General features: G+C 38.6%; 2 protein-coding genes, 1 non-coding gene and 1 pseudogene across 3 annotated transcripts; all 4 read right to left on the bottom strand.

The window, feature by feature from the left end:
- Positions 1–1,638: 1,638 nt before the first annotated feature.
- Positions 1,639–1,711, bottom strand: TRNAE-UUC. Its single transcript has one exon. It is a non-coding gene; the product is annotated as a tRNA-Glu (tRNA).
- A 26,918-nt stretch (positions 1,712–28,629) lies between these two features.
- On the bottom strand, positions 28,630–29,541 carry LOC122678715 (olfactory receptor 8S1-like). The gene has a single exon (XM_043879076.1). The coding sequence runs from the start codon at positions 29,539–29,541 to the stop codon at positions 28,630–28,632; it is 912 nt and encodes a 303-aa protein (XP_043735011.1).
- Positions 29,542–42,465: 12,924 nt separating this feature from the next.
- On the bottom strand, positions 42,466–43,422 carry LOC122678698 (annotated as a pseudogene).
- Positions 43,423–66,382: 22,960 nt separating this feature from the next.
- LOC122678682 (olfactory receptor 8S1-like) lies at positions 66,383–69,097 on the bottom strand. Its single transcript, XM_043879075.1, has 2 exons — positions 69,063–69,097; positions 66,383–67,328 (listed from the first exon to the last, which is right to left on the bottom strand). The coding sequence occupies exons 1-2, from the start codon at positions 69,095–69,097 to the stop codon at positions 66,383–66,385; spliced, it is 981 nt and encodes a 326-aa protein (XP_043735010.1).
- Between the last annotated feature and the right edge of the window lie 2,992 nt (positions 69,098–72,089).

Below are 72,089 nucleotides of genomic sequence, written 5' to 3'. Positions count from 1 at the left end.
AAACTATAAAAGAGTTCCATTTTATAATGATAAGAGGTGTAACCCACAATGAATACAAAACTATCATGATCTTTTAAGGCTACAAAATTGAGTTTCAAAATAAATGAAGCAAAAACATGGAAATATCATGGAATACATCCAGATGCACAATGTTAGTGTCAAACTTATACATTTTTTTTTTAGTCTTTGATAGAATAAATGAAGTGAAAGTCAACAACTCTGCAAATGATTTGAGTGTATGATAAAAAGGACAAGGACAAGATGGTATCATAGAGGGACTTAAGCTCACCTCCTCTCACAAAACATCAAAATCACAACTGACTGCTGAGTGAAAGTGAAAGCCACTCAGTCATGTCTGACTCTTTGCAACCCCATAGACTATACTGTCCATGGAATTCTCCAGGCCAGAATACTGGAGTGGGTAGCCTTTCCCTTCTCCAGGGGGTCTTCCCAACCCAGGGATTGAACCCAGATCTCCCACATTGCAGGCAGATTCTTTACCAGCTGAGCCCCAAGGGAAGCCTGAACAGCTGAATAACCACCAACAAAAAAAGACTGGAACCAATCGAAAAAGATATTATACAACCAAAAACAAAGAAGAAGTCACAGTGTGATGGTAGGAGGGGAACTTTTGTGATATAATCAAATCCCATACTTGTTGGCTGAGTGACACAGAAACTGGAAAATAATTATAGAATTATAATAGGGCAGAGGTTCTCCCACAGGAATGAAATTTCTGAGTCCCACATCAAGCTCCCCAGTCTGGATGTCTGGCATCAAGGGGAAGAGCCCCCAGAACATTTTATTTGAAAGCCGGCAGGGTTTGATTGCAGGAATTCTATAGAACAGGGAAAACAGAACTCCATCCTTGTGTGAAACTCCACACAAGGTTTCACATGCACTGAGATGCAGGGCAAAGCAGTGACTTCATAGGAGCCTAGGCCAGACCTACCTGTGGGCTTGAGGGGAGGTAAACGTTGGCTGTGGCCACAGTGGGGAAATGGACAGTTGTGGCAGACGCACCACGGAATATTCCTCAGTGTGAGCTCATCCACGGGTCACCATTTTGGCACTGAGACCTGCCTCACCCAACAGCTTTCAGAGGCTCCAGTGCTGGGATGGCTTGGGCCAAACAACCAACAGTGTGTGAACCAAGCCCCATCCATCAACAGACAGCCTGCCTAAAGTCCTGATCCCACAGCTACCTCTAGACATGCATCTTCCCTGGCCCTGCCAGTATATGAATCAGCCCTATCCACCAGTGGGCAGACACCAGCCCCTCTTGCCAGGAAGCCTGCACAAGCCCCTGGACAAAGCTCACCCACCAGGGAGCAGGCACCAGAAACAAGAAGAACTGCAATCTGTGGAACAGAGGAACAGAGTCCACAAACAGGAAGAGTTAGACAAAATGAGATGGCAGAGAAATATGTTGCATATGAAGAAACAAGATAAAGACGCAAAGAACTAATAAGTGAAGTGGAGATAGGCACTCTGCCTGAAAAATAAATTCAGAATAATGATAGTGAAGATGATATAAGATGCTGGAAAAAGAGTGGAGGCACAGACCAGAAGATATAGGAAATTGTTTTGTTTATTTTTTGCTGTTTTGGCCATGCTTTGTGGCTTGTGGGAGCTTTGTTCCCTGACCAGGGATTGAATCTAGGTCCTCAGCAGTGAAAGTACTGAGTCCTAACCACTGGACTGCCAGGGAATTCCCCACAAGAATTATAAAGAGCTATAAGATTTAAAGAACAAACCAAGAATTAAGCAATACAGTAACTGAAATGAAAAATATACTAGAAGGAAACAACAGCAGAATAAATATGGCAGAATAATGAATAAGTGAACTGAAACAATGGTGGAAATCACTGATGTAGAACAGAATAAAAAAAAGATGGAAAAGAAATTAGGACAAAGAGACATCTGAACAACATTAAATGCACTAACATTCATATTACAGGGTCAAAGAATGAGAAGAGAGGTGCAGCCTGAGAAAATACTTGCAGAGATAATAGTTGAAAACTTCCCTGGGAAATGAAATACTCAAATCCAGAAAGTGCAGAGAGCACTTCTTGACTTTATAGGATAAAGTCAAGGGGAAACATGCCAAGGCACATATTAATCAAAAATTAAATACAAAGAGAAAATATTAAAAGCAACAAGAGAAAAGCAACAAATAATATACAAAGGAATCCCTACAAGGTGATCAGCTGATTTTTCAGCGGAAAATCTGCAGGCCAGAGGGAGTGGCATGTTACATTTAAAATGATTTAAGGAAAAAAACCTACAGTCAAGAATACTCTACCCAGCAAGGCTCTCATTCAGATTTGATGGAGAAATTAAAAGCTTTATAGAAGAGGATAGCTAAGAGAATTCAACACCACCAAACCAGCTTTACAACAAATGCTAAAGGAATTTCTGTAGGTGGAAAAGAAAAGCCCAGAACTAGAAACAAGAAAGTTGTGAATGGAAAGACTCACTGGGAAAGACAAACATACAGGAAATGTATGATATCATCTGCACACAAATATGTATCAAAACCAGAAACCATGAGAAGAGGCAACTACAAATGCAGGATATTGAAAATTCATTTGAAATTAAGACACCAGCAAATTACAACAATCTTGTAAATATATCAGTTCAGTACAGTTCAGTCACTCAGTCGTGTCCGACTCTTTGCGACCCCATGAATCACAGCACACTAGGCCTCCCTGTCCATCACCAACTCCCGGAGTTCACTCAGACTCATGTCCATCGAGTCGGTGATGCCATCCAGCCATCTCATCCTCTGTTGTCCCCTTCTCCTCCTGCCCCCAATCCCTCCCAGCATCAGGGTCTTTTCCAATGAGTCAACTCTTTGCATGAGGTGGCCAAAGTATAGGAGTTTCAGCTTCAGCATCAGTCCTTCCAATGAACACCCAGGACTGGTTTCCTTTAGGAGGGACTGGTTGGATCTCCTTGCAGTCCAAGGGACTCTCAAGAGTCTTCTCCAACACCATAGTTCAAAAGCATCAATTTTTCGGCACTCGGCTTTCCTCACAGTCCAACTCTCACATCCATACATTGTAAATATATAGACCACTATAAATTTTAAAAATCTATAAAATTCAATGTCTATGTTGATAATATCTCTTTTAAAGTAAAAAGGATCACTGTAACTTGATAAAAATATGGGCTATATTATACCTAAACTCATATGGACAGTGAATTACCAGAAACATTTTTATTAAAATTAGAAACAAGACTGACTGCTTAAAATATTATTCTTTTCCTGTTATTATAGAATTATTAGTGTATGTTCAAAGATAGGAGTAAGAAATAGACATTTTAAGGATAAGAAGGGAGGGCACCTAACTTTGCTTTTTTATTGATAATATGATTTATATCAATATTGAGGTCATTAAGGGACAAGGAAAATGTCAGATTAGTTTAAGAAAAAAAAAAAGAGGGTGTTGTACTGGGAATTGGAGTACATTCAGATTGGAGAAAGCCCTAATCCACTTCCCTCATGAATATTACTTCCTCATGAATATCACATTTAGCCCATGCCTTTTATCTTAAGTCTCCATAAATTAGGAGAATCTAAGTAAGTTATTTAATTACTATTTCAATTGGAGTATTCCTACCAGCATCTCCTAGATTGGGTATTTTTCTCTGGTCTAGTGGATATTTCTGAATTTCCTTATAATAATTTTTAATTGTTGTTTTCACATCAAAACAATATATTTTAATTCTACATCAAATTTGGATAGTGGGTTTTGATGTTAGCACCTGATTAGCATTCTGATTCAAAATGTTGAGGATGGCAAAGAGATGCTCACTCTCACCACTTTTATTCAACATAGTTTTGGAAGCCCTAGCCATGGAAATCAAAGAAGAAAAAGAAAGAAACGAAATCTAAATTGGAAAGAGGAAGTAAACTTGTCACTTTTCACAGATAACAAGATGGTATACATAGAAAATCCTAAAGATTCTATCAGAAAACTACTAGAGCTCATCAGTGAACATGGTAAAGTTGCTGGATACAAAATTAATATATGGAAATCTCTAGCAAGTATATATACTAACAATAAGTAGCAGAAAGAGAACTTAAGGAAACAATCTCATTTACCATTACATAAAAAATAATAAAATACCTATGAGTACAGATGTGAGAGTTGGACCATAAAGAAGGCTGAGCACCAAAGAATTGATGCTTTCAAATTGTGGTTCTGGAAAAGACTCTTGAGAGTCACTTGGACAGCAAGGAGATCAAACTAGTCAATCCTAAAGGAAATCAACCCTGAGTATTCATTGGAAGGACTGACACTGAAGCTGAAGTTCCAATACTGTGGCCACATGATGTGAAGAGCCGACTCATTGAAAAAGACCCTGATGCTGGGGAAGACTGAGGGCAAAAGGAGAAGGGGATGACAGAGGATGAGATGGTTGAATGGCATCACCAACTCAATGGACATGAGTTTGAGTAAACTTTGGGAGATGGTAAAGGACAGGGAAGCCTGGTGTGCTGCAGTTCATGGGGTTATAAAGAGTTGGAAATGAGTTAGCAACTGAACAACAACAACAACAGCAACAAAACCTATTAATAGTTAGGGAGGCAAAGTACCTGTACTCTGAAAACTGTAAGATGCTGATAAAATAAATTGAAGTTAGAATGAACAGTTAGAAATATACACCATGTTCTTGGATTGCAAGAATCAATATTGTTCAAATGACCATACTACCCAAGGCAATCTACAGATTCAGGACAATCCCTATCAAATTACCAAGGACATTTTTCACAGAACTGGAAGAAATTTTTTAAAAGTTTGTACAACATTTTAAAACAGCCAACACAGTCTTGAGAAAGAATAGCCAAACAGCCAGAACAATCTTGAGAAAGAATAATGGAGCTGGACAAAACATGCTTCTTGACTTCAGCATATACTACAAAGCTATAGTAATCAGAACAGTATGGTACTGGCACAAATACAGACATACAGATCAGTGGAATAGGATAGAAAGCCAAAAATTAAACCCATACATTTATGGTCAATTAATCTACAACATTATATTCTTTGCAGCCAAAGATGGAGAAGATCTATACAGTCAGCAAAAACAAGACCAGGAGCTGACTGTGGCTCAGATCATGAGCTCCTTATTGCCAAATTCAGACTGAAATTGAAGAAAATGGGGAAAACTACTAGACCGTTCAGTTATGACTGTATAGTCATAAGGGTATGACTATACAGTGGAAGTGAGAAATAGATTTAAGGGACTAGATCTGATAGGCAGAGATGAACCATGGACGGAGGTTCGTGACATTGTACAGGAGACAGGGATCAAGACAATCCCCATGGAAAAGAAATGCAAAAAAGCAAAATGGCTGTCTGAGGAGGCCTTACAAATAGCTGTGAAAAGAAGAGAAGCAAAAAGCAAAGGAGAAAAGGAAAGATATTCCCATTTGAATGCAGAGTTCCAAAGAATAGCAAGGAGAGATAAGAAAGCCTTCCTCAGCAATCAGTGCAAAGAAATAAAGGAAAACAATAGAATGGGAAAGATTAGAGATCTCTTCAAGAAAATTAGAGATACCAAGGGACCATTTCATGCAAAGATGGGCTCAATAAAGGGCAGAAATGGTATGGACCTAACAGAAGCAGAAGATATTAAGAAGAGGTGTCAAGAATACACAGAAGAACTGTACAAAAAAGATCTTTATGACCCAGATAATCATGATGGTGTGATCACTCACACTCACCTAGAGCCAGACTTCCTATAAAGTGAAGTCAAGTGGGCCTTAGAAAGCATCACTACAAACAGAGCTAGTGGAGGTGATGGAATTCCAGTTGAGCTATTTCCAATCCTGAAAGATGATGCTGTGAAAGTGCTGCACTCAATATGGCAGCAAATCTGGAAAACTCAGCAGTGGCCACAGGACTGGAAAAGGTCAGTTTTCAATCCAATCCCAAAGAACAGCAATGCCAAAGAATGCTCAAACTACTGCACAATTGTACTCATCTCACATGGTAGTAAAGTAATGCTCAAAATTCTTCAAGCCAGGCTTCAGCATACATGAACTGTGAACTTCCAGATTTTCAAGCTGGTTTTAGAAAAGGCAGATGAAGCAGAGATCAAATTGCCAATATCAGCTGGATCATCGAAAAAGCAAGAGTTCCAGAAAAACATCTATTTCTGCTTTAATGACTATGCCAAAGCCTTCGACTGTGTGGATCACAATAAACTGTGGAAAATTCTGAAGGAGATGGGAATACCAGACCACTTGACCTGCCTCTTGAGAAACCTGTGTGTGGGTCAGGAAGCAACAGTTAGAACTGGACATGGAACAACAGACTGGTTCCGAATAGGAAAAGGAGTACATCAAGGCTGTTTATTGTCACCTTGCTTATTTAACTTATATGCAGAGTACATCATGAGAAATGCTGGGCTGGAGGAAGCACAAGCTGGAATCAAGATTGCCGGGAGAAATATCAATAACCTCAGATATGCAGATGACACCACCCTTATGGCAGAAAGTGAAGAACTAAAGAGACTCCTGATGAAAATGAAAGAGGAGAGTGAAAAAGTTGGCTTAAAGCTCAACATTCAGAAAACTAAGATCATGGCATCTGGTCCCATCACTTCATGGCAAATAGATGGGGAAACAGTGGCTGACTTTGTTTTTTGGGGCTCCAAATCACTGCAGATGGTGACTGCAGTCATGAAATTAAAAGACACTTACTCCTTGGAAGGAAAGTCATAACCAACCTAGACAGCATATTAAAAAGCAGAGACATTACTTTGCCAACAAAGGTCCGTCTGGTTAAGGCTATGGTTTTTCCAGTGGTCATGTATGGATGTGAGAGTTTGACTGTGAAGAAAGCTGAGTGCTAAAGAATTGATGCTTTTGAACTGTGGTGTTGGAGAAGACTCTTGAGAGTCCCTTGGACTGCAAGGAGACCCAACCAGTCCATCCTAAAGCAGATCAGTCCTGGATGTTCCCTGGAAGGACTGATGCTGAAGCTGAAACTCCAATACTTTGGCCACCTGATGCGAGGAGCTGACTCATTGGAAAAGACCCTGATGGTGGGAAAGATTGAGGGCAGGAGGAGAGGGGGATGACAGAGGATGAGATGGTTGGATGGCATCACTGACTCAATGGACATGAGTTTGCGCAGACTCTGGGAGTTTGTGATGGACAGAAAGGCCTGGCATGCTGCAGTTCATGGGGTCACAAAGAGGTGGACAGGACTGAGTGACAACTAAACTTCACTGAATCTATAACAAAGGAGGCAAGAATATACAGTAAAGAGAGCTTCAATAACTGGTGCTGGGAAAACTGGACAGCTACATGTAACAGAATGAAATTAAAATATTCTCTAACACCCCATACAAAAATAAACTCGAAAAGAATAAAATATATAAATATAAATATTATATATATAAATATATATTTATATATTATATTATATATAATATATATTGTATAATAATTATATAATTATATAAATATTTATATAAATTTATACAAATATTTATAAATATATAAATATAAATATATAAATAAATTTATATTTATGTAAATATATAAATATAAAATAAATATATAATTAAATATATAAATATAAATATAAAACTCCTAGATGAAAACATAGCAATAATACTCTTTGACATACATTTTAGAAATGTTTTTTGGAGCTGTCTCCTAGAGTAGAGGATATATAAACAAAAAAAAAATTGGGGAAATGTAAACTTAAAAACCTTTGTACAGCAAAGAAACTGTAGACAAAATAAAAAGACAATCGACAGATTGGGAGGAAACCAATGGTGTCCCCCTTACCCCACCAAGTTATAGAAGCCAGATGATGGTGCTTAACTGCCAGAAGACAGGAAGCCACAATTATCATAACGACAAGGAAGGTCAAAGAGCAGCCAAAGGGGTGTTTTTGAGAATTGTAGAGTTAGTTAACAGATGAGCAGTCAATGCTGCTTAACAAGTAGTACAAAAGAAATAAGAATGGAGGAACAGGAGGCTGAAGGTACATGGCCCTTTTAAAAATTATTCTTTGCTTGGTTCCCTAAACTGAACCAAGGTTTTGGTCTAGAACCTGCCAGCTGAAAATACACAGTTAGGTCCCTAGGAGGAAGAACACTTCAACAACCCCTCTTCTAGGTTTCTCCCAAGGTAGAAATGTCCACAGGAAGCATGGAGAACCTGCTGCCTGAACTCCTATGGAGAAGGAGGTACATGTAGCATAAGGAGGGGACTGTTGTGGCCATGAAAATGCATCTTTCAGATCTCTAGCTTCAGGGAATGTAACTGACTCATTGTTTTCATGACCATGTTTATGCTGAGGTCATGATTCCCAGGAGCTGCTCCTAGCCACTGACTGAACTTGGCAGGGATACTGAGGCAGATTTGTTCCTGAGAGTTGCAGAATTTGGTTGATGGGCAACTTTGGCCCAACTTTGCCAAAAGTTTTTTTGGCAAAAAAAACTTTTTTCTTATAAATGTGTCACAGACTGACTTCTTCTCAGCACACCTTTCTTCCTTCTCTTCTTCACAGAGGTTAGACCTGTAACAGCTAACACAGTCCCCACCTCCAGTTCCCTCCCTATCTACCCTCACGTGTTTTCCTTTACAAATCTCTTGAATGTCTAATTCTATCTAGGCATCAGCTTCTCAGAGAACCCAAAGAAATTGCAAAACTCTTTTCTAAAGTGGTTGTGTAATTTTATAGTCCCACTGATAATGTATTAGAATTCTAATTGCTCCACATCCTCACCAACAGTTGGTATTGAAGTTTGTTTTTTTTTCATTTATTTTTATTAATTGGAGGCTAATTACTTTACAATATTGTAGTGGTTTTTGCCATACATCGACATGAATCAGCCATGGATTTACATGTGTTCCCCATCCTGAACCCCCTTCCCACCTCCCTCCCCATCCCATCCCTCTGGGTCATCCCAGTGCACCAGCCCTGAGCACTTGTCTCATGCATCCAACCTGGACTGGTGATCTGTTTCACCCTATATAATATACATGTTTCAATGTGTATTGAAGTTTTGAGTCCATGGGGTCACAAAGAGTTGGACATGACTGAGCACCTGTACAATAACAGAAGGTGCCATGTGGTATCTCATTGTAGTCTTAATTTGCATTTCTCTACTACCCCAATTATGTTGAATGTGTTTTCAAGTGTTTATTCTCATCTATATGTAATATTTGTGTCCAAATATTTTTCCATTTCCTCATTGGGTTGTTTGACTTATTATTACTGAATTGAGTTCTTTATAGATTTTTGAACAAAAGTCCTTTATCGGTTATGCATTTGTAAGTATTATTTACTGGTCTGTAGTCTATCTCTTCGTTTTCTTAAGTGTTGAACAACAGAAGTTAATAATTTTTGGTATTCAGTTTCAAATTTTTCCTTTATTTTTTGCACTTTTTGTTTCTTTGTAAGAAATTGTGGCTAACTCAGTGTCACAAAGATTATCTGTTGTGCTTTCTTCTAGCTGTTTTACAGATGTAGGTTTACAATCAGATCTATCATTCAAGTTAATTTTTGCATATGGTGTGAATCTAGGCTCATTAAGAAACTTTTTAATACCTTTATGAAACCAGTTAACTCTCAACATAAGTTCATGAGACCTACTTTGCTGAAAAAGGAATATTTCATTTGTGTAATTATATTCAATATGATGAGTATGTAAATACCAAAGCTAACTTAAATTTTATATTAATTTTATAATAATATTAACTATCTCACATTAAATAATGTTCAGTTCAAACTCCATGAGTCCAATTTATAAATGTAATTTATATCACATAAATATATAGTAAGGAACAAAACCTAAATTCAAATGTATCAAGGCAGTGTTTATTCAAGAATACTGGTAATTACTGAAAAAATTATATATGCATGTAAGTTGTTTTATGGTATAATTCAATAAATTAAAAATAAAAAATTTACCTGTTTTCTGCAAAAAACCCAAATTAAATATATAAATATAAGACCAGATACTATAAAACTCCTAGATGAAAACATAGGAATAAATTGTAGCAATGTTCTTTTGGATCTGTCTCCTAGAGTAATGGATATAAAAGCAAAAACAAGCAAATATAAACTTAAAAGCCTTTTTACAGCAAGGAAACTGTAGACAAAATAAAAAGACAACTGACAGGTTGGGAGGAAACATTTGCAAATGAAGTGACCAACAAGGGATGAATTTCTAACATGTACAAACAGCTCATACAGTTTAAGTATCAGAAAACAAACAACTCAATCTAAAGATTGCCAGAAGACCTCAACAGATATTTCTCCAAAGATGACATATGGCCAATAGGGACATGAAAATATGCTCAATATTGCTAATTATTAGAGAAATGCAAATCAAAACCACAATGAGGTATCACTCATACCAGTCAGATTAGCCATCATTAAAAATTATACCAGTAATAAATGCTGGAAAGGGTGTGGAGAATAAGGAAGCCCCCTACACTGTTGGTGGGAATGTAATTTGGTGCAACCATCATGGAAAACAGTATGGATGTTCCTTAAAAAAAACTGAAAATAGAGTTACCATTTGATCCTGCAATCCTACTCCTGGGCACATTAAAAAAATACGTGCACCCCAATGTTCATAGAAGCACTATTTACAATAGCCAAGACATGAAAGGAATCTAAATATCCATTGACAGATGAATGGATGAAGTTGTTGTACATACATACAATGGAATATTACTCAGAAATAAAAAAGAATGGAATATTGCCCATTTACAGCAACATGGTTGGACCTAGAGAGTATAATTTTGAGTGAAGGAAGTCAGAGAAAGACAAATATGGTATATCACTTGTATGTGTAATCTAAAATATGAAACAAGTGAACTTATTTACAAAACAGATCTAAAGATATAGAAAACAATCTTAATGTTTACCAAAGGTAATAGTGGAAATGGGGGCAGGGAGTGATAAATCAGGACTTTGGGATTGACATACACTTCCATATCAAAAATAGGTAAACAATAATGACTCCATAACCAATATAGGTAAATAACATTGACTGCATAAAATAGCAACATCTTGTACACAGTTAAATACATGTACACAGTTATATACTAATATTCATACAGAAGTTTTATATATATATATATATATATAGTTGAGATATATAATATATATAAATATGGTATATGTATATGAGTATATAAATATGAATTGGGATGAGTTGAGGGTTGGGATGCCAGCCTTCTATGGAGTGAAAAATCCTCGTATAACTTATAGTTATCCTTACTTATATGCAGTTGGTTTCCTCCATATCTGCTGTCCCACCTCTCTGTATCAACCAACTACAGGTCACTTAGGACTGTAGAATTTCCTACTGAAAAAAATCCATGTGTAAGAGAACACACACAGTTCAAACCCTTGTTGTTCAAGTTTCAACTGTAAATAAATAAAATATATAATCAAAATACGCATGCCCTAGATAAAATCCCTTATGATTATACAGTGGAAGTGACAGATAGATTCAAGGGATTATATCTGATAGAGTTCCTGAAGTCCTATGGACAGAGGTTCATAACATTGTACAGGAGGCGGTGACCAAAACCATCCCAAAGAAAAAGAAATGCAAGAAGGCAAAATGGTTGTCTGAGGAGGGCTTACAAATAGCTGAGAAAATAAGAGAAGCAAAAGGCAAAGGAGAAAAAGATATGCCTACTGAATATAGAGTTCCAAAGAATAGCAAGGAGAGCTAAGAAAGACTTCTTACGGGAACAGTGCAAAGAAATAAAGGAAAACAACAGAATGGGAAAGACTAAAGATCTCTTCAAGAAAATTGTAGATACCAGGGGAACATTTCATGCAAAGATGACCACAATAAAGAACAGAAACAGCAAGGACCTAACAGAAGCAGAAGAGGTTAAGAAGAGGTAGAAGGAATACACAGATGAACTGTCCAAAAAAGGTCTTAATGAGCTGGATAACCATGATGGTGTGGTCACTAACCTAGGGCCAGACATCCTGGAGTCTGAAACCAAGTGGGCCTTAGGAAGCATTATAATGAACAAAGCCAGTGGAGGTGATGGAATTTCAGCTGAGCTATTTCAAATCCTAAAAGATGATACTGTTAAAGTGCTGCACTCAATATGCCAGCAAATTTGGAAAACTCAGCAGTGGCCACAGGGCTGGAAAAGGGCAGTTTTCATCCCAATCCCAAAGAAAGGCAATACGGAGATCAAACCAGTCAATTCTAAAGGAACTCAATCCTGAATATTCATTGGAAGGACTGATGCTGAAGCTGAAGCTCCAATGTTTCGGCTAACTTTTGCAAGGAGCCAGCATTGGAAAAGACCCTGATGCTGGGAAAGATTGAGGGCAGGAGGAGAAGGGGACAACAGAGGATGAGATGGTTGGATGGGGTCACTGACTCAATGGACATGAGTTTGAGTGAAACACAAACTCTGGGAGATGGTGAAGGATGGGGAAGGCTGGCATTCTTCAGTCCATGTGGTTGCAAAGAGTTAGACATGACTTAGCAGACAACAAAGCCATAGACTAGGAGGCAAAAAAAAAAAAAAAAAAGAAAGAAACGAAGTTAAAAGGCTCTAGGGTCCTTGTACTGTTTAGAAAGTAGCAAAAGTACTACTTTACATTAGACTTTAATAAAACAATAATATGTTATCTGCTCCTAAAAACAGTGAAAAATTATAACAAGTTAGTAAAAGGGAAAAATAGACTAATAAAAATTCTTAGTAAATTGAAAGGAAGGCAATAATAGTGAAAGGAATGTAGAACATATGGGACTTATAGAAAACAGTCCGATAGATTTAAACCAGAATGTATGAATAATTATATTAAGTGTAAATCGACTGAACACTCCAGTTAAAAGATAAAGATGATCATATTGGATTAAAAAACAAACTCCAGTATATGATACTTATAAAGGACATGTTTGAAATATAAAGACACTTAGGATGACATTTAAAGGATGGAAAATGATATATCAAGCAACTCTGGCTAAAGGAATTTGGTGAATCTATGTTAAAATCAAAGTAGTTTTTGTTGTTCAGTTGTCCAGTCATGTCCAACACAGTGACCTCATAGACCGCAGCATGTCAGGCCTCCCTGTCCCTCACCATCTCCTGGAGTTTGCCCAAGTTCATGTTCATTGCATCAGTGATGTCCAGCCATCTCATCCTCTGATGCCCTCTTCTTCTGCCCTCAATCTTTCCTGATATCAGGGACTTTTCCAATGAGTCATCTGTTCACATCAGATGACCAAAATACTGGAGTTTCAGCTTAGCATCAGTCCTTCCAGTGAATATTCAGCGTTGATCTCCCTTAAAATTGACTGGTTTGATTTTGCTGTCCAAGGGATTTTCAGGAGTCTTCTCCAGCACCACAGTTTGAAGGCATGAATTCGTTGGCATTCTGCCTTCCTTATGGTTCAGCTCTCACAAAGTAGAATTGAATCAAAGAAATTACTGGCAATAATAAGACATTTAAAAATGATAGAAGAGTCAATCCAACAAGATCATATAAAATTTTTAATTGTAAGCACATACAGATTAGCTCTTTGTTCAGCAAATATCTGCTTCTTAACCGTTCCTAACCACCTCCATAGAGAAACACGTTTCTGTATCCCACTGAAGATGAGCTAGTCCATGGGGGTGAGTTGCTTGGCCAACAGAATGTAAACAGAAGTGCCAGACTGCCAGCTCTGAGCACACGCTTCAAGAGGTAATGCATGTTTCCATTTGTATTTCTGAAAGTTTCTAACCTCCATGATGAAAATAATAGCCCAAGGTAGACACTGCCCCTCTAGACTAAGCCCCAGAATGAGACATTCAGAATAGACTATAGCTAGGAACCAAATCCAGCCAATCTGCAGCTGTGCTACTTCAGCTGACCTGCAAACCCATGAGCGAGAACTTAGTAGAACTGACATTGCTATGTGCCACTAAAATTCTGTGAATGCTTATTGTGCAACAAGAGATGACTGATAGATCGCCTAATAACAAAACTTCAATATATATCTATAAAGTAAAAAATGTAACTAAAAGAAGAAATAGACCAATCCCACCCTTAATTGCCATCTGATAGAAAAATAGACCAAAACCCGGTATGTGAAAGATTGGAAAAGAAGAGTAGCATCCTGATATCATTGACATACATAAATCATTGTGGCTCACAACTGCAGAATGCTCACTGTTTTCATTTTCACAGGAAACATTTTCTAATGTTCACCATATGCCAGGGCAGTGCTATATTTAAAATAGATAACCAACAAGAGCCTACTCTATAGCACTGTCAACTCTGCTCAATACTCCATAATAATCTAAATGAGAAAAGAATTTTAAAAAGGATAGACACATGTAAATCTATAACTGAATCACTCTTCTGTATACCTGCAACTAATAGAACATTGTTAATCAACTATACGCCAATATAAAATTTAAAAATTGAAATACATTTCTAAAGGATTGAAATCATACAGAGTTTGATGTTCTCTAAGTAGAAATCAATAAAATATAGCTAGAAAACTCTTAAATGTTTGGGGGGAAAGCAATGTAATTTCATTTAACCCACAAATCAGAGATGAAGTAACAATGGAAGTTAATTTGATTTGTTAAGCAGTCTGGCAGCCGTTAGGTTTGCCTATTCAATGTAGAAAACCCTACAATTATCCTCTTCCAATTGTTTTATTCATGATTAATTATTTTCCTAATTACTAGTTAGAAAGTGTTTTTCTCTGCTATAGTGATAATTTACATTTAAAAGACTTTTCCACAGTGAAGGGATAGTTAAATTGTTTTAGATGAATGAGAGAAAATACTTGTGACTAATCATTTCTTGGGTGAAGTGAAGGGTGAAAGACATTAAAGTGCAGTGAAAAATAAAGGTAATTAGCAGTAAATGCATTATTAAATATGAGTGAAAGACTTTTAATTAAACAATGTTGTTTTTCAATATTTCACTGAAATAACATTAAATTGACTATTTCATCAAAATAGCACATTGGAGATAGAAAAGTCACTTGTTAAAAAGAAAAATAAATAATGATAATTACAGTGACTCAAATGATAATCCATTATGCTCAGAACCAAACGAATAAAACTAGCCAAATAGAAAGCAAACAAATACAGCAAATGACAGCATCCATCCCATTAATGTGGCTAATTGGAGTTTGAGTTTTATAATATTGTGCATGTTTAGTTTGGTTTCACAGTGTATTATATGTTACAAAGATAAGGGAGTTATATTGTCTGTTGTTTGAACATATTTTAAAATGTCATAATAAAATAATGTAGAAAAATATTGATAATATTAAAAGTTTTTATTTAAATGGGTATGTACATTTTGAGTTAGAGAAGCAACACTGAAAATGGCTGTGTATGTGTGTGTGATAAATACTTTTGAAATAACAAATATATATGTATTGGTCTGACCCTGCCCTTTCTACAAAGTTTTATCTTTGACACCCAGTTACCGACATAAAGCTATTAAACCCTTATTCATGGGGAATAAATTCCAGTACTTCCAGTGGACGCCTGCAAACTCAGATAGTAGCAAATCCTAAACAGCTGACTCTTGAACAACATGGGTCTGAACTGTGCTGGTCCACTTATACAAGAATTATTTTTCAATAAATACATACTATAGTACTACAAAATCTGCAGTTGGTTGGTTGAATTCATGGATATGGTCCTGCAGATATGGAAAGTTGTTGCAGGTTTTTGACTGTGTGGAGTCCATGTCCTGAGCCTCTGGATTGTTCAAGGGTCAGCTGTACGATGATGTTCCTTATACTAATAGACTGGTAGCACATGCAGCATGGACAGGCTTGACAAAGGCACGATTCATGTCCTGGCCAGGACAGAGCAGAATGGCATGAGATTTCATAGTGTTATTCAGAAAGGTGTGCAGTTAAAAACTTATGAGTTGTTTATTTCTAGAACTTTCCATGCAGTATTTTTGGACCACAGTTTAACATGGGTCACTGAAACCATGGATAAGGGAGAACTACTGTAATTTCTTGAATTTTCCTGAGTCATAGAAGTGTCAGCTCTTGGTGGGCTCCTGGATTATTAGACCAAACTATGATTAGAAGCTTTTTTTTTTTTTTTTCTTTTTGATTAGAAGCTTTTAACTTTCAGCCTTACCTACCCCATCCTCTGGAGAAGGTGGAGTATCTGGAAAATGAGTTAACCGGTCATGCCTACATGATGCAACCTCCATAAAAATCCCTAAAGTATGGGGTTTAGAGAGTTTACAGCTAACTAAACTTGTGTAGATGCCTGGAGGGTGGCAGGGAAGCTCAGTGCCACTTCCCACATACTTTGCCCAATGCATCTATTTCATCTGCTTGTTTCTGGGTTGTATTCTTTTATAAAAAAAATGAATAATCTAGTCAACAAAATGTTTTCCTGAGTGCTGTGAACTGCTCTGGCAAATTATCAGATCCAAAGTCTGGGGGGGGGGGTCATGGGAATCTCTGATTTGTAGCTGGTTGGTCACAAGCACAGGTGAGGACTTGGATTATGACTGATACCTGAAATTGGGGTGAAGGGCAGTCTTGTGGGACTGAGCTCTTAAACTTTGGGATCTGTGTTAACCTCAGGTAGACAGTATCAGAATTGAACCGAATTGTATATAGGTCAGCCAGCTGGTGTCAAAGAATTGGTCAGTGGGGTGTCCTCTCCTCCACTGGCAGGTGGGTTCTTCACCACTAGCACCACCTAGGAAGCCCAAACACCACTGAGGTTTCCTGTAAATGAAGGCAGGGCATAAGGGAGGGAATACATATCTAATAGTAGCTGATGAAGGCAAGCATCATTCTGCCAAATCCTTCCAAATAGTTATGTGACTCAATCTTTCATGCCCTGGTATGGCCAGGAGCAAATGGATGCCATGTTAAACAATTTGAACTGGTGATTCTGCTTCTAGAACTCTTTTTAATGCAAAGAACCTGAGATACAGACCAGCATTTAGGCAGAAAGATGTTAAGAACAGTATTACCTGTAACAGAAAAACCTGACAAAAAGTCTAATTGTTCCATAATTGCAGAAGAGTTCATATTAAATCAAATTAAATCAAATCATGCTAGATGCTTGCTTTTCCCTCATTCATTAGATATAATGTGTTATCAAGTTGTCTTCATTCTACTTTCTAAATATTTCTCAGATTTTGACTTCTTAAAAATGAAATTCTAGAGAAATCAGATATTCTAAATGAGATATTAGGTGAGTTATATTCTTTACCAAGATGCTGGATCTCTGGAGAAGTCCATTTGTTGCCTCAAAAATAAATAAGGACCTGACAATGAAGGATACTTTTCTGTTTTTGAAAAAATATTAGTATGAGTATCATAACTCAATATAATGCAGTTATTGGCTCCTATGCTTTATTAAATTGTTCTATTGAAAACAAGGTTCTGATACATCTAAATAAAGTATAAAATACTAAAATTGATGGTGACAAATTTGGAAGTCAGAAGACACCTGTGCCAGAAACTGGGTTGGTAGGCATAGAAAGTATCAAGGATTCTTGACTGAGGAGATGACTTCTACTTCTGACAATGTAGTATATTAATTGCCTCAAACAATGTTTTTGGTTTCAATAACTAATAAGCTGAATTTTAAAAATTAATGGATTGCCTAGATGATATGTTTAGCTCTTCAGAGCTCACAAATAAACTGAAAGTAGAAATCTTGAAAATTAAGCAAATACTCAAACCAGCTAGATTCTGGTTTACAGAAATTGCTTTACAGGGGGATGCAGGGCCAGGAGATAGAACCTAGGGACCATCTAGGCTAGTTGAGTCTAATGGGAAAATTCTAATAGAAATGATCCTAATAGAAGATCTCCAACAGTGAGAATGATACATATTCACTGGAATGAATTCCAGAAGCATTATAGCCTAGCATATAAGAGAATGTATACTGGGTCCAAACTGCCTGGGTTTAAATCTCAGCTCTTCCAATCTGTAGGCTCCAGTTCTGGGACACCTCAGGCCAAACAACTAACAGGGTGAGAACATAGCACCAGCCATCAGCAGACAGGCTGCCTAAAGCCTTCCTAAACCCACAGCCTCACACTAAATGCACTCATTGACGTAGCTCTGCCCTGTCACAGGGATAAGGTGCAGCTCCATCCAACAGTGGTCAGGAACCAGTCCCCTCTATCAGGAAGCCTATATAAACTGACATCATCCACCAAGGGGCAGACAGCAGAAGCAAGAAGAACTATAAACCTGTAGCCCGCAAAACAGAAACTACAATCACAGAAAGGTAGGCAAGAAAGGAAACCACAAACAAAACGAAAAGACAACCCACAGTATGGGAGAAAATATTCTCAAATGATGTGACTGACAAGCAATTAGTCTCCAAAATTTATAAACAGCTCATGAAGCTCAATATCCCCAAAATAGAAAACCTAATCAAAAAATGAGCAGGAGACCTAAATAGACATTTCTCCAAAGATACAAGATAAACAACACGTACTTGAAAAGATGCTCAACACTGCTAATTACTAGAGATGCAAATCAAAAGTATAATGTGATACCACCTAACATCAGTCAGGATGTCCATCATCAAGAAATCTAAAAACAATAAATGCTGGAGAGTATGTTGAGAAAAATGAACCTTCCTACATTATTGGTAATAATGTAAATTGGTACAGCTACTATGCAGAAGAGTATGCAGTTTCTTGAAAAACTAAAAGTAGAATTACCATATGATCCAGTATATATGATCATATCTATGACCCAAGTCTTGGCATATATATGGAGAAAACCATGGTTAAAAAATACCTGCATCCCAATGTCATTGCCATGCTGTTTACAATAGACAAGACATGGAGGCAAATTAACTGTCCATCAACAAATGAGTGGAGAAAGAAGATGTGGTACACATATACAATGGAATATTACTCAGCCATCCAAAAGAATGAAATAATGCCTTTTGCAGCAACATGAGTGGACCTGGATATTATCATTATTATAGGATATTATCCTTATCAATATTAAGGATATTATCCTTAGTGAAGTAGGCTGGACAGAGAAAGACAAGTATCATTTTATATTGCTTATTTGTGAAATCTAAAAAAATGATACAAATGAACGTATTTACAAAATAGAAATATACTCACAGACTTATAAAACAAACCTATGGCCACCAAAGGGGAAAGCAGAGAAGAAGGATAAATTGGGAGTTTGGGATTAATACATACACACTGCTGCTGCTGCTGCTAAGTCACTTCAGTTGTGTCTGATGCTGTGTGACCCCATAGACAGCAGCCCACCAGGCTCCTCCATCCCAGGGATTCTCCAGGCAAGAACACTGGAGTGGGTTGCCATTTCCTCCAATGCATGAAAGTGAAAAGTGAAAGTGAAGTCGCTGTCATGCCCCATAGACTGCAGCCTACCAGGCTCCTCCATCCATGGGACTTTCCAGGCAAGAGTACTGGAGTGGGGTGCCATTGCCTTCTCCGACATACACACTACCTTATAAAAAATAGATAATGAACATGGACCTACTCTATAGCACAGGAAACTCTACTCAATATTCTGTAATAACCTAAATGGGAAAAGAATTTGCAGAAGAATAGATATATGGATATGTATAACTGTACTACTTTGCTGTACTTTCCAATATTTGGCCACCTGCTGTGAAGAACTGACTCGTTAGAAAATATCCTGATGCTGGGAAAGATTGAAGGGTACAACAGAGGATGAGATGGTTGGGTGGCATCACCGACTCAATAGACATGAGTTTGAGCAGGCTCTGAGAGTTGGTGATGGACAGGGAAGCCTCGCATGCTGCCATTCATAGGGTTGCAAAGAGTCAGACACAACTGACTGACTGAACTGAACGGACCTGGGGCTCAGACATCTTTGAGGTATGCATTCATGCCATCCTTTTTTCTTGTCTGAAATACCTCAAGCAATATATGTGGAATCTAAAAATCATACAAACAAATGTAAATGTAAAACAGAAACAAGTCACAGATACAGAAAACAAACTAGTGGTCTTGCATAAAATAGATAAGCAACAAGGATATATTGCATAGCCCAGGAAATTATAAATATTATCTTCTGAACACTTTTAATGGAGTATAGTCTGTGAAAACATTGAATCACTATGTGGTGGTTTAGTCGCTAAGTTGTGTCTGACTCTTGAGAATCCATGGACTGTATGTAGCCCACCAAACTCTCTCCATGGGATTTTCCAGGCTAGAATACTAGAGTGGTTTGCCATTTCCTTCTGCAAGGGATCTTCCTAACCCAGAGACTGAACCCGGGTCTCCTGCACTGCAGGCAGATTCTTTACCAACTGAGCTACCAGGGAAGCCCTGAATCACTATGCTGTACACTTAAATTAATATAATATTGGAAATTAACTCTACTCCAATTTTTAAAAGTGGGCTGACTCCCAGGTAACAGGTAGAGTGAAATAAATATCTTTTCTGTGAAAATAGAAACTTCAACTCTGGCCTCAACATGGAATTTAATGACAAGGAAAATTATCTTTCAGAAAATAAAATTATTTTCAGGCAAAGAAAAAACATTTCTTTAGTGACTGACACTTGAAGAGAATTCTAAAGGATCAAAGTTAGACATGAGAAGATGATTCCTAATGAAAAATTTGAGATGCAAAAAGACACTGTGAGTTCAAGGAGCCTGTTTATATTTCATGAGGTCGCATGTGGAAGTGGGCTGGTGTGTACTGTCATAGTAATCAATTATTAATGTGGCATTTGTCACTTGTACCCAAAATGATATTCAATATTTTCAAAGTGTTTTGAGTGCCTTCTATAAAAGATACATATAGGTTCAAAGTGCTCTAGAAGTGTGCAAATGATGATGGCTCGCACACGTGGAGGTAGGGCTGAAATCTGAGCTGTGTTCCAGAGGCTGTTTGAAGTCGGTATATTTATACCACTGCCAGCAGCTTTGTAAATTCAGATCTATGGGATATCCAAGAGGACTAATGTTACTCCAGTGGCTGGGGTGGGTCCAGTGTTAGCAGCTACAGCCTTTGCAGGTACATGCATGTGGAGGTGGGGGTGGGGTCTGGGCTGATTCCATAGCTCCCACAGGTGGGCCTGATGCCTGACTTCCAAAGATCTATAGTGGTGAATCTGCACTGATGGCTTTGTGAATACAGTGCCTAAGGAACACACAGTCCGATTACCCGCATTCCTGTGGTTGAGGTAGGGCTGAGGGAAGTAAAAACAACAGTGTACTTTGTGAGCCTGCACAACAGGTGACAGGTGACACCGTAAGGCACATGAACTTCCTGGTGAATAGCTCTTGCAGTGGAATACGCCATGACTCTTCTCCCTGTAGAGGTGCTCCTGTCAGTTCTACCTCACACTGCAGCTCTCAGAAGTGGGTCTGGGGGCTTCTATTCAAACTGGGAAGCAGACCCTGCCACTGGCAGGGTTGTGAAAACCACAGAGCAAAGAGGAGTCACTGTTTAACATCCCATGTAGGCTCTGGTCACCACAACACTAATCACACCCCTGGTCAAGGCGATAACCTTGAGGAAAGATGTGGCAGGCATCCATACTAAAAACAGCCCTCACACCAAAAATATTAGATTCATGGAGTCTACACAGAGATGCTCCCACCTAAAATAACAGCCCTTCAAGACAACAGTAGATAACTGTTTCTCCTAAATTCATCAAGTCAGAGAAATATAAATAAAATGAAGAAGCAGAGGAACCACTCCCAATTAAAAGAATGAGATAATTCTCCTGAAAGAAGAGTGGAAAAAAGGGAAAATCCACAGGAACACAATAATAGTAGAGGACTTTAACACTGCACTTACACCAATGGACACATCATTGAAACAAAAAATTAATAAATTAATAAAGAAACACAAATGACACATTAGAACAGATAGACCTAACTGATACCTTCATGACATTCCATCCAGATGCAGAAGACTACACTTTCTTCTCAAGTGCAGAAGGAACATTCTCCAGGATAGATCGCATCTTGGGTCACAAATCAAGGGTTGGTAAATTAAAGAAAATTAAAATCATATTAAGCATCTTTTCTGTTCACAACATTATGAGACTAGATATCAGTTACAGGAAAAACCTGTAAAAACCAAAAATACACAGAGATTAAACAATACATTACTAAATAAACAGCAGTTTATTGAAGAAATAAAAGGGAAAGTAAAAAAATACCTAGATACAAATAACACAGGAACTCAAAATCTATGGGATGCAGCAAAAGCAGTTCTAAAATGGAAGCTTATAGCAATGCAATCCTACCTCAAGAAAGAGAAAACATCAAATAGACAACCTAACCCTACCCCTAAAGCAACTGGAGAAAAAAGAACCAAAAAAAAAAAAAAAAAAAACAAAACCCAAAGTTAGTAAAAAGAAAGAAAGCATAAAGATCAGAGCAGAAATAAATGAAAAAGAAATGAAGCAAACAATAGCAAAGGTCAGTAAAACAAAAAGCTGGTTCTTTGAGAAGATAAACAACACTGACAAGTCATTAGCCAGACACATCAAGAGAAAAAGAAGACTCAAATCAACAAAATTAGGAATGAAACAGGAGAGATTACAACAGTTTAGAAACACAAAAGATCATAAGAGAGTATTTTGAGCAACTATATGCCAATAAAATGGGAAACCTGGAAGAAGTGGACAGATTATTGGAAAAGTTCAACCTTAAAAGACTAAACCAGGAAGCAATAGAAATTATGAACAGGCTGATCACAAGCCCTGAAATCAAAACTGTGATAAAATTTTTCCCCTGAAAACAAAAGCCCAGGGCCAGATGGCTTCACAGGTGAATTCTATCAAACATTTAGAGACAAGGTAATGCCTGTCCTTCTAAAACTCTTCCCAAAAATTGGAGAGGAAAGAACACTTCCAAACTCATTCTACAAAGCCATCGTTACTCTGATGCCAAAACCAGACAAAGACATCACAAGAAAAGAAAATTGCAGGCCAATGTCATTAATGAACATAGGTGCAAAAATCCTCAACAAAATTCCAGCAAACAGAATCCAGCAACACATTAAAAAGATCACACACCATTATCAAGTAGGATTTATACAAGGGATGAAAGGATTCTTTAGTATACACAAAACAATGTGATATATCACAGATTAAAAGATAAAAATCATATGATAATTTCAATCGATGCAGAAAAATCTTTTGACAAAATTCAGCACCCATTCATGATAAAAACTTCAGAAAATGGGCATACTAGAAAACTACTTCCGGAAAAGGCAATGGCACCCAACTCTAGTACTCTTGCCTGGAAAATCCCATGGACGGAGGAGCCTGGTGGGCTGCAGTCCATGGGGTCGCTAAGAGTCAGACATGACTAAGCGACTTCACTTTCACTTTTCACTTTCATGCATTGGAGAAGGAAATGGCAACCCACTCCACTGCTCTTGCCTGGAGGATCCCAGGGACGGGGGAGCCTGGTGGGCTGCCGTCTATGGGGTCTCACAAAGTCGGACACTACTGAAGCAACTTAGCAGCAGTAGCAGGAAACTACTTCAATATAATAAAGGCCATATATGACAAATCCACAGCAAACATCCTTCTCAATGGTGAAAAACTGAAAGCATTTCCTCAGGAACAAGACAAGTGTGCTCACTCTTACCACTATTATTCAACATAGTTTTGGAAGTCCTAGCCATGACAACCAGAGAAGGAAAATAATAAAAGGACTCAGATTTGAAAAGAAGTAAAACTCTCACTGTTTTCAGATGACATGATACTATACATAGAAAACCCTAAATATACTATCTCATAATTTATGTTGATAGAATATTAAGCCCATGGAATTCTGCAGACAAGAATACCAGAGTGGGTAGCCATTCCCTCTCCAGGGGATTCTCCTGACCCAGGGATTGAACCTCGATCTCCTGCATTGCTGGTGCATTCTTTACTGTCTGTGCCACCAGGGAAGCCCATCTGAAAATTACTAGAGCTACTCAGTGAATTTACTAAAGTCACAGGATACAAAATTAATACACAGAAATTCCTTGCATTCCTATACACTAACAATGAAAAGTCAGAAAGAGAAATTAAGGAATCAATCCCATTCACCATTGTAACAAAACAGCAGAAGGAAAGACAGAAAATGACCCAGAATTGCCAGGGCACACGTGAGGAAAAAGCAGCAAAGCAGGAGGCATAATCCTCCCAGACTTTACATAATACTATAAAGCTACAGTAATAATCAAATGGAACAGAATAGAAAGTCCAAAAATAAACCCACACACTTATGATCAATTAATCTTCAACAAATGAGGCAAGAATATAAAATGGGAAAAAGTTTCTTTGGCAAGCGTTGTTGAGAAAGCTGAACATTGTCATGTACCTCAAGTTAGAACACTCCCTCACATTACACAAAAAATAAACTCAAAATGGTGTAAAGTCTTAAATATACGATACAACAACACTCCTAGAAGAAAACACAGGCAAAACATTCTCTGAAGTAAATTGTACAACTATTTTCTTAGGTGAGCTCCCAAGGCAGTAGAAATGAAAGCAAAAATAAACAAATGGTACATAATGGTACATAATCAAACCTATAAGCTTTGCTCAGCAAAGGAAACCATAAACAAAATGCAAAGATACCCTAAGGACTGGTAGAACATATTTGCAAATGATATAACCAACAAGGGCTTAATTTCCAAAATATACAAATAGGTCATAGCACTCAATAACAAAAAAGCAACACAGTCAAAATATGGGTAGAATACCTGAATAGACATTTCTCTAAAGAAGACATACAGATGGCCAATAGGCACATGAGCAGATGCTCATCATTGCTAATTATTAGAGAAATGCAAGTCAAAACTACAAATAATAAATGCTGGAGAGGGTATGGAGAAAAGAGAACCCTCCTATACTGTTGGTGACAATGTAAGTTGGTACAGCCAAAATGGAAAACAGTATGAAGTTTCCTTAAAAAATTAAAAATAGAGTTGCCATCTGATTCAGCAATCTCACTCCTGGGCATATATTTTAACAAAACTATAATTCTAAAAGATTCATGCACCCCAATGTTCATAGCAGCACTATTTACAATAGCCAAGACATGGAAGCAACATAAATGTCCATCAGCAGATGAATGGATAAAGAAGATGTATATATAAACAACAGAATACTACTCAGCCACAAAGAAGGTGAAACTTTCATTTGCAGCAACATGTATGGACCTACAGATTATCATACTAAGTCAGACAAAGAAAGACAAATATCATATGATATCACTTATATGTGAAATCTAAAACATGATATAAATGCACTTATTTAAGAAATAGAAACAGACTCACAGACATAGAAAACAAATTTATGGTTACCAAAAGGGAAAGAGGGAAGCAAATGGATAAATTAGGGGTTTGGGATTAGAAGACAGAAGCTACTATATATCAAATAAACAACAAAATCCTACTGTATAGCATAGGTAACTATATTCAGTACCTTGTAATAAACCATAATGGAAAAGAATCTGAGAAAGAATAAATACATATATATATATGTATAGGAGAAAGAAATGGCAATTCACTCTAGTATTCTTGCCTGGGAAATCCCATGCATAGAGGAGCCTGATAGGCTACAGTCCATGGGTCACAAAAGGTTGCACACAACTTAATGACTAAACAACAAACAACTATATATATATATATATATATATATATATATATATATATATATATATATATTACTTTACTGTATACCAGACACTAACAAAATATTGTAATAAATCAACTTTACTTCAATAAAAATGATACTAACTTTAGGTTTCTTAGGTAAAACTAGTATGATAATAAAAGATAGGGTAGCTGTCAAAAGAATGAACAAGTAGAGAGGAAAAGGGAAAAAAGTGTGGGAAGTAAAAGGAAGATACAAAAGATGTTGGAAAAAGAGAAATCAGCCTGAATGTACCAATAATTACTATAATTACCATTGATTAAACTCTTAAAAAATAATCAAAGTATTTACAAAGACATACCTATAAACACAAGAATAAATACTGTTAGGTGAAAGAAGCAAATCATTAAAAGTGAAAGTTGCTCAGTCATGTCCGACTCTTTGTAAACCCATGAACTGTAGCCCACCAGGTTCCTCTGTTCATGGAATTCCCCAGGCAAGAATACTGGAGTGGGTTGCCATTCCCTTCTTCAGGGGCTCTTCCTGACTCAGGGATTGAACCCAGGGATCAAATCTCCTGCTATGCAGGCACATTCTTTATAGTCTGAGCGACTACGGAAGCCCCCCCTCACATAAAGTTCAAAAACTGCTGAGGCAGAACTCAGCAATCTTATTTAGGGGTAACAAGTAAGTGATAAGCTATAAATAAAAGCAAGAGAATGAGTATTGTACAATTCAGAATAGAAGTTACATCTGGGGAGGGGAGAAGTTCCATTGATGGGGGCTACAAGTGGAGTGTCCAAGGTTCTAAAAATGCTATATTTCTTAAGCAGAGCACACAGTTGGCTTATTTTCTTTTTATACACGATATACAATTCTGTAACTATGATATATGGTATCAGTTCAGTTCAGTTCAGTCGCTCAGTCGTGTCCGACTCTTTGTGACCCCATGAACCGCAGCATGCCAGGCCTCCCTGTCCATCACCAACTCCCGGAGTCTACCCAAACCCATGTCCATTGAGTCGGTGATGCCATCCAGCCATCTCATCCTCTGTCGTCCCCTTCTCCTGCCCCCAATCCTTCCCAGCATTAGGGTCTTTTCCAATGAGTCAACTCTTCGCATGAGGTGGCCAAAGTATTGGAGTTTCAGCTTCAGCATCAGTCCTTCCAATGAACACCCAGGACTGATCTCCTTTAGGATGGACTGGTTGGATCTTCTTGCAGTCCAAGGGACTCTCAAGAGTCTTCTCCAACACCACAGTTCAAAAGCATCAATTTGGAGCCCATTATACGGAGTGAAGTAAGCTAGAAAGATAGAGACCAATACAGTATACTAACACATATATATGGATTTTAAAAAGATGGTAACGATAACCCTATATGCAAAACAGAAAAAGAGACACAGATGTACAGAACAGACTTTTGGACTCTGTGGGAGAAGGCAAGGGTGGGATGATCTGAGAGAATAGCATTGAAACATGTATATTATCAAGTGTGAAACAGATCGCCAGCCCAGGTTGGATGCATGTGACAAGTGCTCAGGGCTGGTGCACTTGGAACACCCAGAGGGATGGGATGGGGAGGAAGGCGGGAGGGGGGATAGGGATGGAGAACACATGTAAATCCATGGCTGATTCATGTCAGGGTATGGCAAAAACCACTATAATATTGTAAAGTAATTAGCCTCCAATTAATAAAAATAAATGAAAAAAGAGAAGAAAAAAATAAATGATACAATTGTTTAAAAGTTTAAAAAAAAAACAAAAGCATCAATTCTTTGGCACTCAGCTTTCTTCACCATCCAACTCTCACATCCATACATGACCACTGGAAAAACCATAGCTTCGACTAGACGGACCTTTGTTGGCAAAGTAATGTCTCTGCTTTTAAATATGCTATCCAGGTTGGTCATAACTTTCCTTCCAAGGAGTAAGCATCTTTTAATTTCATGGCTGCAAACACCATCTGCAGTGATTTTGGAGCCCCCAAAAATAAAGTCTGACACTATTTCCACTGTTTCCCCCATCTATTTCCCATGAAGTGATGGGACTAGATGCCATAGTTAAAAACTGAGAGAGGTCACTAGTCCTTCAGGAAGAATGAGACAAAAGTAGTCTTGTGGCCAAAAGTACAGAAGCAAAAAGAACTCAATGCTCAGAGATGCTGATAGCATAGCCCAGAAAACCAGGTCAGGAAGCAGAGTTTCTCAGTGAAAGTGCTGACACACGAAGGGCTATCTCAGGTGGAATACTGCTTCCACCATAACCTCAGGCTGCCCTTGCTCTCTGGGACAAGCTCATGACCTCTAATCAGGCGAACTGGCTACTGAATGCCCTCAGCTGCTCTCAGGTGAGGTAAAGGAAGTGCTTGCTAGTTGCTGCTCTGGAGCATCTGTCCATTGGCCTCATGCTGTACTGAAGAATCTGTTATAATGGCAGCTCCCCAGTGGAGGTGGAAGGAGCAGGCTGCATCTGCCTTTGTGGACAGTCGAGCTCTTCTCCTCCTTACAACACGCTAAAATAATGTAGGGAATTTTCATTTTTACAGTTTTGTAGAGGGAAACAGATCATAAGATCAGTTAGTCAAATGTTCTCTTCTTGACTGCTTGACCAACTTTTTCATTTAAGTGGGATTCTTCACCTTGATGTCAGTATCCCACCTTTTTCCAAAGAGAGTTTTCTCAAACATTCATTAGGCTAAACACTGTTTCTCAAATTCAAGCATGCATCATGGTCATAATTAAGAAACAGACTGTTGAGCTCCACCTCTACAGTTTCTGATTCAGTAGATCAGGGTTGGGTCTGAGACTTTCTAGGAAGCTTGCAGATGATGCACATTCTGATGCTGCTGGTATGTGGATGACACTTTGAGAATCACTATATAACTTTTTTAAGATATTTATATTGACCTCCAATATCTTTTTTTACTCTCCAGGTGTTTCCAAATATCCCTCCTCCCCACTCTCTGACTAAAACCACACAGAGAATCCTTCCTCTGGGGATCACATTCACTTCCTCAGCATCCTTTGCAGAGCGCCCTTCACCTCCTGGTTCTTGAGGCTGTAGATGAGAGGGTTCAGCAAGGATGTGATGACACTGTACTGAATGGAGACCACTCGCTCCAACATTGAGCCTGAGGCGGGGCTGATGTACCTGAATAGAGCCGTCCCATAGAACAGGAGCACCACAGTGAGGTGGGAAGAGCAGGTAGAGAAGGCCTTGCCTTGGCCCTCAGAGGAATGGATGTTCAGAACGGCAGAAATGATTCTGGAGTAAGAGAACAGGATCAGGGGAAGTGTCAGAAGTCCCAGAAATGCACTGGACCCTGATAGAAGGAACTCGTTCGCAGTGGGATCAGTACAGGACAGGGAGAAGAGTGACGGTAGTTCACAGAAGAAATGGGAGACAGTGTTAGACCCACAGAAATGTAACGTGTGGATGAAAAGATGATTCAATAGTGAGTTCAGAAGCCCCACCAGCCATGCTGCACACACCATTGCAGCGCAGAGAGGCCTGTTCATGACCACAGTGTACAGCAGAGGGTGGCAGACAGCAGCACAGCGGTCGTAGGCCATGGCAGAGAGAAGACTGGCTTCAGCACACCCATAAAGGAGAAAAAAGAAACTCTGGGTGATGCAGCCCCACACTGAGATGCTTTTCTTCCGCGACAAGAAGTTCTGTAGCATTTTGGGCACAGTGACTGAGGAGAAACTGAGATCCAGGAAAGATAGGTGTCCGAGGAAGAAGTACATGGGTGTGTGGAGCCGAGAATCGGCCTTGATGATCAAGATCATCGCCGTGTTCCCCACTAATGTCAGGAGGTAAATCCCCAGGAACAGCACAAAGAGCAGAGCCTGGATGTGGGGGTCAGCAGACAGCCCGAGGAGGGTGAACTCAGTGAAGAAAGTAAAGTTGTTCATGGTTGTTTGTAAATGTCATTCCTAGAAAGAAATCAACTGTATTACAGAATCTGAGTAATTTCTAGTGACCAGAATATCATCCCCCCACCCTAAAACTTCTCAGGAAATACTTCTTTCAGCTTAACAATAGAAAAGGAAAAGAAGTTGAGTAATTCCAATTGTGACCTTTATGAGTTGAATTGTGTCTAACTCCAGAAAATATGTTGAAGTCTTAATCCCTTGTACCCCACAGTGTAATCTTATTTGGAAATAGGGTCACTGAAGGTGCAATCAATTAAGATGAGATAACACTGGAATAGGGCAGGCTCTTAATCTAATCTGACTGATGTTCTTATTAGAGATGAGAGAGCCTTATAAAGAATACACTCAACGTGGGGACAGCATGTGACACAGAGCAGAGAGGAGGGAGGCGCCTGCAAGTCAAGGAAGCCAAGGGTTGACAGCCATAACCAGAATCTAGGAAGAGACGAGGAAGGATTCTTCCCTACAAGTTTTCGGATGGCCGTGGCCCTGCTGACACCTTGATGTCAGTCTTAGAGTCCCTAGAACTGGGAGACAATAAATTCTATTGTTTTAAGCCACCTGGTTTCCAATAGTTTGTTACAACAGCCCTAAGAAATTATTACAGTGACTTTAAGGGTTTCTCCTCCTTGACTCTCCCCAACAGATCTCATTAATTCTGTGAGTGAATATAACACACATCTTTGTGTGCTAAATCAGATTACATAATTTAACTATTAAGACTATACTTATGAGAATAAACAGGCTACTTCAAATGAAATTGTTTCAGAGAATAGACATTTAGTTGCAAATCTTCTTATATTTAGATGTCCATCTTAAAGCCAAGAACTACAGAACTCACCATCTTATTATAGCCATTCTGGGTATTAGATGAAGATGTAGAAAAGGGATTTGAACAATGCTACTTGAAAAGGGACTTGTATGATGCTACTAGAGGTTGCAAGAGGCTTTCCAAACATTCCAGGAGGAATTCAAGAGTACCCTATATCTCCAAAGACATACTAGCAAAGCTGGAAAAGTATCTGTGGGAAGTGTTTGTGCCTGAAGAAAGATTGTTCCATTCTCAGGCCAGTGAGATTAGGCTCTCAGCGTCTCAAGAGTGGGGAAGACAGAGGCTCACAGAGGTGAGGTGACTTCTTCCATGTCACATAGCTCATCAGCAGAAGAGTCAGGAATTAAACTGAATACCCTGCTCTCAATCCAGTGCTCTTTCTACCACAGCACACTCAGCAGATGGACAACATATATTTTGAGTCACTTAAAGTATCTGTATCTTAAACATAGCACTTTCCCTAAAATTAAAAACAAAAGCTAGACCTGAAAAATGAAAGCTATGTATGTGAACTTGAGCACGATACTTAACCCTTCTGAAGGTAAATTTTCACATCAACAAAATGGAACATGGTTGACATCAACTTAGTCAACCTTGGTTTTAGTCACAGCCTGATAATCGGATACTTCTTTAGTAGTTAATTTCTTTCCTTTCACTTTGCTGCTATTGTTATTGCCTTTTACTGAGGCAAAAATGTCTAGACCAGGACTTTGTTAACAGTGTTCACATGTTTCACTGGAGCCCTGTTGTTCAGTTGTTGTTCCAGTTATCACTGGGACCTGAACCGGAATGTTATAGCTACCTCCCCAGCAGTCTTTTCAGAAGTAGCCTTTAACACCCGCAGCCTTTCTTTCTCCTCAGTCCATTTAAGGCTGGCTCTTATAAAGCTTGGTTCTGATGACATAAACCAAAAAGTTATGTTAGAGGAAATCCAAGAGAAAAGAAACATTTGTGAAAACATTCAACTTAATTTTTTTTTAAGTACAATAAAAACATGAATCTAATTTTACGATTTTTTCAAAAAAGTGTACAAATAGTCCTAGGAAGACTCTGGTGACACTGATATCTATACATTGCTGAAGAAAGTGAAAGTGAAAGTTTCTCAGTTGTGTCTGACTCTTTGTGACCCCATGGACTATACAGTCCATGGAATTCTCCAGGCCAGAATACTGGAGTGGGTAGCCTTTCCCTTCTCCAGGGGATCTTCCCAACCCAGGAATTGAACCCACTTCTCCCACATTGCAGGCAAATTCTTTACCAGCTGAGCCACAAGGGAAGCCCATTGCTGAACACATTGCTGAACACATTGCAAATTGCACACTTTGAGTTAGAGTCTTGTAAGTCCTTGGATTTATGCTAAAACTATAACTCAAAAGGCTGAAATGTGACATTTATAATGATGCACACTGTATTGTTATATGTTCAATAAAAATGGAAATGTTACAATATTTTCATATTCTGAAATGTCTAAATACCAACTAAATAATGTAGACAATAAAATTAAAATCATAAAGACTATGTGGCAACAAAGGAACATATCAATAATAGCTGCAAAACGAAGAAATTTCTCTTTGGTATGATTAGAACCGGTTTTCAAGACTCTTTTTACCATTATCTTCCTCAAACCTCCAGCTTCCTTTTCTCTACAAACGCCCCAGTCAAATCCCTCAGTCAACAATAGACTTCCTTCCCTTTCTCCTTTGATTATGCACCCAAACTATGTACTTGCTCCTAAAACATTTCACTTAATTTTAAGAAGATTGATTTATTAAGTTCGGAGATAAAGAAGCCCCACCAATCATGAGATCTCCTAGATGAGAGTCATCTTCCTGGCTACCACACTTTCCTGTGGGAGGTTCAGACAGCTTGGTGGGAAGGAAAAGAGTGAGCTGACCAGGATCACTGGGAGGAATTCTGGGGTAAAGAACAATGGAGAAACTAACTGTTCCAAGGAGGAAAAGGGACTTTGATAGAAAGAAAATGACTACCTAAAAGACAGAAAGGAAGAAAATAAGAAGGTGCAGGCTATGCCTTTCCAGCCCTAAGCACATGAAGATTCCCCAGTATCCTTTGGGAATATTTGTAGACCCTGGCATTGGCATTTCAGATGAAGAAAACTGTTTTCGTTCCCAGTTCTGACAATCACAGCAAAAGTGTTAATTAGGGGACAGTTCCACCCCTGACACTTTCTAAGAGACTGCACTACCGGTCTGTCTTCCCTGCAGATTTACACAATACGATTCAATACAGCTTCATGATCTCTTGCTAGCCTCGAAACCAGAAGACCTTAGAACTCTTAGTGAAAGTTATACAAGAGGGAATGGGAAGGTCTCCTTCTACATCCAGTACTTCTGCCATGGTGCACATTTGAAGAAATGATCCTCCAGTCCTCCATCAGGATGCCTCCTGCCAGCTCCCCCATGTCAAAAGATGACCTGCTTTTTTGTCAGGGTCAAGGGACATGAAGGGAAGAGACAGAGGGATCCAGATGGACAGAAGTGCACCGTAAATCAACATCCCAGGAAAAAAACTTCGTATACTTATTTCTCTGGCCATGATATTTTCCTTATGACTATTTCTATGTCTTTTTCATTGCTGTGAGGAATTTGGGTTAGAGTAGGATTCTTCTGAGTTGTTCAAACTGATGAAAGTTTCCTTCTTTACCTCTTTTACTGAGTTGGACTGTTCTAAATCTGGCTCCTGTTTGGGGTTCTTTGAGGCAGATTGCCTCCTGCCCCCACAGCTGGGCCCGCAGAATTAGGTCTCCAGCTAAACCTTGGGAAAAGTCAGTTTTATTTCCTGACAGTTTCTAGCATCTAACTCCTATGGTCAGTTCTAGCTAAAGCCTAAAGGGCCAGCATTCTCTGCACTGGGACTTTCTGGGCCTTGCTAAGAGTTATTAATTCTTGTCAGTCTTCCTGAGGTCACCTACCTTAGTAAAGAGAAGAGCTCCTGGCTAGTCTGTAGGAGTCTTATAATCTTCCAGTGCTCTTCCCTTTGGCCATCTCTTTGATCTCTTTGCCAAGCTGTAGCTCTGGGAGAGGAGCATGAGTAAGGAGCCCAGGGAGTCTGGGACTGCTCACTGCTCATGGGGAAGGCTGCAGTAGTCAGAGTCACTTGGTGCCTGATTTGGAAGTGGGGGTGCAGAAGAATTTCCAGCAATAGCACAGGAACAATGCAAAATCTGACAAATAAAGCTCAATCTAGGGTTTCTCAACCTCAGACATATAAATGTGTGCACAGTGAGGCATTAATGTTCATGTGTGTGTGCACACATGCGTCACCCTCATACTCTTTCTATAAAGTCTAATGTTCCCTTTCCCTTTGGAGTTACTCCAAAATCTATGCACTTGAGGTATGCTATATTTTTTCTGCACGCATTTATCACATGGCCCTATGAGAGAAATCAGAGCCAAAAGGCAGGAACTCTTTAATTTTCTCGAGTCCCCACTTAGAAATGTATCTCTTTGTCCCTTCTTTAGATTTAATGGTAGAGGTAATGCTTTTAATCCAAGACTAACACCTGTACTTGGACTTCAACTCCAATCTCCTTCTGAGCCTCTGGGTCCTTCTCCTTCAGGTATGCTAATTACCTGTTTTTAATCATCAGTTTCTTTCTTTTACTCATTTGTACCAAGAATGTAAATATATTAAAATAGTTCCCATATTTAAAAATATCTAACTGACCCCATGTTTCACTGCAGCTACTGATTCTACATTGCCTCACTTTAGTTGTCTTACAGCCACTTCTGAAAGTCTGACTTAACTATACTACCTCCCAAGCTTTTCTTACCTTTTATCCCACGACATGCTGGCTTCTGCACCCACCATTCCTTTCCCTTTCTGTTTCTAGTGACTTCTAAAGCCAGTATTAATTTTCCTCCTGATGCTGTGATGTAAGAAACTCCCACTCCAGCCCTCATATTCTGCATGATTGGACTCTGGACTCTACATAGCTAAGAAAAAGTTGAAAAGAGGGAGTTATTATTATTCTTGAGCCACCAGGAAAATAGTCCTTATATAAGTATATCTTTGGAAGGAGTCTGGGATTCTTCCTCAACAGGACCAGATCAGGAGGACTGGTGGTTTCTCTTAGTGATAGACTTTACTTCTGCATAGGTTGTAGGACAATAACTGTAAATAGATGATTAGAAGTATTTATATTTTATATAAGTAATATAAAGTTATAAATAATCAATTCACATTGACCAAAGATCAGGCTTAGCAGCATTACATATAGCATTAGTATTTACTTACATATTAATACATATACCACCCTTTCCATTTTTTTTGGAAACACTGGCAGTTTTATTTTCTCGGGCTCCAGAATCACTGAAGACAGTGACTGCAGCCATGAAATTAAAAGATGCTTGCTCCTTGGAAGAAAAGCTTTAACAAACCTAGATAGTGTGTTAAAAAGCAGAGACAACACTTTGCCAACAAAGGTCTATATAGTTAGTCAAAGCTATAGTTTTTCCCGTAGACATGTATGGATGTGAGAGTTGGACCATAAGGAAGGCTGAGCACCGAAGAATTGATGCTTTCGAATTGTGGTGCTGGAGAAGACTCTTGAGAGTCCGTTGGACAGCAAGAAGATCAAACCCATTAATCCTAAAGGAAATCAATCCTGAATATTCATTGGAAGAACTGATGCTGAAGCTGAAGCTCCATATTTTGGCCACCATTGGAAAAGACCCTGATGCTGGGAAAGATTGAAAGCAGGAGGAGAAGACGACGACAGAGGATAACATAGTTGGATGGCATCACCAACTTAATGGACATGAGTTTGAGCAAGCTCCAGGAGATAGTGAAGGGCAGGTGTGCTGCAGCCCATGGGGTTGCAAAGAGTTGTATGCGACTTAGCAACAGAACAACAAGATACCACCTTTTCACAAAATTATGGCTATATTAAATTTAGCACTATTGAGTAAAAGTGCAAGGACATGAAGGGGAGTGACAGCAATTGGAGTTTAGAGCAGATTTAAGAAAGATCTTACATAAGCAAGGGGTTGATAAATTATGGTTTGCAGGCCAAGTGTAGCTTACCTGCCTGTTTTTAAGAAAACAAAGTTTTATTAGAACACAGCTATGCTAACCTACTTACAGTCTGTGGATGCTTTCATACATGGCAGCATTGAGTAGTTATAACAGAGACTGTACATACGACCTACACAACCTAAAACCTTTGCTATCTGGCACTTTAAAGAAAAAAATTCTCTTACCTTTACTGTATGCCACACTTAGTAACTCAACAAAACTTACACTGAGTCTTTATAGAACCATTGGGTGTTCCAGATATTGAGTCTGAGAACATACACACCACTAAAATGACTACTGCAAAGAGAGACAGAGGATCCTGCTCCTGAACAAGGGGAAAATCATCCTATCATATTTTAAGTGTTCACCTAATAATCTAGCTTATCTGCTTTGTTATAGTTTCCTACAATTTAATATACTCTAAAACACTGGAGATAGCTATTTTGATGATTAATAATTTAATCATAAATGTGTTACTCTCATTACCATTTTTTTCTTAGGTTCCAGTCCTTCCCTCTGGTATCACTTTATTTCTTGTGGAAATATTCTTCAGTAAATTCTTTGAGTAAGAAATCATGGGTAATACATTCCCTGAGTTTTTACATGTTTGTAAATATTTTTAGCTTTCCCATATTTAAAAATGTATTTTAATACATGTCCATAGTATAAAGAGTAAGTTTTCTCCAATTCCTAGTCCCCAACTACTTACTTATCCCTTTCTTAGATGCAAGGACTATTGACCATTTTACTTAAATGAACTTTCAGAGATAGTCTATGAGTATAGCCACATGTATATATGTAAGATTTTCATAAAAAAGAGTCTACACCCCATTTTGCAACTTATTTTTTTAAATTATTTATTATTTATTTTGAAGATCACTCAATATTGGTATATACAGAGCTGCCTCATTTTTCCTTCTTTTTCTTTTTGGCCATGCAGTTTATGAGATCTTAGTTCCCTGACCAGTGACTGAACCCATGCCCCGTCAGTGAAAGCACAGAATCATAACCACTGGACTGTCAAGGAATTCCCCAGAGCTGCCTCAATTTCAAATGGCTGTCTAGTCATCGTCATATGAAAATACAATTCATTTAACATGTACTTTACAGATGGCAATAGTCAACATCCGTTCATTCATTCTCTAAATATCCATTGAGCATCTATTATGGCCAAAGTGCTTCTAGGTGCTTGGGAAGACATTAACGAAAAAACAGAGTTCCCTGTCTGTATAGAGAAATGTTTTCATGGTTATACTTATAATTTAATTTTCTTTGCATGCTTGTGAGGATATTTGTAAGATTAAGTCTCTAAATGTTCGTTGACAGATAAATGGATAAAGAAGATATGGTGTGTATTATATATATATATATATATATATATATATATATATATATATACACACACACATACATAAAATGGAATATTACTCCGCCACAAAAATAATGCCATGGATGTATCATACTGAGTGAAGTATTAATAAGTCAGTAAGAGAAAGACAAAGACTATATAATATCACTTCTATGTAGAATCTAAAGTATGACATAAATTAATTTATCTAGAAAACAGAAACAGACTCACAGACACACAAAACAAACCTGTGGTTGCCAAGGTGAAGGGGACATGGGGGACAACTTGATTGGGGGTTTTGTACTTGCAGACTCAGTATATAGGATGGATAAACAACAAAGTGCTATGGTATAGTACAGGGAACTATTCAGGATCCTGTAATAAAACCTAATGGAAAAATATGAAAAAACATACATACACACACACACACACACCCATATATATATATATATATATATACACATATATATATATATGTATATATATATATATTTGTTGTTTTTGTTCAGTCACCCAGTCATGTCCGACTCTTTGTGACCCCATGGACTACAGCACATCAGGCCTCCCTGTCCCTCACCATCTCCTGGAGTTTGCCTAAGTTCATGTTCGTTGCATCAGTGATGCCATCCAGCTATCTCATCCTCTGATGCCCTCTTCTCCTTCTGCCCTCAATCTTTTCCAGCATCAGGGACTTTTCCAATGAGTCGGCTGTTTGCATCAGATGACCAAAATACTGAAGCTTCAGCTTTAGCAGCAATCCTTCCAATGAGTATTCAGGATTGATTTCCCTTAAGATTGACTGTTTTGATTTCCTTGCTGTCCGAGGGACTTACAGGAGTCTTCTCCAGCACCACAGTTCAAAGGCATCAATCCTTTGGTGTTCTGCCTTCTTTAAGGTCCAGCTCTCACAGCCATTCATGACCACCAGGAAGACCACAGCCTTGACACACACATGGACATATATTCTTGTCCCTGGTGGCTCAGACAGTAAAGGATCTGCCTTCAATGTGGGAGACCCAGGTTTGATCCCTGGGTCAGGAAGATCCTATGGAGAAGGGAATGGCAAGCTACTCCAGTATTCCTGCCTGGAGAATTCCAGGGACAGAGGAACCTGGTGGGCTACAATCCATAGGGTTACAAAGAATTGGATATAATTGAGCAATTAACACTTATATATATAACATGATGTATATATTCTGTATATACATCAGAAGCTAACAACACTGCAAGTCAACTACACTTCAATTAAATTTTTTTTAATTACAATTCTTCCATATTTTTATAGTTTCATTATTTGTCTTTAATTCATGTGGAATTTATTTGGTGTATGACAGGAATCCAGGTTCATTTTTAACAGAAAGCTACCAGTTATTCTATACCATATAATGAATAATCCATCCTTAACCTATTGACTTGAATTAGCATCTTTCCAATATTCTAAATTGCCTGTATATCTTTGGGTATGTTTATGGGCTGTCTATTCAATATATTCATTCACTAGTGCTACACAATTGGAATTATTGGATCCTTTCATTTTTATATTCTGTAGGACTTTTCCCTTTATTACACTTAGAGCTTTCTATTCTTGTTTTTTTTTTAACTTTTCCTTTGAATTCTAGAAACAATCTAATTATAAAAGAAGCTTGTTTCTATTTTTATTGACACCATGTCCCACCCATAAGCTTTTAAGAGAGTTATTAGATCTTCACTATATTGAGTTCTACCACTCAATAATATGATATGCTTGTTCATTTGTTTTAATCTTCTTTGAGTCCCTTGATAGAATCTTAAATTTTTCTTCCAATAGTTTTTGAACACTTTAAATTTATTCCTGGGTGTTTTATCTTTTTTTGTTCCTACTGTGATGTTAATTTCTTCCATTATGTTTTCTAATTAGTTGTTTAGAGATAAGGAAGGATATGATTTCTGTTTATTAATTTTATATATAGTTACTTTGCAAATTCTTTTATCATTCTCTTAACCGTTTCCTGTATAAATCTCCCAGATTTTCCAGGTAAATAATCACATCCTTTGCAAAACCGTAAAATTATCCTCTTCTTTCAAGTTTTTATTCTTAATTTCTTTCTTGTCAAATTGCATTCTCTTAATACCTCCAGGAGAATTCCCTGAATATTTAATATTATATGCATTTTCATAATAGTGGCTATAAAGAGCTCCTTTTCCTGATTCAGGGAAGTGTTCTTAGTGTTATCTCAGTAAGTATGATATCAGCTTTAGAGAGAAATACATAAAACATATATTTTTAATTCATATATATATTCATATACATACACTTAAAAGAACTTTACTCATATTAAGGAGACTTTATTGTCCTGGGCTCCAAAATCACTGCAGGTGGTGACTGCAGCTATGAAATTAAAAGACACTTGCTCCTTGGAAGAAAAGCTATGACCAACCTAGATAGCATATTCAAAAGCAGAGACATTGCTTTGTCAATAAAGGTTCGTCTAGTCAAAGCTATGATTTTTCCAGCAGTCATGTTTGGATGCGAGAGTTGGACTATAAAGAAAGCTGAGTGCCAAAAAAAAAAGAAAGCTGAGTGCCAAAGAATTGATACTTCGGAACTATGGTGTTGGAGAAGACTCTTGAGAGTCCCTTAGACTGCAAGGAGATCAAACCAGTTAATCCTAAAGGGAAATAGTCCTGAATATTCATTGGAAGGACCAATGCTGAAGCTAAAGCTCCAATACTTTGGCCACCTGATGTGAAGATCTGACTAATTAGAAATGACCCTGATGCTGGGAAAGATTGAAGGCAGGAGGAGAAGGGGATGACAGAGGATGAGATGGTTGGATGGCATCACTGACTTGATGGACATACGTTTGAGCAAGCTCCAGGAGATGGTGAAGGACAGGGAAGGCTGGCGTGCTGCAGTCCATGGGGTTGCAAAGAGTGGGACATGACTGAGCGACTGAGCAACAACAAGAGAGCAAATAGAATTGAGAAGATATGTTGGGAAAATTTAGGTAGAATTAGCTATTGGTATTGGGCAGATGAGTCTGTTTGTCAGATGTAAAGTTGTGAATCAGATTATAGTTTGGGGGAATCTTAATATTATAGGTGGTAATTTAAGATGTAGGAGTAAATGAGAATATCCTTCACAATTTCCTCCCTATTCTTACATAAATCAGGAGAATAATTCAGAGGTTATGTTTCAGATCTTATTTACACAACCTCTTCCTAACTCTAGTTGCAAACTTGCTATTGACAAATCATACAAATAGGTTATTTGACTCTTGACATTGGTTTACTTGGCTGTCTCTTCTTTGTTCCTCATTTATTTTTGTATCTGGCCCTACCTCCCTGAGCCAAACGAGGGTCAGACTCTTATAATATGCTTGCTTGGAAGGGACAAGAGAAATTCTACATGACTTAAATGAAATGTAAAAAAGCACACAAGAAAACTAGAAGAAAAATTCAGAACACTGATGGTAAGGGACTTCTTGACCTTAAAAGCAGAGAATATTACACAAAAGGAAAGTTATTTGACTACATAACACAATTAAAAATAAAAACGTAACAGTAAAACAATACACTTTGAAAGGGTTTGAAATGAGTTATTGCAAAAATTAACATCCTTCTTATTTAAACACATCATTCAAATAAAAATAATACTGTGAATGCAATAAGAAACTAGCAAAATGGCATGCTAATAATAAAAGAGGAAATACTGATGGTTAATGTTTGAGAAATGTTGAGTATTATTTGTGATGAAAAATAAATGCAAATACAAGAAAGAATTAGCATCTTATACCTATAAAATTGGTAAATATTAAAATGTTTTAAAAATGATTGTCAAGCCTGGCAGATATACATTGCTGAACCCTCTAATAAATTGCTGGCTGGACTATAAATTAGTATAAATATTTATACAAGCAAATTGGTAATATAAATCAAGATCATACTTATAGCAAAAGGATAGGAGAGTGACAAGATAAGGGAAGACAGTTTGAGTATAAAACTTTTTTTAACTAACACAATTCATAATGTATATATGGGAGGCTGGTAGGGCAGTCTACCAGAGATTTTACTGCATGAGAGTCTGTAGTAGGAATTGAAAATAAAGAAGCAAGCACACCTGGAAGCTTGTGCCAATGACTGCTTCAGTCTCCTAAGGGAGGGGAGATTGATAGATTAGTCAGTCCTTGAACCCATCTCTCAAAGATGCAGAGGAGGAAGGGAGTGGTTGCAAGATCAGGTGCTATACTGTTGATGTCCATTTAAGTGACTGCATATCTTTTACTTGGGTTTGGTCTGGGGAAGGATACCCTTCTCATTATACCCATAACCTATATCTAAATAGGTTCATTTTGGAGAGGTACTCTTAAGAATATATAAGGGGCGGGGCACAATGATATTATTAACTCTTCCTTTATTTGAAGAGTCACTAAGTCATGTTAATTCTACCTCCTAACTATCTTGAAATTAGATCACTTAAGGGAGAACTGTATGTTCTACATGAGGTGCAGAACTGGCTACACTCTGTACAAAAACCCCTTTTTCTTGACAAAATCTGATGACATCATTTCGTAGAACTGACCCAAAAGGTAATTACTATGGATATATAACCATTATATTTTAGAAGTATACATCAAAATTAATTTTTCCTGAAACTATGATTTTAAAATATTTACATCTTTAAAAGTATTTTTTCTTATTTACTCACTACACACTCCCCTACTAATTTTGTAGAATTTATTATATATTTAAGATTAAAAGTTCATGGTAAAAATTAAAAAACAAACCAACAATATTTTTTGAATTTTAAGAAATTAAGAAAGTGCCAAAGGAAAGAAAAATCTTACTTTTGCTTAATGCTTATGAGAGTACATACAATGATGCATGTTCAGTATTTCATTTAAGGAGTCACTTAAGCCAGTCCATTTACTGGGTTGTGAGCTGTCTCCTCACCCATGAATCTTTTGTGACAATAAATTAATTTATTTGACTGAATATGTGTCAAAGAAACAATGGACAGTGAGTTCAGGAGGGTTTGGCTGATTGGGGCTGTCAGACACCAAGTGAATTAACTGACTTGATGTTCTCAGGGTTGAATGAAAACATTGTTTTGAGACAGCATAGACATTCACTAGGTTATGTCCAAGGAGATCTCTAGTCTAGTTGCCAGACAGCCAGATCCCATTCCAGATACTCAAAATGTTACCACCAGCACACCTGAAACAGTTACTTTCCCTTTGGATTAGGGCAGATTCCTGTCCTAATTTGTGTTTTTGCTTTCTGGCAGCTTGAAAGTTAGTAACTCAAACCAGGCACATCAGTTTTTTTTGGTTCCCCCAGGTAAGGTGGATGAAGCAACCCTCATTCAGTACAATCTTCAATCAGTAGCTAGTTTTCTCTCACACTGAAATGCCTTTCACACTCCCATCTTTTTTTTTTTTTCCTTTTTTAATGCTTAGAACACCATACTATTAACACTTTGAAAACAAGGCAAACAGATTTGGATTCTGTCTACACTATTCCATCACAGTACTTATTTCTCAGGCTTCACTTTATTTTCCTATCAAATACAATAAAATAAGCAATCACACATTTAGAACTCTATTACCCACACCCAAGAGGTTATATTCATCAAATGGCAAATTTCTAAAGTGACCAAGTTAGCCATTAATGCTCTAAAGCCCCTGACTATGCTTTTTCATTGTCTTCAGACCAAAGGTAACATGAATCCCCCACATACAGAGGGGCACATTTATTGCTTCAACACTCTATGCAGGGCTATCTTCACCTCCTGGTTCTTGAGGCTGTAGATGAGGGGGTTTAACAAGGATGTGATCACACTGTACTGAATAGAGACCACTTGCTCCAACAGGGAGCCCGAGAGACGGGTCATGTACCTAAATAAGGCTGTCCCATAGAACAAAAGCACCACAGTGAGGTGGGAGGAACATGTAGAGAAGGCTTTGCCTTGACCCCCAGAAGAAGGGATGCTTATGATGGCAGAGATTACTCTAGAATAAGAGAAAAGAATCAGGGGAAATGTCACAAATCCTAACAACGCACATGACCCAGCAAGAAGGGCCTCATTGGCAGTAGGATCAGTGCAGGACAGAGGGAAGAGTGAAGGCAGCTCACAGCAGAAGTGAGGGATGACATTGGGGCCACAGAAATGTAAGTTGTAAGTGAAAAGACTGTTTGGCAGCAAGTTTAGGAACCCCACTGCCCAAGCTGCAGTCACTATCCCAACACACAGAGGCCTGTTCACAATCACACTGTATAGCAGAGGGTGGCAGATGGCAGCATAGCGGTCATAGGCCATGGCAGAGAGCAGGCAGGCCTCTGTGCTCCCAGAGAGTATGAGAAAGAAACTCTGGGCCATGCAGCCCCACACAGAGATAGTTTTCTTTTGAGTTAACAAGTTCTCCAGCATCTTGGGCGTGGTTATTGAAGAAAGGGAGAGATCCAGAAATGACAGGTGACCTAGGAAGAAATACATGGGTGTCTTAAGATGAGAATCAGTTCTGATCACCAGGATCATCACCAGGTTCCCCATCAGGGTCAGGAGGTATATCACCAGGAATAATGCAAAAAGCATGTTCAGGATGTGGGGATTTCTGGAAAATCCCATGAGGACAAACTCAGTAATGATGGTGAGATTTTTCATGATTAGAGATGCCCTAAAAAGAAATATAATGCAGTTGAGTCATTCCAGGTGAATAGGACTCCCTCTCCTGTGAAAAATGTAACTTAACAGCTTAAAGGTATAAATAAAAACTATGAAGCCAAGGAGTTTCCCTCTTTGTCACACTCGGCACCCCCATCACTACTTCAATTCTGGCGGCATGCAGCCTTCCAAAGTCTATCCCCCATAATTGCTTCTTTAATCTTTAATACTCATTTACTCAGGAAATATTTAATAAGCATCCAAGTACTGGGCACTGTACCAGATCCCAAGGATAGAAAGTTGCACATGGCATGATTGCTGCCCTTAAAGAAATATAATTTAACAGGGGCAGACAGACACGTAGAGAAGCAAAATAAAGGCTATAATAACATAATGCACAGGATACAGTGGTGGTACAAATGTGAATCAGTCATCTCTAGATAACATGGTAAACCTTCAAAGAAGAGGTAAAAATACTTAATCCTGACTGAAATTTACTCCACTATGGGGACAAAATGGAAGGTGGCATTCCAGGCAGAGGAAATGATGTAATCAAATACAAGGAAACATATGCTAATAGTACATCTCTGAGGAACTTCATCAGCTTGGTTTGGGTGGGTACAGGGTGATGTAAGGAGGCATGTAATACCAAGCATGTGGGTCATGTGATAAGATTGGTAGTTTAGAAATATTCACCCAATGGACATGTGGAAGATAAGCAATAGAGCATATAGTCAGGGCAATTAACTCATCCATTCAATACACACGTACTGAGTAACTTCTATGTGCCAGGCATGCTTCTAGACTCCTAGGGTGCACCATTAAACATATCAGAGTTTACCTTCCAGTCAGGAAAAACAGATAAGAAATAATAGGTGTAATAATAAATAAGTATAATGTGTTAGAAGATGCTATGTGCCATTTAAAATAATAGATCAGGGAAAGAGAGATTGTTAATGGGATAGAGGAGGGCAGTGAGGTTTGCAATTTAAGATAGTCAGGGAAGGACTGAGACAGTGTCACTTGAACAAAAATTTGAAGGAAGTGAGGTTGTAATTCATAAGAAAATCTGTTGAAGGAGAATTGGGAGAGCATTGCACCAGCCCTGGTCAGAGATGATAAGGGGTTAACAGAGGCTGCAGCAATGAGGGCAAATGAGAGGAGACATATTCAAAAGACATCCTTGTGCTGTGCTTAGTCGTTCAGTCGAGTCCAACTCTTTGCGACCCCATGGACTATAGCCCGCCAGGCTCCTCTGTCTATGGGGACTCTCCAAGCAAGAATGCCATGCCTTCCTCCAGGGGATCTTCCCAACCCAGGGATCGAACCCAGGTCTCTCACATTGCAGGCAGATTCTTTACCAGCTGAGCTACATGGGAAGCCTGAAAGACATCATTAGTTGTATTCAAAAAGATTTCAAGAATTTCCTGTTTATCCAGTGGTTAGGACCTGGTGCTTTCACTTTCAGGGCCGAGTTTGATCCCTGGCACAGTTAAAAAAAAACCCAAAAAACAAACAAAAAAGAATTTAATCATCAATTCAATGATAGGATAAAATAATAAAAAAAAATGATTCTCAGGTTTCTGTCTTTGGAGACTGAGGGGTCTCATTTATTAAAATAGGTGACCCAGGAAAAGCAGCATGTTTGAGGGAAAGAGGATACTCAGTTTTGAATATGTTGTAGTTGATGAGCCTGTGAGACAGTGATGAGACATTCAGGCACTTAGAGCTAGAGTCCTGAAGTTCAGGAAAATTATTCGGGCTGAATAGATGAGTCAAAGAATCATTAACAAGCTTAGCCACTGACAGCCCACTCATAAGAAGATGCACTCTAGGACAGAGTTTCATATAACAGAGAAATTTAATGAAAAGAGAGGAAGAGAAACTCACAAAGGTCCCTGCGCTCATTCAGCATGGTCAGTCATGGATCTGTCTGCTCTGAAGGGTCCCCTGGAGGTCACGGGACTCAGTGCCCTCTGTTTATAGGTGAGGAGACTGAGGCCCAAAGAGGGGAAGTGACCTATAACCTCTTCCTCCAGCTCCACCACTCACCAACCACCACCCCGGCCCCCCAACCCTGCCCCACATCATTCCTGCTTCTCTTTCTCTGCCTATCCTGCTAACAGCCGTCACATCTTAGCTCAAGGGTCATTTCCTCAGGGAAGTCTTTGCTCCTGACACAATAACTTTTTTGGGGGGAGGGGGGATATACTTGTTTTTCATTTATTATACTTATTATAGCTGTAAAAATAAGACCTTTTTAGACTATGTAAGAAAGATTTTCCCAATCTCCCTCAGCCTGTCCCCACCCCTACAGACTACCTCTGTCTTATTACCTTGCTTTGTCTTCACAGCACATGCCAATATCTGGTATTTTATAATACACTGATTATCAATTTTCTTTTCTACTGAAATGTAAACTCAAAGATTTGGTCTGTTTTGGTCAATACTCCATCTCTAGCACTGAAAAGAATGCCAAGTGCCCAACGTGTAAAAAGGGCTCAGTGTGTATGTATTGAGTGACTGAATGAATTTGTTTCACAGCTATCTTAATTTTTGAGTAAGTTCTATGAAGACAGTGACTATGTCGGTATAGTCATCATTATCTCCTCAGAGTTCAGCACAGTGCCTGGCACTTAGTAGGTACATAGTTAAGTCTTATAAAATAAACATATAAAAACACCACAAAGCTAGATTTTACATAAGCTTGTTCTATTTTTAATGTACTACATATAGAAAGCATTAATCACTCAGTCGTGTCTGACCCCGTGACTCCGTGGACTATAGCCTGCCAGGCTCCTCTGTCCATGGGATTCTCCAGGCAAGAATACTGGAGTAGGCTGCCATTTCCTTCTCCATGGAATCTTCCCAATCTAGGGATTGAACCCAGGTCTTTTGCATTGCAGGCAGATTCCTTGCCATCTGAGCCACAGGGTAAGCCTTATGCTATATATAGGAGATCATAAAAATATTTTTGATTATTAAGTAAAACAATTAATGAAATGAATAACCATATGATCCATAGGCAACCCCACTGGTGAGACCATAGGTTGTACTGGCAGTGGGATATCACATACACTCTATGGCCTGGTTAGAAAGGAGCTCTTTGAAGGAAGGAGCTAGTTTGAGGTCTCTGTGGCTTTCTTGAATGGATGGTAATGGGCCTGAACAGAGTCAGAGGACCTTGATGGGATTCTCAGCTACTCTGCAGGCAGTCAGACTTTGGGCAAGGAGGCAAATCTGAATCTCTGTTTTCTCACTTGTGTTATCTACCAAGGTTTACATGATGAACTATATAGAAATAGGCCTTAAAGTCCGGTCCTAATGCCAACAACTGTTGGTTTAATTTGGCAACTTAGGATTTGCAGTTCAGAGAGGACTGGTTACACTGTTGGAAAAAATAGGGATAACAACACATCCTTAATGGAATAAAATTGATTGCAAAACAAAAGCAATTTACTAATGTATGAACACTATTTCAGACAAGAACTAACTTAAGTAGCTCATGATCTTTAACAAGTCAATTGATTTTTCTTAGTTTAGTCTAAGCATACTGCTGGGTACAGGGAGGTCTCCCCAGTTTTTACCTAACACATTTTTTCATTGTCTCCTCAATATTTTAAAATTTCCCTCTCCCTCTATAGTATTTACCCTTTGGGATTCATCATCTAGCATTGAATGACTCCAGAAGCTTTCTGTGACCTGTCCATATGCAGGTTCTCTCTACCATGGTTTCTAGCTGCTGCAATTCCTTGGACAAAATTTAAGTGGTGAAGGCATGACTAGCCTAAACTCCTAGGCATATGCTAGAAAAATATATGGGAAACCTCTGCTCTATTTGTAAATTGAAGCCAGATGATGATAGTGTTCTACATCTACTTAAATGGAAATTAACTACTTTAAATTCTCATATCCAGTGCTGGCAAGATTTGGTGAGTCATATATGACCTTATACCTTGTTCGTAATATTATGTTTGGTACAATAATTTTGGCAATGTGAAATCTAAGTTCTCTCTTTTGGAAATTTATCTTAAATAATTCAAAGGAGAGGAATGACAATGTGTGAAAATTATATTCCAGTGTTATTTTCAAGACAGTAATTCAAGGATCAACCTAAAAGATCAAATAACTGGTGAATAGCTACTGTATTGTTGTAGAAACAAATGTAGAATATTATCTAATGATTAAAATGATAATTATAGGGGAGAGACAGAAACAAAATATTCATGATATCTAGTAAAAAGATCAGAATACCTGATTAGTATTAATTCATTAAATTATGTAAAAATATGCATATAATGGGGCTTATGTAGAGTTAACAATGGAAAAATAAACAGCAGAGTGAACTACTGTCATGATTTTGCATTTTTAACAACATGGTTTTTATACTTTTAATGAAAAATATCTTTATGGGGGTAACAAGCAATCCACGTTCTACCCTTTTGCTTCAAACTCAGCAATTAATTAAGCCAAATTCCAACAAAATACATGCATCTCCTTCTCTTCCCACCCTGTTTCTGCCTCTTATATTCTCAAAGAAGATTAAACTTGGTCTGAGAAGCCATTTCTTTAAGAAGGTGTCTTAGAGGCTCAGCTGAAGAATGGAAATGGCTCAAGTAATTTGATTTTTCTATTAGTATGTTTACTTATTAGTTTGTTTACTAATTAGTATGTTTACTGTTAATATTATATGTTCCCTACCAGATCTTTAATCCCAAATTTGTGGTCTAGGAGACATTGCTGGAGGATTTGGTCCTGAGGCCAAAGGCTGAAGGCTAGTGAAAAGTCCCTGGTAGAAAAGGAAAGAAAGGGAATTCCCTGGTCAGAAAACTAGGATTCCACATGCCTTGTGGCCACCCCCACCCCCCCAAAAAAAGTATAAACAACAGAATCAATATTGTAACAAATTCAATAAAGATTTTAAAAATATACATATTAAAAAAAGGAAAGAATTAAGCTTTTTAAAGGAAGAGAACGTCTGGAAGTGAAGACAGGAGCAGTGCTCTTGTGGAGTAGGAAGAAAAGGATATCAAAGATGTTCTCTCTTCTCCTTTTCTCATGCTAGTTGCAGACTTTGTGGTCTCCCTGAGCAAATCTTTGTAGCTACAAGCCATTTAGGCTTTTAGATAACAAAAACTTTCAAAAAATTTTGTTTTGTGACAAGAATGAAAAGGAGAGTTACAGATCTTGCTTTGTTTCTGAAAAATTCTAAGGAGCTGTGCAATTTGGCTGTGCTTTCTACAGATTTGGTCTTGCTTGGAGATGGGGCCCTGCACTACAAAAAAGGGTTAGTCACTGTCGTATCCATCTCTTTGCAACCCCATGGATTGCAGCCTGCCAGGCTCCTCTGTCCATAGGATTCTCCAGGCAAAAATACTGGAGTGGGTTGCCAGTTCCCTCTGCAGAGGATTTTCCCAACCCAGAGACTGAACCCAGGTCCCCCACATTGCAGGCAGATTCTTCACTGTCTGAGCCACCAGGGAAGCCCCTGAACTAAATGTCCTCTCAAATTACTTTCAGCTTAAGATTCTGGCATTTAGCTACAAAATCTTCCAAACTCACTGTTACTACCCATAATTCAAAAATGTTCCATTCAGCTGCCCACCCAGAAATTATAGCTCCCTCATCCATTCAATCTCGAAAGAATTGTAAACTTCATTTTGTAAGCGAAGGGAAAGGACAGATTATGGATTAACAAAGTGACAAATTACTCAACCTTGTAAATATTTCATCCCAGATCTGTCATGACCTGCTTCTGTGAATTTGGCAAGGCATTTTTTGCTTCTTCTTCTTCAGCTCAGTTCCCCCTGCTGTACAATGAAAGGTCTGGAACAGTTGCCTAGTATGATCCCTCACATCTGGTGGGTTGGGAAGGACTGAGACAGACTGTGGAGTCTCACTCTAACTTGCCTTCTGCGTCACTTTGAAAGACAAATGATGTGGGCTGCTCAAAGAACTCAGTTAGGTTCCAGGAAAAGCTGGTTTTCTTTCCCAACCAGTTGAAAACTGTGTTCAATGCAAATAGTCATCTTATGTTTAGTTTTGGATAAAGCCTAAAATGTTTGGATGCGTGGGCTCTGATTTGAGTCAGTACCTGTTAAGAAGCTTTAGCCATCCTCCTTTTCTTCGTTTTTCTTCCTCTTAAACTCTTTTGGTTCTAAGGAGGGCTCCTGGCCAGTTTGTGTGATTCTATCATTTTCTCTAGTCTTTTTCTACTTGGTACCCATATGCCAGGCTGGTTCTTAAAAAGTGAGAGGAAGCAATGAGGGCCCCAGGGAGCTGGGAATTAATCTGTACTCATGGGAAAACAGCAGCAGTCAGTCATCTAGACCCCTGGCATTCCTGCCACTATTGTGGGAGGGCTTGTAAACCCTTCTGCTAGCCAGAGAGCAGCCTGGGGCTTCCTCAGGTTTGACAAAACTGGACCTTAATGTACACTTACAGGCATACATACTCCTACCCACACTCTCTCACATATATGCAAACAAGTCTTACTTTTAGAATTCTATGAATTCTTTTAGAATGCTTTTAAAATTCTAGAAACCTTACTTTTAGAATTCTTATGTTTATTCTTCATAGAATTCTATGGAGCATAAAGGATAGCGTGGGTCATTTTATTTCAATCTCCAACCTGATGCATGAGTCCCATATAGCATCTCCCATTAAGTGGCCATTCACTTCTGTTTGAACTTCCTTAGGAGCTCTATTCCATCAGCTTAAGTTTCTTTGCCATAATCCTGCTCCAAATTTTGATATTATATTACCTATGTGACCGTTTTCACAAACACCTAAACAAGCTTTACTATCTCTTCTTAGAAACAAAGCAAAATCAAAAGCAAGAAGCAGAAACAAAAAACCCCCTTGACTTTCCTTAAACCTACTGCTTCATTTTCTCAATCTCCTTCACAGCAAAACTTCTCAACAAAGTTATCTATGGTTGCTCTTTGTACTTTTCCAATTGTCATTCTCTCCTCATTTTATTCCAGCTAGCCGAAACTTCTTGTCAATATTGCCAGCAACTTCCAAAGTCAATGTTGCAAAATCCAATGGTAAATTTTCTGTTTTCTTGTTATTTGAATTTTCAATGGCATCCAACACAACTGACCTCTCTATCCTCCTTGTAGCATTCTCTTTCCTTGGATTTTGTGACACAAAGATTCCTGATTTTGTTTCTTGCTTAATGGCTGCTACTCCTGTTTCTCTTGTTGGGTCATTCTCAACTTGAACTATAAATGCTGAAGTGCTCCAGAGCTAATTCCCAGAACCTCCTCTTCCTTTCATTTTCCTTAGATGTTCTGTGCTAATCTTATATCTCAAAATACCACATATACCCCAAATATTAGCCCTGATCTCTCCCTAGAGCATCAACTTGACATTCAACTTGACATACATACAACTTGACATTCCACTTTGATGTCTAATAAGCATCGTAAGCAGTTTAGCCAAAATGCAACAAACCAACCAGCCAAACTAATAAAAATCAAATCCTTAATCTTCACACTTCTAATGTGCAATTCTCCCAGTCATGCTTATTTTAGTAAATGATGTTACCATCTACCCACTTGCTCGAGTGAAAAATCTAAGACTTATCCAAGATGACTGCAGTGAGGTGGGAAGTACAGATGAAGAAATCCTTACTCCTGCTTTGTGATGAAGCTGATGCTCAAAATGGTGGACACAATGTGGTCATGGAAAGGAGGACAGTTCCAAGGTTACATATGACATAAGACCAGGCCAGGGCAGTTAGACTGGTGGAGACATCACAGCAGGCCAGAGGGAAGATAGAGGACAGCTCACAACTGAAGTGAGTGATACTGTGGGTCTCACAAAACTCTAAACTGACAGCTCCAAAGATACTGATGCAATCATCCGGAAAGTCCAGGCCCCATAAGGCCAATAGCAGTCCCACATAGAGCTGGTTTCTCATCACCTGACTCAATAACAGAAAATGACAAATGTCAGCATAGTGGTCCTGGGCCATTGCTAAGAGCAGAAAGGATTCAGTGCCCTCAGAGGCAAATACAAATGTGGGCCACAACCTGCTACTAAGACTGCCTTCTTTTCAGACAAGAGATTTTCCAGAAACTTGGGCACTGAGACTGAGAAGTAGCAGATGGCCAGGAAGGAGACACAGGTGCATGGGAATGGTAATCAACACTGATCATCAGCAGCATCACCAGATCCTTCATCAGGGTTAGGAAGTAAATCTCAGGAATAGCACAAGCGTACAGCCTGGATACTTTGGCTACCTCATGCGAAGAGCTGACTCATTGGAAAAGACCCTGATGCTGGGAGGGATTGGGGGCAGGAGGAGAAGGGGACGACAGAGGATGAGATGGCTGGATGGCATCACCGACTCGATGGACATGAGTTTGAGTAAGCTCTGGGAGTTGGTGATGGACAGGGAGGCCTGGCGTGCTGCGATTCATGGGGTCGCAAAGAGTCGGACACGACTGAGCAACTGAACTGAACTAAACTGAACAGCCTGGATGTGGGGGTCAGCAGACAGCCCTAGGAGAATGAACTGGGTGATGGTTATTGTGTTTCTCCACAGTCAAAAAGAGGAAACTTACCCTTGGAAAAAAATTAGTGTTTTAAAAAACTCATTTTTTAACCTATTTCCTCTGGGTCTTAAATCCTTCCTCTATACACATTATTTTTTGACTCTGGGATCCAATTTCAAGTTTTGAACCATCTTCACTAACTCTCTATACTCAGTAGTATCTTTGATTTTCTTATATTTTAAACCCTTAACCCTAGATCAGTCTGATTCTGCTCAGTCTTTAATAAAATATTTAGATGGATATAGAAAGAAATAGCTAATGTAGGTTGAATGACTGAATTTTTTGCAAAAGGAAATGTCAGTGGGATCCAGACAAAGAGTAGAGGAGTTTATCTTGGGAATAGGGATGCCTGAGTAAGAGGAAGGAAAGCAAAGAGGGAGGTGAAAGATATAGGGAAGTGTTTGTGTCTGGAAGGGAAGCAACCCTATGGATTATAGCCCGCCAGGCTCCTCTGCCCATGGAATTTTCCAGACAAAAATACTGGAATCTGTTGCCATGCCCTTCTCCAGGGGATCTCCCCATCCTGGGGATCTTTCCGACCCAGGGATCCTACTTGCATCTCCTGCATTGGCAGGCAGGTTCTTTACCACTAGCACCACCTGGGAACCCCTCAGAAGGGAAGGGAGTTTCCTATTTATAGCCTCTATGTTATCAAGAGGTAAAAGGTAAAGCCATCAGTGGATGTGCAGAGAGGAGACTGATGTTTCAAATAACTACTTTGGATTAGTTGCAGAGATGAAGTCGAGTCTAGATTTTTGGTTATAAATTTGAGTCCAGTTATCACTCTTATGTGATTTTTCTCCTGTTTGGTATATGTGGAGCATAAGTCATTGCATTTATCTCAAACATGTAAAGTAATGAAAGGAGAGATGGTTTATGGAATTAAGAAACTGTCCAAGGTGATTAAATGAATGAATCTTGCCTGGTTCATGAGAGAAGTAAAGATATGAGCGGCATGAGAATGAAAATGTCGACATAAAGGATTAGTGTTCTCAATGCATGTGAAAGATGGTTGGTTTAGGAACACTAAATTAAATGAATCAGATAAAGAGGTGACTGTGGTAGGAGACTGTTTGAAATTGAGATTTCTGAAGGTACTGGTTGAATGTGTGAAGGAAAGCATCCATGGAGGGAGGGACACAAGGTAATCACAGACTTGATACAATTTTAATTAAGATGAGAATTTGGGTTTTTCTTTTCTCCCTTCTCCTAAAAGTCACATAATGTTAAAATGTTTTAAAATATGTAAAAGTTTTAAAAATGTAAAAAGCAGAGCACAAGGATGGTAGCCCAGAGATACTCCAGATGTGCTGCTGTGGGAAGGCACCCATCTCAATGGGTCACGATTGCTTCTTCCGCCTCTTGTTGTTCAGTCGCTAAGTCATGTCTGACCCTTTGCAACCTCGTGGATTGTAGCCCACCAGACTCCTCTGTCCGTGGAATTCTCCAGCCAAGAATACTGGAGTGGGTGGCCATTCCCTTTCTCAGGGGATCTTCCTGACCCAGGGATTGAACCCAGGTCTCCCACGTTGCAGACAGATTCTTTACCGTCTGAGCCACAAAGGATGATGATTACTTTTCCCCCTCTACAAATACGTAATTAAGCTCTATTTAAGAGTGCTATATTCAGGCCTTGTTACCTTCACTGTCCTCAGTTAGCTAACTTATGCTAACCTAGAAAATGCCCAAGTTCACTTGCTCTGACCTGACACTGAGACACAAACTTAGCATCAATATCACTATTCAAAGTTGCTGGTTCAGTCAGCTAGTTCATTCTGGCCTTCCTGTCTTGTGGCTGATGAAATTAATTACTTAAGCAAGATTGAGACTTTCTGCCTATTGTTTCCTTACTTAGCAATCAAGCCTTTGTTAGATACCATGCATAATCAAATGAAGCAATAAGTAGATAAGTTGGCAGAATTCATTCAGATTCAGTGACAAACATGTTTAATTGGCTTGCAAAATTTGCACTGAGAATTGCCAGGAAGGAGTTGGCACAGTGCACTGTTTATATTTTTTATTTTCTGTATAATGTGATGTTTTGACATCTTAAACTTTCTGGCAGGGGAGAGTCTGCCTCTCACCAGGGGTAGCTAATTCTTAAAGATAGCAAAGGAATTAGTAGGGAGAAGACCTTTAAAATACACACTAACCAATCTGGAGCCATATCTCCTCTATGTAGCCCTTATACACCAGGAAACAATATTTCTCTGCCTTAATCAGCCCAGAGCCAAGTGCCAGCCTGTTAGGGACCACCCCTATAAGCACTTCCCTGGTGGCTCAGATGGTTAAGCATCTGCCTACAATGCGGGAGGCCCAGGTTCAATCCCTGGGTTGGGAAGATCTCCTGGAGAAGGAAATGGCAACCCACTCCAGTATTCCTGCCTGGAAAATCTCATAGATGGAGGAGCCTGGTAGGCTACAGTCCATAGGGTTGCAAAGAGTCGGACACGATTGAGTGGCTTCACTTTCACTTTTCCAGTGAGAACCCAGTAAAGACTCTAGGCCATGCCCTCTCTCTGTCCCCTTCTGCTCCTCACCAATGCTGGTGCTCCTCCACATGGTCCTATGTGGTGTGCCATGCCCACTGTTTCTAGTACCTGTCAGTAAAATAGATTTTGTTTTCTTGTACCTCTCCTGTGATTCTTCCTACTGCCTGAGACATACCTGGGGTCAAGTCATCAAGTTTCTTATTAGCTCTGTTTCTCATTAGCTGTATGACTTTTGGAAAGTCTTTAAGTCTTCTTTATCTCTATTTTCTGATCCACAACATGGCCTATAATAATATCTCCCTTACATGGTTTTAAGAAGTTATTTATATAACTTATGTGCAGTGCTCAGCATACATTGGTTATAATTAAGCTTCTTTGTTATTCATTGCCTTAGCCTTAATCTCTCAATATTCTCAAGGACAGAAGAGTTCATTTTAAAGGCAGATCTGAACATGTTAGTAAACAGAGAAATAAAAACCAGATCAAAGGGAGGGAGATGGAGACGGATGATCTCACTGTAAGAAATGAGCTGCAGGAAAGCTCAAAGGCAAAGCACAGAGCAGGGAGGACATGGAGAGGAAGAATGGCGCTAAGTGACTTGAGGGAGACCTAGCTCTCCTCTTCCCCAGTGAAGAAGGCTCTTTACACACTCTCACTTGTTCAAAGAATGTGTCTGTTATGCCCGATGTCTGAATCCCCGAGCGGGAAGAGAGAAGGCTTCCAAGACAATGCAACTCGCAAAAAAAGGGAAGTTTATTGCTGACTCAAGTCAGGGCTCACTGCCGCAACCAACGCAGAGGTGCAGGGTCAGAAAGCGCTGAGCCCGAGCTGTTACCCAATTTATAAGGTGTGCATAAGCAGTTGGTAGCTGGCTTAAGCAGATTGGTTACATGTTTGCAAAGTAATCTTATTGGCTCAAACCTTTGCGGGCCTTTTTCAAACTTGGGCGTTCATGGGCTTTTCAGCTTTCCCCTGATAGGTTCCCTTTTCCTTAGTGGGTGCATATTGATTGGCTGGCTCCAGGTGGCATGATAATCATGTTACCCTGGAAAACCAGGCCTACTCTTAATCTAGGCTGCCTGTCATGGCGCAGCCTCACAGTGTCAGTAAACCATGCAGGAAGAAAAGATCAACAATTGTTTTCTCTGAAGAAAAGCTTTTGTCTGTCTAATAATGTCTAATACATGTCAGTATTAGAGGGAAAAAAAAGTACATTAGTGCATGTGCCAGGAGTCTTCCTGGCTAAGATTTCAAAATTCTTTAGGTTCTTATTAATATAAACTTGGGCTGTTCTGAATTCCAAGAAAACTACATAGAAATACAATTTTGAAAAGTTCTGATTCTCAGCATATAAATATTTGAGTGACTACTCAGACCATTTCAAAGCCAGTTACACCATTGCTTTTCACTATTTTCTCTTATTGTTCTACTTTCCCAGGGGTTATTCAAATAAAACCCTGTCAGATCTAAACATTCAGAAGAATGCCTAAATTTAAATAGCCAGTGGATGGGCAACTGATCATGCAAGACCAGGATACAGCTGAGTTGGTTCCTTGGACTCCCTGAAGTTCAACCAGTAGCAAATTTTTGATCTCTTTGTCTTAGAAGTTTCCTTATGTGCATGTATGTATATATGAACAAATACAGTCTAAGTGTTTCCTTCAGCTTGACTAAACTTTAAATAGGTTTATTCCTGAGTCTAGGTTCCTGATCTCCCTTTTCTTAAAAATATTTCCTTTAAAAAGCTTGAAATTGTAAATTCTTTCTCTGCTTCTTTAGGATGGGTGTAAATCTCCCAGCCTCTTACCTGTCTTTCTCAAGGTCCTGGGAACTATCTCTTTGAAATGCAAACACTGAAGAAGATAGCACCTATCTCTTAGTCCCTGTGGGAGGACAGAAGCCCAATTTACATAAATAGTAATTATTAACTTTGAAAAACAGAGAAAAACATTTGCAAACCCAGGAATGACTCAGTGAGCCTGACATCCCATTGACTGTCCATGAGGAACATACATGCTCTACTGAGTCATAAGTAGCTAACATTTCCCCCTCCCTGAAAAAGGCTTATTTATGCATTCCATCACAAATAGCATAGGATAATATACATATCTCAAAAGTACAGAACTTGTTCCACTAATTTTATCACATGGCCAAAATGAGTAAAGTGACGTATACCTTCTCTATGGCCAAATGGGGAAGAAGAGAAAGGTGGGATTGAACTTCCGAACTCACCAATCCAGTAACAACTTGTCCTCTGATGGGGCTGGAAACACTTTTTGAGTGTTAGATAGTGTTTTATATTGGGTTCCCAAGAACTGAAGCCTGAGAAGTCTGTTCATATGTATAATATTTAAAGGAGAAAGCTCTCAGGAGAAATTAGTAAGGAAGTGGGGGAATCCATTATATCCAGTATAGGGTAAGATTTGTGTAAGATTCTGGTTTCAGGTAAAGTGTAGCAGCTGTATTCTAAGATGAAATCCACTGGGACTTCTGAACTTTAGAAGCTGATTTACCCTCTCAGAGGCTCACTGTTGAATACTGTAAGGAGTTAACAGAACCTGTAAGATTATCAGAGCATCAGCCAAACACCTAAAATATTATTAGAAGAATCTATTGTGCTAGTACCACATAAGTTATTTCAGGCAAACTGAATGAACTCATTTGTCAGCGAGAACTACGTTACCATTATTGAAGACCATAGCAGAGACATACAGGGGCCTGAGGGAAGAGGAGCAGATGGAGGAAATTTTGGTTTTAGGGTAACCAGAATGCCAGGCACTCTTTCTAGTTGCCTAAAAGACATGGTTTATTAACTAAAACACAAATAAGAAAAGCAGTCTGTCAAGAAGTTATTTTGGCTCTATGTTTTGTCATATTTGCTGGGCCAAAGCTATATATACACATGGACACATCTCTTAGAAAGTGCTATTTAAGATATGGCTGTCGTAGAAAGTATAAATATTTGCAGTTGTGGTAGTCCCAGTCCCTGGGACAGTTACTGAAGTAAGGTACTTTCTTTGCTCCCAGAGTATTCAAAATATTTTAATTTCCATTTTGTTCTAGCATTTGTTTCTTACATCACATGTTAGATCAAAGTGGGCTCTGTCAGGACAGCCTGTACCTCAGTGGTAAGAAGGGAAAACCTGTGGAGTTATGAGTCCAGGCACCACAACACCTGCTTTATCTCTTACTCTGGATTAATTATATCATCTTCTTTTATCTTTTAAATTATATTTCCCTCTTTTTTTGATTATAAGACATGAGCATATTTTTTAAAAAATCAATTCAAGATTTTAGGAGAATATATTTCAAAAGACAGTGTGTTCCAAGCAATTTATTGTTGTTTTTGTTTTTTAATTACAATTTTAAGATTGTAACTATTTTATATCAAAATTGAGATGATAGCATAATTATTTCACAGTGAAGTATATGTTTTATGATTACTAATAAAGCATTCTTAGGGTAAAGAGTCAATGTATTAATTTTGGGATTATTAATATATTCACAATATTGAGACTTCCAATATTTGAACTTAAACTATTTTTTATTTAGATTTTATTTCAATAATTTTTCTGACTTTATATTTTAGCATATTTTCAAATTCACAGCAAAACTGAGAGGAAGATAGAGATTTCCAATTTACCCCCCACTCCATTCATGCAAAGCCTTCTACATTATCAATATCCCACACTAAAGTAGTTATATATGTGTTACAACTGATGAACCTACAATGACACGTCATGAACAACCAAAATCCACAGTTTACCTTAGGGTTTACTCTTGGCATTGTACACTCCATGGATTTGGACAAATGTAATGACATGTATCCATTTTTTAAAATTTATTTTAATTGGAAGCTAATTACAATATTGTGGTGGTTTTTGCCATACACTGACATGAATCAGCCATAGGTGTACATGTGTCCCCCCATCCTGAACCCCCCTTCAACCTCTCTCCCCATCCCATCCCTCTGGGTTGTCCCAGTGCACTGGGCTTGAGCGCCCTGTTCCATGCATCAAACTTGGTATGGTCGTCTGTTTCACATATGGTAATATACATGTTTCAATGCTATTCTCTCAAATCATCCCACCCTCGCCTTCTCCCACAGAGTCCAAAAGTCTGTTCTTTACATCTGTGTCTCTTTTGCTGTCTTGCATATAGGGTCATTGTTACCATCTTTCGAAATTCCATATATATGTATTAATATACTGTATTGCTGTTTTTCTTTCTAACTTACTTCATTCTGTATAATAGGCTCCAGTTTTAGCTACCTCATTAGAACTGTACAGAGTAATTTCACTGCCCATTGATCCCTCCCCTACCCTAGCCCCAGGTAATCACTGGTCTTTATATTGTCTCCACAGTTTTGCCTTTTCTTGAATGTTATACAGTTGGAATCAAAGAATGTAGCCTTTCCAGTTTGGCTTTATTCACTTTGTAATATGCATTCATGGTTTCTTCATGTCTTCTCATGTCTTGGTAGCAATTTCTTTTTAGTATTGAATAATATTCCATTGTTTGGATGTACCACAATTCATTCATTCAGTCAAGAGAGATATCTTGATTACTTGCAAATTTCAGGAATTAATAATAAAGCTACTATATCCATCCATGTGCAGGTTTTTGTGTGGATATAAATATTTAACTCCTTTGAGTAAACACCAAGGAGCATGGTTATTTGATTGTGGTAAGAGGATTTTTAGTTAAGAAATATCAAATTGTCTTCCAAAGTGACATCCCATTTCACGTTCCCACCAGCAATGAATGAGAATACCTAGTGCCCCACATTTCAACCAGTATTTGTTTTGTCAGTATTTTAGATTTTGCCAATTCTAAAGGGTGGGCAGTGGTTTCTCAGTTTTAGGTTGCATTTCCCTGATGACATATGATGCATAAAACCTTACTATATGCCTATTTCCTATCTGTATATCTTCTTTACAAGGTGTCAAAGTATTTGGCCAATTTTTAAATTAGTTTTTTACTGCTGAGATACAGGGGTTCTTTTTTGGTCACACCAATTGACACATAGGGCCTTAGTTTCCCAGTTAGGAATCAAACCTGTATCTCCTGTACTAGAACTGTGGAGTGTTAACCCCTGGGCCACCAGAGAAGTCCTATAGGGTTTCTTTTTATTTTGGATAACAGCACTTTATCTGATGTATCTTCTGCAAATCTTTTCTCCCAGTCTGTGACTTGTCTTCTCATTCTCTTGACCTTGCTCACAGAGCAGAAAATTTTAATTTCAGTGAAGTCTGCTTTATCAATTATTTCTCACATTAACCCTGTCTTTGATGCACTTATAAGTCATAGCAATATCTAAGGTCTTCTAGATTTTCTCCTGTGTTAACTTCCAGGAATTTTATAGTTTGCAATCTATACTCAGTTCTGTGTTCCATTTTGAGTTATTTTTTGTGAAAGGTATAAGGTCTGTGTTTAGATTCTTTTATTCACATGTGGATGTAAAGTTGTTCCAGGGCCATTTGTTGAAAGGACTGTATTTGCTCCATCCTAATACCTTTGCTCCTTTGAAAAGATCAATTACTATAGATATGAAGGTCCATTTCTGGGCCTTTTGCTTTATTACACTAATTGATTTCTCTATTCTTTCACCAGTACCACACTGTCTTGATTGCTTTAGCTTTATACTAAGTCTTGAAGTCAGGTAGTGATGGTTCTCCAACTTTGTTCTTCAGTATTGTGTTTGTTATCCTAGGTGTTTTGACTTTCTATGCCAACTTGAGAATCATTTTGTCAATATCTACAAAATAACCTTCTGGAATTTTTATTGGAATTGCACTAAATCTATTTATCAAGTTGGGAAGTACTGACATTTTGGTAATTTTGAGTCTTTCTATCAGTGAACATGGAAAGTTACTACATTTATTTATTTCTTCTTTGACTGTGTTTATGAGTTTTGCCATTTTTATCATATAGATCTTGTACACATTTTGTTAGATTTCTTATTGCTTTTCAGTTGCTAACTCATGTCTGATTCTTTGTGACTCCCATGTATGCCTCCCATGTATGAGACTGTATGACAGGCTCCTGTGTCCTTCAGTGTCTCCCAGAGTCTGCTCAAATTCAAGTCCATTGAGTCAATGATGCTATCTAACCATGTCATCCTCTGCCTCCCACTTCTCTTTTTGTCCTCAAACATTCCCAGCCTCAGAGTTTTTTCCAGTGAGTTGGGTCTTTGCATCAGGTGGCCAAAGCATTGGAACTTCAGTTTCAGTCATTCCAATGAATATTTAGGGTTGATTTCCTTTAGGAATGACTGGTTTGATCTCCTTGCTGTCCAAGGGACTCTCAAGAGTCTTCTCCAGCACCACAGTTTGAAAGTATCAATTCTTTGGCACTCAGCCTTCTTTATGGTTCAACACTCACATCCATACATGACTATTGGAAAAACCATAGCCTTGATTATATAGACCTTAATTTGCAACATGATATCTCTGTTTTTTAATATGCAGTCTAGGTTTGTCATAGCTTTTCTTCCAAGAAGCAAGCATCTTTTAGATTCAGGACTATAGTTCACCATCCACAGTGATTTTGGAGCCCAAGAAAAGAAAATCTGTCACTGCTTCCACTTTTTCTCCATTTATTTCTCATGAAGTGACGGAACCAGATGCCATGATCTTAGTTTCTTTAACGCTGAGTTTTAAGCTAGCTTTTTCACTCTTCTCTTTCGCCCTCATCCAAGTTCCTTTGCACTTTCTGCCATTAGAATGGTATCATCTGCATATCTAAGGTTTGCATATCTTGATTCCAGTTTGCAATTCATTCAGCCTGGCATTTCAAATGATGTACTCTGCATATAAACTAAATAAGCAATGTGACAGTGTATAGCCTTGTCGTACTCATTTCCCAATTTTGAACCAGTAAGTTGTTCCATGTCTGGTTCTAACTATTGCTTCTTGACCCGCATACAGGTTACTCAGGAGACAGGTAAGGTTGTCTGGTACTCCTATCTCTTTAAGAATTTTCCACAGTTTGTGTGATCCACATAGTCAAAGGCTTTAGCATAATCAATGAAGCAGAGATAGATGTTTTTCTGGAACTCCCTTGCTTTCTCTATGATCCAATGAATGTTGACAATTTGATCTCTGGTTCGTCTGTCTTTTCTAAACCCATCTTGTACATCTCTAAGTTCTCGGTTCATGTACTGCTGAAGACAAGCTTGAAGGATTTTGAGCATAACTTTACTAGCATGTGAAGTGAGTGCAATCGTACAATAGATTGAATATTCTTTGGCACTGACCTTCTTTGGAATTGGAATAAAAACTAGCCTCTTCCAGTCCTGTGGCCATGCTGAATTTTCCAAATTTGCTGACATATTGACTGTAGCACTTTAACAGTATTGTCTTTTAGGATTTTAAATAACTCAGCTGGAATTCCATCATCTTTACTAGTTTTGTTCATAGTAATGCTTCCTAAGGCCCACTTGACTTTACAGTCCCAGAATGTCTGGCTATAGGTAAGTAACCATATCAACATGGTTATTTGGTCTTTAAGGCCTTTTTAAATTCTGTGTATTTTTCTGTGTAGTTCTTCTGTGTATTCTTGCCCCCTCTTCTTAATCTCTTCTGCTTTCGTTTGGTCCCTATAGTTTCTCACCTTTATCATGCCCATCATTGCATGAAATGCTCCTTTGATATCTCTAATTTTCTTGAAGAGATTTTTAGTCTTTCCCATTCTACCATTCTAAGAAAAGTTATGAACAACCTAGACAGCTTATTAAAAAGCAGAGACATTACTTTGCCAACAAAGGTCCATCTAGTCAAAGCTATGGTTTTTCCAGTGGTCATGTATGGATGTGAGAGTTGGACTATAAAGAAAGCTGAGTGCCAAAAAATTGAACTGTGATGTTGGAGGAGACTCTTGAGAGTCCCTTGGACTGCAAGGCGATCAAACCAGTCAATCCTAAAGGAAATCAATCCTGAATATTCATTGGAAGGACTGAAGCTGAAGCTCCAATGCTTTGACCACCTGATGCGAAGAGCTGACTCATTAGAAAAGACCCTGATGCTGGGAAAGATTGAAGGTGGGAGGAGAAGGGGACGACAGAGGATGAGATGGTTGGATGGCATCACCGACTCGATAGACATGAGTTTGAGCAAGCTCCAGAAGATGGTGAAGGACAGGGAAGCCAGGCGTGCTGCAGTCCATGGGGTCACAGAGTCGGACAAGACTGATTGACTGAACAGCAACATGACAAAATAAATAGACAAGTAATAAGTCATCAATATTAGCAATATAGGTTACAAATTATTAGTAATTACATGGACAAAATATTGAAAAATTTTGTCCAATGAACAAAATATTGGACAAAATATTGCTAATGGACAAGACAAACACAAAAGAGAAACAGGAAAAGATATGAATGAGAAACTTACAGGAGAGTAAATCCAAGTGGTTAAAAAACTATATGAAAGATAGTAACACTCACTGGTAGTAAGGAAAATGTAAAATAAGCTAAACAAACATACCACTTTATACCCAGCTGAAGGCAGTTTTTTTTTTTTGTTAAGTTTTTTAAACTCATTTATTCTTTAATTGAAGGATAAATGCTTTACAGAATTTTGTCCTGCCAAACATCAACATGAATCAGCTACAGATATAAAAACGTCCTCTCTCTCTTGAACCTCCTTCCCATATTTCTTAAATTGAAGTGCTGATCTACAGTGTTGTGTTAATTACTGCCGTGCAACAAATGAGTCACTTACATTTTTTCATAAGTTTTAAATGATCTGTAACAACTGTATCTGGAGAGAGGAAAATCACACCTATTCACTACTTAGGATGTGTGAACATTCCAGAGAGCAATCTAGCAACATATATTCAAATTGAAATACGTATCCATTTTGATTTTAGAATCTCATTCCTGGGAATCACTCCCACATAAACAGAAGCATCCAAAATTTAAGGCTTTATATACAAATACGTTTTATTGAGATATTCATTGTCAAAAATCTGTAAGCAAATGTAATGCCCAAATAAAAGATAGCTGTATAGATTATGACACATTCTTACCATGGAATATTAGGCTACAATTTGAAAGACTAAATTAGAACTAAACCCTTTGACATAGATTACTATGCCAATGGTACTGTTGAATGAGAAAAACAAGACAAAACCTACGTATTTAAAGGGATATATTTAAACCTACATATTTAAAAAACAGAATGTCCATGTATGTGTAGAAATGAATGTATATGTAAAAATGAATATATCTGTGTGTGTGTATATATATATATGTGAGCACTTACATATAATTATATGAGCATGCCAAAAATTATGAAACAAAATACATTCAGTTAACATGGGTTTGTGGAAAAGGAGGTGATGTGATTGGATGGAAAACAGAAATTGGAGAAAAGGGACATAAGTAAAAAAGAAAAAAATAAGACTGAAGCACCATGAAGTTTTATACATCCAATAATCTCACAAAATTATATATGTGTCTTTATTTGTATAAATATATAAAAATTAATTTTAAAATGTCAAGTCCACACTCCTTGGCTGAACATACTTAAAATAATGTTCCACACATTATCTCTGTACTTTTGAAATAGAAATTAATGGGTTATTATTTGGCTTCCCTGGTGGCTCAGACAGTACAGAATCCACCTGCGATGTGGGAGACCTGGGTTCAATCTCTGGGTTGGGAAGACCCCCTGGAGGAGAGCATGGCAACCCACTCCAGTATTCTTGCCTGGAGAATCCCAAGGACAGAGGAGCCTGGCGGGCTACAGTCCATGGGGCTGCACAGAGTCGGACACGACTGAGCGACTAAGCACAGCACATTGCTAGTTTAAATTCAAATCTAATTATCTTTTCTGATTCTGCATTTCAGTCCAAGACATATTAATTTTGCATGCTGGAAACTAACAGTATAACAAGAAAGGATGGACCTGAGAAAAATCATGGGCTTTTTTCCATCAAGGATGGAAGAACTTGGGTGAGGAAGGGCACTGTGGGGGTCATTTTGAGTGGTTTGGAGGTTTGATATGCTGAGTCCTCAAATCCTCCCTGGTATAACTGTTCAAATCTTGATCAATTCTATACATAACCCAGGATGACAGTTCATTCTCATAGAGCTGGAATTCAGCAAGCCAGAGATCAGCCTCTGAGTTTGGCTTTAGGTCATCACAAGCAGTAATGTCAGAATTTCCAGATTTCAACTTGTCTTGCTTGAAATTAAACTTGGTTCTTTATATTTTTATCCCTTCCATACTGGATGACAGGAGCAGCTTCTTAATCACTATAGTTTTATTCTCAGTGGGTACATGATTTTAGGTGATCACAGGTGGTGAGTATACATTTGCCATTGAATAGTATGGTATATATGTATGTATGTATGTATGTATGTATGTATGTATGTTCCCATCAAAATACAAGTTTTGCTGTATTTTATACTTGATGTATATTAATTAATCAAAAAATCCACTGGGGGGTCACATGAAGAACATAACTCAATTTTTAGTGCCAATTTGAATAGCACTTTGGCTTGTTTCTCACAAATACAACTTGAATTCTGATCATACTAATAAAGAAAAGGTGGCTCAGGAGTAAAGAATTCACCTGCAAATGCAGGAGGTGAAAGAGACACAAATTTAGTCTCTGGGTCAGAAAGATCGATCCCCTGGTCAGAAATGGCAACCAACTCCAGTATTCTTGCTTAGAGCATCACATGGACAGAGGAGCCTGGCAGGCTACAGCCCATGGGGTCACAAAGAGTCAGGCATGACTGAGCATGTAATAAAGAAAAGGATGTTTTGCAAAGTATCAGACTCAAAAAAGGTTTGTGAAAATGGACTCTGTATTCAGACCTACTGGTTTGAAATTCTGCTTCTCCTTACCTGTAGGCAACTTTCCTGGTTCTTGGGTATTTATTTGTAAAACAGGAGTAACAGTACTTAGTTCACACAAGTTTGTCGAGATGAGGATGACATGTATAAAACATTTAAGATAAGGGTCTTTATTAAATGTTTGCTATTGTTATTTGGTTTACTGAAACCCTCCTAGGAGGAAGCCCAGTGGGCATGGAATCACTGGAGATCTCAGTAGCAGGAGGGCCTGGGCATCTCTTGTTAGGAGGGACTGGCCTTTCATGAGTCACGTGATCTCCTTGTAGTGGGTGTGGGGACAGGGGGTACCATGGAGAGCCCACCAGGCTACGCAGAGTGGGGAAGTGTTAATTTCCTTCAGAGAGTGGTGTGCAGTTACTGGAGGGAGGGTAAAAGCACACTGGGCAGGCAAAAATAACAGATGTTCTCTACAACATAAGTATATAAACAATGCCTTGGAAAATTATATGACTCATTTCTTATCCTCTGAAGAAGTCTGACCATTAATCCTCCTTTGAATAGAGCTTGCTGTCTTATTAAGCACGTATTAAGATGCTGACACATACACATCTTTTAATATCTGGCATGATGGTCAATCCCTTGTTTCTAAGAACACTACTTTCAGGCTTCATTCAGACCACTATTTTATCAGTGAATGGAAGTGACCAGCATTCTGTAATGCATGTAGTAAAGGATTTAAGAACACTTCTAATAAAGATATTTCTAAGAATACTAATATTCTTATTATCGGCCACCTGATGTGAAGAACTGACTTTGAAAAGACCCTGATGCTGGGAAGGATTGAAGGCAGGAGGAGAAGGGGATGAGAGAGGATGAGATGGTTGGATGGCATCACCAACTCAGTGGACATTAGTTTGAGCAAGCTCTGGGAGTTGGTGATGGACAGGGAAGCCTGGCGTGCTGCAGTCCATGGGGTTGCAAAGAGACACAACTGAGTAACTGAACTGCAGTATACTGAAAAAACACCCTTAATTTCCAATTATATATCTTGTTAAAGAATAGTTTAGCTTCTCCATGGTCCTGTTTCTCTGGTTCTCTATATGAAAAAGCTACCATATCTTCTTAACATTCTTCTCACAGCTGCCTTCACCTCCTTGTTCTGCAGGCTATAAATGAGAGGATTCAGCATGGGAGTGATCACGCTGTATTGCAAGGAGACGATCATCTCCAGGGCAGAACCTGAGGCTGGCAACAGATAGCTGAGGAAACCTGAGCCATAAAACAAAATCACAGTAGTGAGGTGGGAGGAGCAGGTAGAGAAGGCTTTACTTCTGCCTGAGGTGGAGCTGATGCTCAAGATGGTGGAGACAATACAGGTATAAGAGAAGAAGATGAAGACGAAGGTTCCAAAGAAATGTAAGAATGAAGAGCAGAGCAGGAGCGTGAAATTGGTGGAGGTATCAGAGCAAGACAGAGGGAAGAGGGAGGACAGCTCACAGCTGAAGTGGGGAATAGTTTGGTCCTCACAATAGTCTAAATCGACAGCCAGGAGGATGTTGATGAGAGCATCCACAAAGGCCAGGCCCCAGGAGCCCCACACCAGCCCAACACAGAGCTGGCTGTTCATCACCTGGCCGTAAAGCAGAGGGGAGCTGATGGCTACGTAGCGGTCATAGGCCATCACAGCCAGCAGACAGGCCTCAGTGCCCCCGGTGGTAAACACAAGGAAGGCCTGAGCCAGGCAGCTCTCTACAAAGATGGTTTTACTTTCAGAAAGTAGATTTTCCAGCATCTTGGGGACTGTGACGGATGAATGGCAGAGATCCAGAAAGGAGAGCTGTCCCAAAAAGAAGTACATGGGTGTGTGGAGGTGGGGATCAACTCTGATAACCAGCAGCATCACCAGGTTCCCCATCAAGGTCAGGAGGTAAATCACCAGAAACAATGTGAAGAGGAGAATCTGGGTCTGAGGGTCAGCAGAAAAACCGAGGAGGATAAACTCACTGAATATGCTGTGGTTTCCCACAGCGATAAGATTTACCCTAAGAATCCAAGAAAGAAAGACATTAAAACTCCCTTTGTGCCTCCCAGTTACCACACTGCCTTAGCCCTCTTGTTCATTTACATCATTTCACAATTGTACTGGAAACCATGATCACATATTCCTAAGCTAACTTGCCAATCATCATGATAACTTTGATACTGCTGGATGGCAATCCACCATCCCTCGATCAAATCCCTAGGTAAATGTGTGGACCCTTGTCTTACATCTCTTGAAGTTTCTTTAAGATGGGTATTAATATAAAGAACATTTTGTATAGTCAATGGGAATAGAGAGGGAATTTTTGATGCAGCAGAGCAAGACATAAACAGCAAAATGGTAGTCATTTAAAAAGGGAAAAGGAATGAGATCCAGGCAGGACAGGTAGAGTTTTCTCCATAATTAGGAAGACAGGCACTTTATCATTTGTAAACAGGAGGGAAGGTAGAGTGAGTGGGCACCGAGGGAGCTAGCTTGGAGGATTTTATGGATGAAATGAGAGACTTTCTGACTGTTGCAAAGTTTTGTAGAATTATGAGATGAGATCATGAATAGAATTTGCCTGTCTATCTATGCATGTGTGTTGTGTGTTTTTAGTGAGGTGGTAGTGAAAGATTTAGATGAACCAAGAACACAAAACTCAGGTACACCAAATACCCGAGACTAATTTATGAAGGAAATACAGTGGGGTTAACTGGTGATGTATTTTCCCATTTGAGATGCTGGGACCAATCTGAACAAGCATGTGGTTGTCTCAGTAATATTTAGCTGCTTAAGCACCATGTGTGGAGCAGATACATATTTGGTTTTAAATGGAGTTTTGTTTTGTTTGTACAGCCATATGTATGATAAAGACAAAAAGATGTAAGGAAGAAGCATGCTAGCAAGTGAATGAATCACAGAAGCAAGGCTGTGTAGGGGATTAAAAGGGGGGCCAAGCCAAGGAGTATGGCTAGGGCAAAAGCTGTAAAGTCATTGGCTTGGGATCGAAAAACTGCTTACGTTGGAACACTAGAGTAAACAAATTGTAAGATTTGGAGACAATTATTAGAGGGATGCTTGAAATTCAGATTTTGTAGGTATAAGTACTTCTGATGAAAAGTGATGGGTGTTATTGTGAGAGTCGGTAGCTAAGATGAGGTAAAAGGTTCAGTCTCTGGCACAGTAGAGGACAAAGTCTAGGGTGCTGAGCTAGCGGGTAAGGACTGTTTTCCTGCTTTATTATTTTTTGTTTTATTTTTTTAATTCTACTCCATTTTCTTTAATGATTACTTTTATATTTAAATCAAATTTACTGGAAAAAACATTTCCGTTTAAGGTAACCAGATGAATTATAAACCCAGTTGACTGTTGGAAGAAATGGCTATATATTTGAAAAGAGAAGCTGTTTCCTGCAACAGAGTAATACCTGGTTGGATAGTCTGTGCCCAGCTTAAACTCCTTTTAATAGTTTTATAACCAGGCTCTGCATTGTCAATGTCTCAGCCAGCATGGAAAGTCTACATGCCAACCCAGCCTCATGTCACACTCCAAGACCTGCCCATGGTTCTGCTTTGTTCTGACATCCCTGACTTGTAACCTCAGACTCTGGGTAACTATTCTGTAATGCTGTCCAAGTCTAGCCCACGCTGGCCTTTCCTTCTAACTCAAGACAATTATATTCAGCTGATTGAGGGAATTAGGGTTTCTCTTCCCTTGACTGCTAACCAAGCACTCGGTCACTATGTTCAATTACCTGTCTAAATAACCAGTAGCACCAGGTGGTGGCATCAATCTCAATCAATTTGAGATCCAGTGACAAATTATTCACACCTGGGGAAAATTACTCAACTTGTATAGTTGGTGTTGAGAATCCTATATTAGAGCACAATGCGGAAGTTCAATTTTCTACTGAAAATTAATATTTGTACTGAAATATGCTGGCAATAAGGAATGATGAATTATGTATATTATTCTTCCAATATATGCTTATTTATTTCTGGTTATTTGAGAAATATATTATAAAAATAATGGTTGAAATTTTTATATTATGCTCATTAATTTAGATCTAGTCACAGTGTCCACTTGGGCTCGTGGTGTGCAGATCATTACACTATGTCCAGAGGATACAGGCAAAGCAGCTAGTATAGGACTGAAATATGAAATCCTTTATGTCTGGTAAAAAGCTCACATTATTAAGAGTGTGGATGGGTTGGGACCGCTGTGCCTCTCTGACACGATTTCAGGGCAATACAAAGAAAAAACCCTTTTATATCTCAAACCTCCACATATATCCTTACTTATTGGCTCCAAAAGATTCTATGAATTATGGAGAAAAGTTTACCCCTACAACAAGGCGAAAGACGGGCTAAGCTTGCATAGTGTATTTGCACACATGAGACACATAGTGTACAATAGTGTATACACATAGTGTACAATAGTGTATACACACATAGTGTATTTGCACACACGAGACAGGAAGAAGAGTTTCTGTCCAGGGGGCTTGACTTCTGCAGAAGTAGAACATCAGATTTCTTTTTAGAAGAAGATTTGTAGATACTCTCAACATAAATATGTAAAATAATAAAAACAAACCATATTATCGTGGCTGATCTTTAAAGTGTCACTGTTAGTGATTTCTTTCTTCTGTTGTTTCTAAACATAAGATGTCAACACTTTGGAAAGCATGACATAGCAGTTTTGCGGCCAGATATAGTTCACTGGATCCTATCCAAAGGAAAAACAGCTAAGGGCTGATCATTACAGAATGAAACATGACTTTATCTCATGTTGATCAGGAGATATTATCAGAGAACATTAATAAGTATATGAATGAGTAAGGAGCAAAAGGAGAGAGTGGTTCAGTGTATTATCGATGTGGGAAGATAAGCCTGATCCATAAAGAGCTTAAAGTCCTAGGTTTATGAAGAGGCACCTGATATGAAGGAAAACACCTAAAACCAGAGCTAAGCAGGTATTAGAGATAGGCATAACCTATTTTATAATTATACTTAGACTTTGCCTTGATCTTGCCCCACTGGTCTCAGGGCTGGACCATCTGAAGGTTATTTGAATTGCAGATAAAGCAGCTCCCCAAAACTCATAAGACTACAGTTGATAAAGAGACAGTTGAAGGCATGAAGAATGGGAAATGTGCTCCTAATATTCTACCATATCCTTATCTGGGTTGCTCTCAGCTTCTTCAAGATAAAACATAGACTTTATACCTGAAGTTCACTAAGTGGACTGGAATGTTGCCAACATCCTGCAGTTTAGAGACAGACACATCTGGTATAACCCAGTTGTGTCATTTACTATCTGTTTAACTTTTGTGATACTGCTTGGTATTTTAAATCATAAGTTTTTCACATGTGAATTGAGCAAACTTGGGGGAAGTAATATATATCTTACATTTGGAAGGATCGAATTAGTTTATACATAAAGAACTGGAAACAAGATTTCTGACATACTGTAATTATTGATGCATACCAGAAAGAGGAAGAAGGATACTGAAGAGGGGGAGATCAAAGCATCTTAGGGAAGAGATAATATGAAGTTGTTTGCAGAAGATCTGTCCATAGACCTGGAACAGTGTTTAGACAGGAGAGCAGTGAGGAGCTGAGAGGCTTCAAAGGGAAGCTAAGTCTCTTACGAAGCAAGAAGATAGGAAGGGAGTGAAGGGAAGAGGGAAGTACCTTAAAGAGTAGGTTAGGAGGGGAAAGAGCATCAGAGGATTCAGTAGAACGTTTTCATGCTCTTGGCTTCTCCTGGTGGAAATTATCCTGGAGCTTTGAGTCAATAGGTGAAGAGATCAGGGAACAAGTGATATTCTTTAGGAAAAGATGTACTGTAACTTCCCAACTCTGGGAGTAGACATAGTTTTCTTTTTAGGCTGCTGAGTGAAAGGGAGAGAAAAAAGAAATACATTAGCACAATCTTCAAAAAGCACATCACTGGTAGAGAAAGTGTTCAGAATCTTACTTGTGCTCTTAGCCTATCCTGGTTTTGAAGAAAAGACAGGAAAAATATCTTGAAAATTTCGAGTTTTTGACAGGTTGTATTAATTTCTCTCATAGTGTCTCAAGCTTGATCTGGGTAGTAAGTAAGTACAAGATCATTAGTTCACACCTTTTCCTCAATGACTATAAATATGTTGCTGATAGCATTACCTGAACAAAGGATTCTGATGTCAGCCAATCAAAAGAGCAGTTGGTTTAGGTTGAACTAAGGAACCTCTGGGTTCCTGACTCAATAATGTACATTCGTAGGAATACGGATTATTGAGCTAAAAGCAAAAGTCTAGACTCACTTGCTAAGAAGCTTGAACTTTTAAAAAGTCATATGGGATTTTCTCATGTGTGATCTTTGCAACTTGTGGACTGAAGCAATCAACTTGAATTCCTAGATGAGCTTTCCTGCTAGTCTGCTGGGAACTGAAGAGAGGCGTGGTGGGAGAAGGGAATTTGGAACCCGTGAAGAAAGCCAGAATTTCCCTCAGGGACATAGAGGCCATGTGGACCCAGAGAATTAACTTGCGATCTGAAACTAGACTCACAGCTAATCTCCAGATTATCTTCTCATGTGTATGAGAAAGTCAATTGGATTTAATGTTAATCAGCATTAATATTAATCAAGTGAGGTAACTTTTTTAAAATTAGTATCTTATTGTGCAAGAAATAGATGATTGTGGTATAGTGTATAAGCAAAACATAAGCTTCAATAAGCTCCTGTGACAGCTCCTATTCTTACCCAACCTCATAGACTGGGGAACCAGTAGGGGAGA

The sequence above is a fragment of the Cervus elaphus genome, chromosome 3 (genome assembly GCF_910594005.1).
Source record: "Cervus elaphus chromosome 3, mCerEla1.1, whole genome shotgun sequence".
Lineage (NCBI taxonomy): Eukaryota > Metazoa > Chordata > Mammalia > Artiodactyla > Cervidae > Cervus > Cervus elaphus.
This window is presented reverse-complemented; position numbering and strand designations above follow the sequence as displayed.

Coding starts and splice junctions, on each gene's coding strand:
- LOC122678715 (XM_043879076.1), bottom strand. CDS start 29,541: ATGAACAACTTTACTTTCTTCACTGAGTTCACCCTCCTCGGGCTGTCT.
- LOC122678682 (XM_043879075.1), bottom strand. CDS start 69,097: ATGCCACCACCTGGTGCTACTGGTTATTTAGACAG. Junction 67,329..69,062: donor GCTACTGGTTATTTAGACAG/GTAATTGAACAT, acceptor TTGGATTCTTAG/GGTAAATCTTATCGCTGTGG.